Below are 72089 nucleotides of genomic sequence, written 5' to 3' on the forward strand. Positions count from 1 at the left end.
TGCCGACTGAAGGAAGACAGCCGCTGCACTTGGTGGTGAAATGGTTACACGTCAAAGGTAAAAGATTTGCATCTCACTGAAAGTAAAAGTCAAAATCATATATTGGCGGAAATCGAACAAAAACAAATACGCCTATCAAATGCAGTTCGTGCTATATATTTACGAGGAGTACTTCATTGTGAAACTCTTAAACAAAAGCGCATCAAAAGCAATGTTTCTGTATGTTTGGCATATTTTGAAAAATTCATTCAGTGTATAGGCGCCAAGATAAATTTAATATAGTACAAGGCTCTGGGTCAACTCCCTGAAGTAATTAAAACAAACAAATCCATAGCAGTTTTGCCAGAATAAAATGGTCGAGTTCGGAGATTTTTGTCAGGATCAGTGACTTTTAAGGCACTTTTTCTGACTGAAGTTGCCAATAAGCACCTTTACATATTGAAAACAAATCCTCGTAGGTTCAGTAGGCGAAGTTATGAAGCACTAACATAAATGTTAAAATAACTTTTGCAGGATTATGTTTTTAGTACTTGAGCAAATTTTGACCGCACGTGAGCTGACCAGTTTTTCCGGCAACATTACCTTGGGAAACCACTCTGAGCAAGGTTCCAATTGCCGTGATATTTTGAATTAAATTTTCGGGTTTTACGTGCCAAAACCCCTTTCTGATTATGAGGCACGCCGTAGTGGGGGGCTGCGGAACTTTAGGCCACCGGGGGTTTTTTAACGTGCACCTAAAAATCTAAGCACCATGGGTGTTTTCACATTTCGCCCGCATCGAAATGCGTCCGCCGTGGCCGGGATTCGATCCTGCGACCTCGTGCTTAGCAGCCCAACACCATAGCCACTAAGCAACCACGGCGGGTGCCGCGATATTTTAAAGCATGCTCTGAGATGTTAGAACGATTCGTCTGAGAAACTTGGCGTGAAATGACCCTGTAACAACGCCATTGCTGCTTACTGCGCAGGTGACGCGCACACCCACGGTCCAAGGAGCGACACACGCGCTCTATCAGAAACACCATTGGTGTGGGGCTCCTGTTTACCTTCGACCGCGTGGGGTTCTGTAATGTGCGCCTGAATCTACGTACACGAGCATTTTGACATTCCACGCCGATCTGAACGCACTTGCAATTGAACTCACAATCAGGGGCACGATCGGGGATCGTTGTTCGGAGCGCGCGTTAGGTTGCGCCGCGCACGATTGGCCTCACGCCGACTTCGCGCGGCAAGTCGGCGCGGCCCAGGTCAATCGCGCGCGGCCTAACCGAACGCGCGCTCCGAACAACGATCCCCGATCGTGCCCCTGGTGCTCAGTAGAAGACCGCCATAGCCACTGAGGCACCGCGGCGAGTGCATATTTCCATTAGCAGAACTTGTCTCTGCTTTTCAGTTATGTTCGTACTTATTTACTCATTCTTAGGTCACCATACGGATGACACGCAAAGTACATCGGAGCCAGCACAGACGTTTGCCATGGATAGCCCAGCGTGCAGTCTTCGTCACTCAACGCCACTTATCGAAGCTTGGCCTGGCCTTACCAACGGAAAAATCCGCCTTCATACTTTTTTCAGGAGTGAGGTGGAGGTCAACGCCCTTGACGCCGTACATATAGATCATCCGATTTGCAGCTAGTGTTCGGTTCGTGGGCGTCACCATTGACAAGAAGCAATCCTGGAGGCATGTGGTTGAAGGTGTCGTGGCTGCATCAATGCAAAAGATGAACGCACTTCGTTGCGTGCCAGTTGTACGTTTCGGTAGCCATATCATGTCTACGCTGGAACTCGATGCTGCGCACTGATAACAAGCCGCATTCTCTACCAGCTACCGCTGACATAATCAGAGAGCCAATTCGAGCTCTTGGAGGCAGTACACAGAAATAAACGAAGCTGATCAAGTCTCTTCCGCTCCGCCTATTGGCATCCCAAGCCTCGCTGACTCAATTGCTAAGACTTGGTGGGTCCCCGCAGACAAGGCGCTTCTCCGGCGACTATGAGCAAGAACTTGCTCCCATTTTCACACTTTCCGATTCGTAGCTTTTGAAAGGCTAAACAGAGTCATCTGGACCCGTCATGGTTTATTGAATATGTTACCTACACTGTCAGTGTACCCTAAACAGCGGCGCAACGCAACCATTTCAAATATAGAAGGAAAATTCCGTGTGCTGAACCACCTGAGCGCTGCGTATCGAAGCCACTAGCAAGTCAATACAGACGGATCGGCGTGTGTACATAGAGATAGCTCCGCAGCGGCATTCTGCATGTCTTCCCTTGATGTATCATTGTCTGGTCGGCCGGATCACTTAGTTTCATCTACAAGTGCTGAAGTTGACAAAACTAAGGGGCTATTCTGCACAAGTTATCGTCATACTCACGGATTTAAAGTCGGCTCTACAACAATTATGTCGTAGCCTGCCTCGGCAGAAGCTCAGTAGGCAATCTCTGGCACTGCTTAAAGACCTCAGGAACAGGGTGTTCAAGATGAACGTTCAGTGCGTCCTGTCACAAGTTGGGATTGAAAGTAATGAGAAAGCTGACTCTCTTGCGTGAGAAGTGCTGTCATGTGCCGAATATTGAGACCTCCAAAAGAATTCGCCAGCAAACTAAGGACGCGGTTCACAATAATTTTCGGGCCCTCCACAAAACGCTCCATCAAGCTTGTGCGATACAATGACTTACACGGGCAGGATCGAGCTACCCTAACTGTACCGCGTTAAAATTCTGCTTACACTCAGACTTCTTATTTAAGACGGGTTGATCCACTTTCCAGCTTCGTCCATTATTGGGGGAATTCGGTGTTGTAGAGCAGTTCATCTGGTTATGCCGGCAGTTTGACACGGAAAGATGTTGCTTCGCAATCGACAAAAGAAAGGCCTTACACACACGAACATCAAAGGCGTAGCCTTCCCTCAAAGGCTTGGAGCTATCAGAAAGAGAGTTCTGTGACGGTTGACTGCCTTCCTTCGAGACGCGGAGTTGATCAGCGCCTGGAGACACACCCTTGCTATCAACGTATGAGCTGCTCAGGCGGAACAATTGCCGGCTAACAATGCCAGGTTAATCTTGCCTACTGCAACACGACCACCGCCACGTAGAAACATTGCTAGCGTGCACCAATCACTTAAATGTAAAGGCTCAGTGGTTTTTACATGGAGTTGCACCGAGTCTTCCTACCTGAAACTTGGTCGCACACTCTAATAACTGTAATGTTCATAAAGGTGAAGTTTCAAATTTAGAAGTAGCCATACTGCTACTTTTCCACAGAGGTAACACTCGTACGGTTATGATGTTTTGATTGTTTCTGTGGTATGTCTAGAGGTGACACGAGTGACATCAACGTTACCGGAGAAATGTATGAGCAACTTTGGTGCCCGATGGAATGTTACTTTTACGCAAAAACATTTATTTCGGTACAGTAGCATCGTGTTCCGTTTACACGACAAAGTGGAAAGAGCCGTGTAACGTATAGCCGTTGAACAAGGTCGAGTCATATTTGAGGTGCATACCGGGAAGGCTTGCCGGTCCCGGCATGTCGCAGTCTAGGGAGCGGTGCAATTGCGATATGTTCACGCTTTATGTCGCCTGTTTTTTCGTGTTTTGCGCATTTGTTTCGTGCACACACGCAAGGAACAAGGGGGTGTATGGCGCTCTTCGCATGTCAATAAATGGAGCCATATTTCGGATCCGACCATTGCACAGCCGTGTGTCAGTGAAGCATGGTGGCGTGGAGGAACCGTAGATCGTTAGCTAATGTTACAGCCATCGCGCAAGTGTTCAAGGCTGGACATCCGACATCGGTGAGTTACTCTCCCGGGTCAAACTTGGATTTTATTAGCTCACTACCAGTGTTTACAGTTGTACTCTCTCGAGCTAGTGTTGACAAAAGAAATTCCAACTTCAGTTGTGTGTGGCTGAACTGGGAACGGTGTAATGTGCTCCCAATGCCGGTGTACGTTGTTTGCACAAAAGCTGTACATTTTCTAATATTGTGTACTTCCAGCTTAACCGACAGAAAATCTGCGAAGTGTTGTTTATTGCTTTCCTGGATCACATGTTTATAATTGTCGTAAGGCTCCAAAAATAGCGTGATTTACATTATATGCTCAATTTGGTTTGTAATGTTCCTAGCAACAGATTGACTCCGACATAAACTGTGTGCCATTTGTGTTCCCATAATTCCTCTTGAACTTATTTTATATAATGTGATGTTTCATTTCAGCTGCAGTAAATTTTGGAGCTATACCGCGTGTTTGGTTAAGGCTATGTAAGTTTGAAATCAGTGGAGCACATATGCGTACCCGTATGTACTCCTGTAAAGGCCACACCGGCGTAAAAGCCGCACCCAGAACTTTGCAAATAATAATAATAATAATAATAATAATAATAATAATAATAATAATAATAATAATAATAATAATAATAATAAGCCGCAAGGTTGATTGTTAAGTAGGTTGGCAGTATAACCTGTCGTGTGGTGCGCGAATTCTGAAGCTTTTTTTTTAATTGGTAGCAAAAGAAGGCAGCCCTGCCGAGTTTTCGGCACCTCCGGGTAGCAAAAGCACAGCGTTCGAGATTTAGCGACTGCCTCCGAGACGCTGCCGTCGCTGGTCTCTGGGGCATCACCATTTATTCCAGCCGGCAGGTCACGCGCTACTGGAATAATCAAGAATAGACAGAAGCAGTACAAGCGAGTACTCTAGTCCAATAAAGGCAAGTACCACGGAAAATATTTACAAAAAATGTCTCTTTTTTCTCTTTGGAATGACCCCACCTCCGATTTTCCCACCTAATCTCAGCAAAAAACCTGCGGCCATTACACGAGTATATATGGTACTTTATTCAGTAGTTGTCCTAAATTGAAAATAGCGAGAAGGCTGTATTTCTTCAACTGACTTTGTTACATTCTGCGTAAATAATTCGGCGTACATAATAAAATTTAGAATTCATGCCTGTAAAAGCTTATAGCATTTGGCAGGTGTGCTTAGGTTATAGCCCCAAGTACTAAGTGCCTGGGTTCCCAAATTTTTGTTTTAATCAGTGCTTATCGTATCAGTCACTCACAAAACCATCAATCACTGAGGCAGACTCTAATATGTAAGTTTAGTATATATCAAGCTGTCTTTCTTGGGCCCTCCCATTCAACGGCTGAGGTTCTCTGGATAATGGCTAATAAATAAACTACGAATATTGAACAGCTCGATTTCTCTAAACAAACCTCGTGAGTCATTGTATGTGCGCAGGTTACACTAACATTATTTCATACGTTTAATTTGCAGGCAAGAGGACTACGGATACTAAAGGTAACATGGCCAGAACCGAAATGTGAAAATTCATCTTATACTTCTGGTAAACAGCAGATTTCTGCAAATGTAATTTCACTTTATATGTATACAAAATTGTGAAAATACGCACATCTATAATAAGTTACCCTGCTTAGAATGTACATTTAAGTTATCAGCAATTGTCTCAAATGTAGTTATATAAACGGCACATTCCTTAAGGATGTAATCTCTGTTTATACGTATACACGAATTGCGAAAATGCGCGCTTCTATTATAAGTTACCGTGGTTAGAGTGTATGTACCTTCACTACCCCCTACACATGGCAACGTTTTCCCGTGTCATGGCAGCCTAAAGTATGTGGCGTGCTATTTGCGGTTTATATACATATTAGAGAAAAAGTATCCAGAAATTTAGATTGTTTTCCTGAACAGATAAGTAAATAACATCCCGTTTTCTGTGCGGCCTATGTGGCATAGAGTGGCAAACTCAGAGAAAGAAGGGAAGGAAGGGATATTAATCATGTTGCACCTGGTTTGCTACCCTACATCTCAGGAGGGGAAAGGGGAGCCGAAAAATAAATAAATGTTATAAGAAGTCACGCGCGCGCACGCAACAACGTTAGCACGGCATTCAAAGGGTTTACCCGCCACGATAGGCCAGTGGCAGTGGCTTTGCTCTGCTGCGCTCGAGATCACAGGTTCGGTCCTAGCCCCGGCGACTCCATTTAGACGGAGGCGAAATGCACAAAAAAATCTCTCGTGTACTTAGGCTTAGGTGCACGGCAAACAATCTCAGGTGGTCCAAATTAATCCGAAGTACCCCACTAAGGCGTGCCTCATAGTGAAATCGTAGTTTTGGCATTTATAACCCCAGAATTTTTTATAAGGTTGTCGCACAGTCCAGTCGTGTTTAGGAAAGTATAGCAGTGCTTCTTTGGCTTTGTGTGCTGAATACTTTTGAGTTGGGCGTTCCAAGTTTCTTATTTTGGGAGTTTGTTGTCCAAATGGCTTAAGAAATTTTGAAAATGATGACACGGATAAGTTTAACGTGCGCTTAGCTATGAGGGCTCACATTCCATGTTAAATCAGTAACTAAACCTTATCGCTCAAGTAGAACTGAAGAAACCTTTATCAGCCCATATATTTTTTACAAATACTGTTGAAGTGAAAAGCGTAGTCGATTTAATTAAAATTCGCACGTAGTGCATTGTGAATGTAGGAATGTAGGATGACACCATCAGGTGACGGAAACGTCAATATCACGTAACGTGAAGGAATGCCCTGCAGCACAGGATTTACTGCTGATTCCTTTAGAACAAAAAATTATGGAATAACCCACACGCAGCTTTATATCTCTGAAACGCGAATGTCAGTGGCTTAGTTTAATTTTTGGCTGCATACAAGTTTATTCCATGAAGTTGTTTTTTTCGTGCTCTTTTGTTGCACATTTGGAGTGTCCCATTACCGCCAGCTTGAGCGTAGAAGAATCACCATCAGCACTTGTGCTACGTCACGCCGAGGATTGCTACAATACGTACATTATTGTGGCACGATGTAAACATGCGCACCAGTATTTTAGGAACACCTTCCTTTGGAACACGCTCAGTGTATGAGTAAGTGAGTGCACTATTATATGCGTGGACGCAAACATCACAAATGTGATAAGTGGGTATGAAGAAAATGTGATAGCCTTCAACCTCAAAATTAAGGTTGAAAACTTTCAATACACTGTAGAGTTAGGCTAAGGCAGGACGCTGCTGAAAGACAAAAACCAAAGTTTTGGGTTTTACGTGCAAAAACCTCGAGCTGATCGTGAGGCATGCTGCGGTGTGGGCTGCGAACTAATTTTGACAACCTGGGGTTCTTTAACGTGCACCCAATGAGCGTTGCATGACGTATTTTTTATTTCGCCCCCGTCGAAATTCAGTCGCGGCGATCGGGATCAAAGCCACGACCTCGTGCTCACTGACGGACGACGAAAAATGTCCCAGGTTAGAAGACTTCTGTAACGCTTCTTTAACATGCAACTAAATCTAAGTACACGAATCTTTTTGCATTTCATCACCCTTTACTAATTGAACCCGCGACCTCGATCGCTAAGCAGCTCAACGCCATAGCCACTCATCTACCACCACGGCTGGCTTCCACAACGTAAGTGCGGCCGAGTTCCCGCGGCGCCGTCGCTATCATTTCTTTATCGCATTCTTCCCTACCACATGTTCTGCCTTTCATGCGTCGCCTACAAACAGCGCGAACTTACGTATATGTGTAGGAGCTCCGTAAATCTGGCAGTTACAAGTCAGAGGCGTTATTTTCCTCCCTTCATAATGCATCATGCAATGCAAAGCGTGGTACTCACACGCTCTCACAGCTCTAGCGCATTCATACATTATAATGCAAGACCAACTTGCGATTATCAGAAAACCCCTCACGAGGCTCAAAAAACAAGGCGCGCAAACAAAGTTTTAATGACATTTTATTTATGAGAGGAAGGACGGAAGATAAAAGGAAGAGCAAGCACCAGCTTCCAATGGCATCTTCAACGCCGATACTACAGCTGATTCTGCGCATCCCTGCAAACACACACACTCACACACACAAAAAGAAAAAAATATCTTACGCTAGAATTTTTCGAAGACAAACGTCAACCAAGCCTGATCTTTGACCTATTATTAGTGAAGGCGTCCAGCCAGTAGTAAACAACACTAACGAAAGAAAAGCTTCGTGAATTGGGCCCCAGATTCTTACACCAACTGTGCGAGTAACTGCCGTGCTGTTGAAGAGGCCGAAGCCAGAAGCGTGAAGTATTTAACGAACACTGCACTGGGTCGCTCGTGAATGTTACTAGAGCCGTGGCGCCAGCCATTCGGAAAGAAAGAAAGCCGGTAACAAAATTGAAATAAAATACAAGCCAAGGCATCCTGTTCTCGCGACGCGAGCCCTTGCTTTGACGACGCTGCATGGTTCTGCCGCAACGTCGCCGCTTCAGGGTGCCGTTCTCACGCACTCGGAAACCACTTTTTCTTTCTCCTTGTTTTGACAAGACTCCTCCACATACGGCCACGGTGAGCGTCTGGCTCTTCGGCAGATGCCAACGTTCGTATATCTTCCATTTTTCATCCTCTATGCTTCGCAATCGCCATATGGCCGTGGCGGCCCTGGCCAGTTGGCGTTGTTCTGTCGCTCTCCGGCACGGCATTTTCGTTGCTCCTCTCGCGTTATTTATTTATTTATTTATTTATTTATTTATTTATTTATTTATTTATTTATTTATTTATAATTCATGGCAGAGTGGCTCCTATGATATGACCATGCTGCACGGCTGTCTTTCAAGGAGAGGTCAACTACATGTAGCTTCGCTTTTAATTCTAGTGCTTCTCACTTGATGGCAGTCTGATGGTGTTATGAGCGCCTTTCTCTCTATTTGCGTTTGCCGTTCGTTTCGAGTGGCTAACGGAATCGAAACAAGTTGTGCACACATAGCCAGCAGTAGTAGGACGTTCAAGCTGCAGTTGATTATCCCAGTTAGGAGAACGCTTGGTTATCCCCGAAGTTTTTTCAATCTTCATATGTTGTTATTATTGTTGTCGTTGATGTTGTTGCTGTTGCCATGGTAGTCGTTGTTGCTGTTGCGAGCGGGGGAGCTCAATTCGCTTAGGAGCAGGATGAACGCCAGGTCTCCACTGTGAAAAAAAAGGGAAGTGAAAAGCACATGAATGAAATCAGATTAGCGGACAGAGATCACAAAAAGTATTTGATTGGACTTCCAGGAATTTGCACTTCGAATCTGTGTAAATGCAGATTTGGGCTTTCCACTGACTGCGTTCATTCCTTAGCCAGGGCTGCTTAATAGATGCGGAAGCCGGTTATCAACTTGGCCATGTCGCTAATTTAATACGGGTTGCGCATTATAGTACTGTTGCGATAAAGCTCTGCCGCATTTTCTGGATATGTGTACAAACAGAGCGAGGACGCATAAAGCATACAGAGAACAACGACACAGTTCAGGTAATACGTAGTCAAATGGTTTTGGTCATGCACTCATCAAAACTGACAGAAGTGTACATGCTTGTGTAGTTTCACAACGACCATATATGATGGAGTAACCCGCAGTCTGATCATAACATTCGCAGAGCAGCTTGCAGTTAGTGTGACAACCGACAAACATACGAAGCATTGAGCTGAAAATGATCGCTCTACCTTTTCTACGCAAGTTGAGGCCCTGTACTTGCTTCAGAAAATCCTCGCTTTGTCCGTGTTAAAGGTGACAGTGTAAATCGCATGTTTTTCCTGATATGTCACTGCACGAGTCTTTACTGCGAGCTAGAATATATACCTAAGGCCATGCGTACGGATTGTTGTGTTTCACCTATCCGGCTCTGCGCACTGGCGTTCCTTATTCACATTTGAACAGTGCACCTCTCTCGTTACGCAATGTCCACGCATGTCTTTGCTAGGGAGAATCACTGTTGCAACAACAAGCAATCGGCAAGATTAGAAGTGATACAAAAGTGTACTTTTTATCAGCGTAAGTATTGGGACAGCAGCTGGAATAAATTTGTTTTCTTGAGGGACATCGCCGTTATAAACCCTTCTATGCGCCACTTAGATGTTCTCACAAGGACTCGCAGAAACGACCTTCAGTTTGCTAACAACGACAAGTACTGGTTATCTGTAAAGTCTGACAAGGACAATCAAAATGAACACGATGCATAAACTGCCTTGTCTGGCCACTCTCCCACATCTTCGTGTTTTTGATGAACTAATATAGCAAAACACGGATAACGCACCTACTCTGCTATTCTATATTCGACGTGTCGAGATGGGAAAAAAATTACGCTCAGAGGTAAAACGTTGGCAAGCTTCCCATCATTCTGTTTCAACCGTATGTCTGACGTGCGAAAGAAAAAATGTAAGGCCCGCAGGAAGACATTGATCGCTGTCTGTTATCCTCCACCACGCATTGACTCAAAATCGAAGTGCAGTTTAAAGTTAACCCATCATCTACGATACCACCCTAGTATCACGCTATTCTCCAGAGCTCTAGTGGTAGAAAATATTATGTATACAGAAATGACTTTATTCATATTAATAGATTCTGAAAATGCATGACACTAAGGTTTATATAAGTTGTAAATGAAATAGTCACACTGTAGGCACTGGTGACATCAAGAGTTACTTGAGTAATAGCGACATAAATATTCCATATTATGAAGAAGCACGTACCTGATGTCTCGTGAGGAGTCAGGGCTCAGAAACCAGCATTTGAGTGTGGTGCTGAATTAATTCATGACAAAAAAAAATAGAAAAAAGGTCTGTTGTGGTACATGATTGTTAAATTGGGGACATGTACTGTAAGAAAATGAATTCGTACTGTTCTGAAATATACATTTAAAGAACACCATTCTTCAGGCACGGACCGTGCTTGTCGGTAGCACGCGTGCTCGATTATCAACGCAGTTATTGAATCCTCTATTATACAACTTTTCATATGCTTACTATCAAGTGCAAGGTACTTTAATTGACAATAATCCCGATTCCTCGGCCTCAACTCTACCTTGGTATTACCCACCCTCACCCACACCTTGCAACATGTGGATGAGGACCTCATTGTTAGCGCTCGCCGTCAAGCGAGGACCTTCTTTGAGGGCCTGCTGTGCCAAGTGTGTTTTATTGTAATAGCATTAAAATACTACATACAATCAAGATCTGTAGGTGACCTTGAGCTCCATAACGTGAAGCGATTCTAATCTGTTTCTGCTCAATTTCCGGCACTCGCCATCCGCGAGTGGTCAACATTTTTTGTCCACTTAGCCTGTCTGTCATGGGAGATCAGGAAAGGCCAATACTTTCGGCGTCAAAGTAACATGCGGTGCACTGAACATGCATTATAATGCCCAACAAACGAATGTTTTTCCTTCTCCTGCTTTATATATATATATATATATATATATATATATATATATATATATATATATATATATATATATATATATATATCACAGCTGCAGACTGACCCAATTTGGACAGAATAGCCTATCGCGGCCCGCTAGCCGCACTGGCGCTGGCTGTACGCAGCCGCCGGGCGAAGGCATTGGTTTGCGTATAATGAAAATAAAGCTCCAAACCGAACATCCAGTGACAATTAGAGTATATCCTGAGGGAAACATCATGCACTAGTTTAACCTATGCGCGCACACAGCGAAGTTACGTAAAACGGTGTTTGCTCACTTAATTAGACTACTTCATGGCTGTCCGCTTGATTGTAGCAAACAAATACTCGATCGATGCTACTCCTCAGTAGTGGCAAGTTCAATTGATTTTGCAGCGCTACAGGCAAATTTTAATAACGGAACCGCTGCTTGCAGAGCCCATCAGCTGTTCCCAAAGCGCCTTCCATCTTGCGGGCGCTGAACTTTGGATGCAATATCGACACATACACTCTAAAGAATTCCATGCTTAATCTCACGCTAAATTGCAAGTTTAAGCGTGACGCACATGTAAATGAGGCACGGATGACGTTTCAAGCACCACCTGACCGAAAATAAGCGTGGCATTTCCTCATGTAAGCGTGAGGGCAAGAGTGCCTGCCGTGGTTCTGTCTTGTGCGAGCGTGAATGAGCCGCGTACGCGTGAGAAACGCAAATAACACGCTTAACATCCGGCAGACCGCTCTCCATCACGCTTGTAAAAATCCGAATAGAGCATCCCTGATATATCAGGTGATCTGCGCGGTGCGTGGGCGAGGGAGAACGACGCTCTACGTCTTTTCACTGCCCTAAGCTGAATGCGAAATTTTTCTTGGGGAGGCTGTAGGAGACCGTCATGTTTTGAAGACTGCACTCGGCCCTTTTGGGTGTGGATTTTCCGGCGGACTGCCACGAGCGACGTTCGTTCATTGCAGCACAGAGCGTCCGGTCTAATGGTGTGTATCACCATGTTTTCTTCTACAGACATTCATGGCGTGCAACACGAGTGGTGTATGCACACATTGTGCACTGTGCCGAGTTTACGAGAGCTTATACGAGAGAGAATCCACCACTGCCTGTGGCTCTAGAGCACCATTTCCATGTGGATAATGGATATCTTACGGTCCCCCACCTGCTATTCATGGACGATTGAAATAAACAGGTAAGAACATTAGTTATGGCTCGCATTTATGAAATAGCGGGTGACTGCCAAGTTGTCATGATTTCCGGTATGTGGTTGTATGATGTACGATACAAAATTTGCCGTTATGGTACATTTATTGGAAAGCGAGAACCTTTTACGCGAGCAGCAGCGTTGATCGAAATAGAGAGCAGTCAGCTACGTGCTTTTTTAACAAGTTTTAACCCCCTGCTGTTGAATTCCTCTGAATTGGTCAGTTTATTCTGCTGAAGTACGAAATTCCCACGATTTCTGTTGTTTTTATTTGATATTTACCAATTCACCGATCTCTTTGTGCCCGCTGCCATTTGTCCACGGGCAAGGGTGGCGAGCTGGGAGTTGCCACTCTGCATTTTGCACTGTGCTTCTCAAAATTTAGAACTCTGTTAGTGCATGGCGCATCAATGTCATATGCCGTGTATGCCTCTCATAGTATACCGGTGCCTATAAAGTGAAAGTTCATAATTTTTTCAGGTATTCGTCGACTGACAGTAACCGGCATCTCCGAAGCGCTGCATGCGAGGTGGTAACCACGTGCTACTTAATTTGCAACCTGAATTGCACTCTGAATTAAGATATCTATCTAGTGTAGCTCCTCATATTTTACATGTTGAGCTTTAAAGAGAGGAAGTGTGATTGTGTTCAATGAACATGAATTTACTCTGTCCATTGCAGCTCTTGATTTCCAGCTGCACGCCCATCTATGCCCGCAGTGAGAATTCACGTGTGATAAGTTCACGTAGAATCTCATTCTTGTAAAAATTTGCATCTCCATTGGGTTGGGAATTCAGCGTAACTAAGTTTTTCTAGCTCATTTTTTCTTAGGAATTAAAAGGCTTTATAGAAAGCGTTGCTAGTTGTGTTCAAATTTTTAAGCTTTATTTTTATGAAGAGCATGATGGAATAAAGTCAGTTACAGCTATATGTCTCACCTAAATGCGTTTTTCACATTGTTTTCTTTTTTTGTTTTTCAGATCACATTTAAAAATGAATAAGAGTTTGAATGTAGGATTGATGAACACGAACAAAAATTGAAAAAGTTCGTTCTGATCTTATCGAAAATACAATATTTTTTGAGCTTTCATAGGTCGCTTGATAAACGTGCTTGGGACCCAGGCTTACAATGCATGCTCTCATTTCTGCGGTAATTTAACCATCTTTCCCCTATTGCGTACTTCTGAGAACTTCCAAACCACAACATTTTAAGAACAGTAAGTAGGAGAAATGTCAGAGAAGTGCAGTCACTGTTAAAGCAGTGAAAAAGTAAGCAACCTTCGTTAGCACATTTAGTCTAAAAGAAACATGTTTTCACCTCTAAAGTATTATACTTTCGGTATTAAGGCCATTTGTTTTCATATTGCTCCAAGTGACTTAATAAGATCATGCACTGTCTGGGGGGGGAACAAGGCTCCTCATCTGCGGCTGTTGTGCGCAGGAAAGCATTGAGATGAGTGAGGAGACATCCCTAGAAAAGGCACTAGTCATGTGCCTTTATGGTATGTAATATGAAACATATCCGGAGGCATATGGCCAATTTTCGTTCAACCAACTTAAAACCAAAAACAAGCAAAGAAATATGATGGGCGCGAACAAGACTAAATAATTTCTTCACTGCGTTGCGCATTTAAATCAAACTCATATAAAGGCTTACGCTTTCTCAGCAATCTGAAAACGCTTTGGCTCTGAGTTTTGTTTTTAAGCATCAACGTTTCATTGTATCATATCTTCTGGGAATTAATATTACGAATAAAAGATTTACCCCAGGAAGAAATATGTGCCTAATACTCTTTCCGCTGCCTTCGTCTTTTTTAGAGAAAGAGGCCAGTGAAAAAGAATTTGATCAGGCATTTTGGGCCAACAATCAGAGAAAGAGAGCAATATAGCATAATTATTTTATAGCGGGAAATTCTGTCCTGACGTCCCTATCCTACACAAGGCTTGCTATCTTCGAACATGTGGCGCCGCAAAGCACGGTTGAGAGGGCATTCGTCCTTTTGTGCAAGGAGATGCGGAGGGGCTTGTTTACGTTTTACATTCCTTGGCGTCATTAAAATGGGCCAGAGCATTGCAAAGCCCCTTCTTAGTCGATTAGTTTCAGTGTCACCGGTGGGAGCGTCTTGCGCAATCTCTCTGCAGCACATTTAGCTTCTACTTCGCCGGCATGCTGCCGCTGTCACAGCATCTTGCTTCGTCACAGTCTGCGCCGTCAAAGCAGAAGTTAAGAGAAAAGACTGCGAATAGCTTGGTGAGCAAAGTTCGCTTCAGAGAAGCGACCCAAGCACCCAAGCCGACCGGCGCCGGCGCTTCTTCGTTGCTTTCAACGCATGCAAAGGGGCGAGGGGAGATGGGGTATGCTCCTCATTCCATCCCCCTTGCCCCCTCGGGAACCCTCTTTAAGCGTGGAGATTGGTCCCGCTATAGTAAGGTGTAGGAACAGGGGTCCTTATCATGTCTGCTAAGCGTGAAGAGGGGTTGCTGATCACTCCTAGCAGGTGTGATTGGTAAGTGCGGAGAAATATCCCTGTTAGATTAAGCGTGTAAAAAAGCTACAAACGCTCGCTTAGATAAGCATGGATTTTAAAAATTAAATTATGGGATTTTACGTGCCAAAACCACTTTCTGATTATGAGGCACGCCGTAGTGGAGGACTTCGGAAATTTCGACCACCTAGAGTTCTTTAACGTGCACCTAAATCTAAGTACACGGGTGTTTTCGCATTTCGCCTCCATTGAAATGCGGCCGCCGTGGCCGGGATTCGATCCCGCGACCTCGTGCTCAGCAGCCTAACACCATAGCCACTGAGCAACCGCGGCGGGTAAGCATGGATTTTTTTCAGAGTGTATGTTACTGCGGCATTCAAATCGCAGTACTTGCGTTCATTTGGAAGTGTATTCGAACCACTTTTGCATTGGAAGTTTATAAAACAATTTCGCTCTCCATGGCATGGAATCATTTATTTATTATACGTTTCTGTACAAAATGAACTGGTTTTACGACCCCTTTAATAAACAAGAAAAAACATGCAGAAAGCATAGAACACAATTATCTAAGGAATCGAATAGCTGTCCTGCCTGCTGAATTGTCCGTGGATCACTGAAATGCAACGGATGTACTCGCAAGACTCTGAAGGCATCCTGTTTAAAACTTAAGTAATTTTTTTCAACTTGTTGTGTAATGTTCTGGACGATCAAAGGCAGAGGTTTTGTTGGAGGAATCAACGCTGTCAGTCTCACTCAAGGGTTTACCGTAACACAAAGGCAATGGGACACTACAGCGCAGCCATTAACCGAAAAGAAAAAGTGGCTTATTTGGTTTGTGTAGTGTGTGCTGCCTGCCCTCAAGTTGAGTTTCAAAAGGCTTCCTTTGTTGTGTGTGCGGCAGCTGCCCAAATAATTAAAGTGGAACATGCAGTAAACTACTTTTGTGTTGTGTCAACAAAGAGTCGCGAATACAAACTGCCAATTAGTTCATCTCTGAGATAAGTACCACTTAACAAAAGCCGAGCCGCGTCCTTACATTATATTGCACCCGCTAGCAAATTAAGGGCACCTACAATTTCAAAAAAAGAAAATGAGAATGAAACAAATAAAGCCTGTGTGGCGGAGGAGGAGAGATGCTACCTCGTCGAGATACGCCATACAAGAACCAACTAACTTTATTCTGCCGGCTCACACGCTCGCTCCACTCGCGCTAGCTTGACGCACTGCGTCGGCACGTCGGCAACATTACCACAACGATATCAGACGAGAGACACAAAAAAAGGAAAACAGGGATACGCGCGCTAAAGTGCGCCAAAGTATCAGAGCCGTTTGTATCGCTTACTTCGGGAAGTGCGATGTAGCTGGTGTATAGCTGTCATCGCCAACGGCTACACATGGCATTCATTCCGGCGTTCTACAATTATTTGCCTATATATCAATTTGTCAGCGGAACTTCGCCCGTTCGCAGACGGTCGCCTACCTGCGATCGCTTCACAGGGGACTTCGAGAGATTTAACCATGCTAACTCCAGTAAGAGCTGACATTACATGTGGTGACCTTTACTTTCGTAAGTGTTCCTTGCCACTGGTTGGCCGCTGTGGCTAACAATTCAGCGTAAAATCTTGTGAATATACGGGCCTAAATCTTTAGCTGGGGTGCTATGCAGAATACGCCGAGTTTCTCGTTCACCCGAGTTTTACCCGAGTTTGCTCGACGGCAGTTAGTGAACGGAGATAGCGCGGAACGCGCAAAAGCTAAAGGCAAAAAATTATGTAGACAAAAAGCCGCGTATGGCAACATGAGCGCACCCTGCGGGGCACGCTGCTTTCACGTTTCAAGCGCTGAAAGCTGCACAATGAAACGCGCCAGCGCCGCGTATTGTTATCAACGGATTATCACAACTTGGCAATACCGTGACTGCCCCGCTGTCTGTCTGTCCGCACACTTGCCGCGAGCCGCTTGCCACGCCTTTCCCGGGCGCGTCAAGGGCGTGCCTCCTCTTTCGGGCACTATCTTTCTACCCTCCATCGAGTGCGAACAGGGTACATGCGGCGCATCCTTACACCTGCACTTTCACTCAAACGAATACATTAAAATACAACAAATTAAATAACGAACATTTTTATTTCTTTAAGTATCTGTTTTTCGTTTTCAATGCTAGAAATTTGTGATGACAAACGGAGATCGAGCAAATTATTAAATTTTGCACTTCTTGCCGCGAGTGGCGACAGTGAGGCGAAAGCTTAGAAGCCGATACATTGAAGAGGGTTGCACGCACGAGGGAGTTCATACGGTGATAAGTCGCCTAGGGGCGCTGCAGTGCTATTCTCAATAAAGCCAATCATGATCCATGGAGGGTCATGGGCACTCTTTCTCTATTAGGGGAATAGAGACGCAGCGCCGCGGAACGGCTGTTCATCGCAGGCGCTTCACTAGGCTATTAAGGCCCCCGCGTTACCGACTAAAAACGACACAACGGCTGTCGCTGCAAAATGGCGGTATGTTATTTTAGGGTCCGTAGTGACGCAGTTCAGTGAAAATGTACCAGTTTAGCTCTGTGCGCGAAGCCTCTGCGATACATTGCGAAAAGTGCGTGCTTCCCAGCGACACAATTCATCGCTTGTCATCGCTTGCATGCCCAGTGAAGGTGCCTCTGAGCGAATGTACGCAGTATTTGAGTGTGTTGTGCGCTACAAAGTGTTTGCCGATTACCTCTGCTGGAGCCAGCAGCGATCGCAGATGGATATCGTAACGACACCGCAACAATCGCATTTTGGAAGGTGAGGGCTCTTGTGTGCAGTTACGAAATCAGATTTCGAACGGAGAGACGTGTTGGAACTGTTGAGAGCACAGTACTTGTGATGAAGAAATGCCATTGCACTGGGTCTAGAAGAGCGAGCGATTCTCGGACGCTGATCGTGTTTACGACGCTGTGGCTCCGATTCATCACCGATGACAGAGCAGCCATCTCAAACGACTGCTGCGATACGCACTCCTCAGCATCGTTGTCCCCTTCGGCGCATCGACGCCTTGCAAGCAGCTACAGTGACGTGCCGATAATTAGACAGTTTTAGTTACACGCACGTAGAGACTTCACGTACGCAAATGTGAAAAGCCTACGTACCTTACGCGCACGCTAGTTGAAACGCTTTTAGCTACACGTGTGCGACGCGCGCCAAGAGGGACCACGTAGCTCTATCTATCGGGAAATGCGAACACGGCGGTAGCCAATTCAATCCTGTCGCCGTGCTTCGATGCAAGCGGTCTGTGCACGCACGGCCTGCTATCGCTTGTCCGTGATCTCGCGAAACTCCCGCTCGAAGCTGCCTACGTGCGCAAGAAACGCACGCAAAGAACTGAATCTCACGTGCGTCCGTGAGACCATCGCGCGACCGCTACGTTCTACGCATGCGCACTTCTTACACGTAGAAGCTCTACGTACGCAAAGCCTCTACGTACGTGCTACTAAAACTGTCTATTATTTACTGTGCGCTACGTCGCCACAGTGCAGCCAATGAAACCGTGTTGTAGGACCATCTCAGCCTGAGAAGATGTATGCATAAGCCAGCGACAGTCAACGCTTTGTTTTTGATAGTGGTGCTCAGGGCCGGTATTTTGTAGCGATGCCTTTTCCGATGCTATGCTTTTTCACGCTTTTCGCGCTTGGCCAGTGGTCAGAGCGACGGTCTGCCCACATTATCAACGGGATCGGACGGCCGTGTGTGGTGGATGATAAGAATAGCATAGAATAAGGCATAAGGCATCGCTACAAAATAGCGGCCAGTACATCACCGATGACAGTGCGTTGTGCGTGTTTTATGTCGGCGGCCAAGATTGTTGATGCCTCTCAGCTCGACACCGCGTCGCTGTTGCCGATGATAGGAAGATAAGTTGGCCATGGCCCAACTGTGGTGGGTGCGCGCACAAGAGTTACATGCCTCGCGCGGGGCGTGACCTCTGGTTGTGATTGACAGGCGAACTCGTGCTAAACTCGTACATCGCGAAACCCCCTCCGAGTTCAACTCGGGAACATGGCGGCGGCGGCAGCAGCCTGTGTCATTGCATCCAGCGGCAGCAAGCGTCAGTATGACCGTCTGGACCCGTTCACCTACATGACCGACGGGGAGTTTCAGCGTCATTTTCGCCTGTCGAAGACATCAGTGCGCTGGCTGTGTGACGAGCTAGGCGAAGACTCTCGTCTGTGGAGACAGCGTGGCGGGCTTCATTCGCTCACCGTCGTAAAGCAAGTCCTCTGTGCCCTCCGTTTCTACGGGACTGGGAGTTTTCATGGAAGCGTCGGCGCCGAGCGTATCATTGGACGCCATCAAACTGCTGTTAGCCACTGTGTCAGAGATGTGTCTGACGCGTTTATCGATGCGGCAGTGCGTAAGCAGTGGCTAGCTTTCCCGAATACTGCGGCTGAGCGGGCATATATAAAAGAATGCTTCCTACTTGGGAACATTAGGAATGTAGTCGGGTGTGTCGACGGAACGTACGTAGGAATTAAGGCGCCTTCAATGTCAGAGTTACTGTGATTAAGATGTTTAGACACGCCATATTGCCAAATTTGTCACTTTGTAACCGACTTAAGTTTTGTATTAGCGACATCTAACATGCGGCTGCTTATGATACGGACTTTTTCGCTGGTTGATGACTTTTTGCCGATTGTTCTGCTTGTCTGTCAGGGTGCCTTCTATATGGCTCACTTTCTTGCGAAAGAGGTTAATTAAGTGTAAATAGATAAATGGATATCACAAATTGTGTGAAGTAACGTATGAATTCTAATCTCATAAAGAACTTGGGGTTCTTCATTGGTGAAGTTACTTAGTATGCATAATGCTGAATTTTGGTCATGCGTCATCTATCGGCCTCACTATGACACAGCGAGGCATTGCAAAATTTGTTGCAGCGCGAGATGTGGATGTTGCGCCAAGCCGGTTGTGCCTATGCATTTGTGGCGAAATGAAAATGCATTGAGAATCTTAGCGTGTTGGTTTGCATGAAGAAAACAATTCGGATTGTTTGCTCTTTTCACTGTTGATGCATGTGCCAGAGGTTCATTGTATTTTCTTTTTTTTTTTTGGGGGGGGGGGGGCGTTATTCTGGATGGATAAATTGTATATTTTCGTCTCATAATGGGACTCTTAATTCTTAAGCAGTAGAACAATGCAGATCCAATGCTCTGCAGAACTCTGTGTATGTGAAGATGTCATGAACCACCAAGGCAAAGTTGAATATCGGGAGAAATGTGGTGCAGATGCCAATGAAAAGTGGGTCGTTAACCCACCATGATAAAAATAAAAATTGCAGAGCAAATAGACCTTTTGTACAGCTTTAGAGCAATGATTACACAAAACGTGATATGCTCAAACGAGTAAAACCTTGCCGCAGTGTCAAAGTAGGATGAGCGACATGCGGCATATTTTGGCATTGAACATGTCTTGTAACCAATATTTTTATTGTAAGCCTCGCTGTCACACCTTTCCCTCCGGCACTCCCTTCACTGAAACGTGGCACTGCCTTTCCATCGGTGTCATGATAATGATGGTAATGGCAGCAGTAAGGCTGGTTAATGCTTGCCCCTTTGATTCCTGTGAGTTTAGTGGTAAAGAATATGGCGCGTGCATACACCTGTGCTGCAAAATTTAACACTTGTGATTTTTTGGAGAGCTAATTTGTGTTGAGACATTTCAAAGATGTGCGTCATTGTGGCCTAATAACTAGAGCATTGGTGAGGTGGAAGACTGGGTGTATTGGTATAGAAGCTTGAAAATGAATTGCAAAACAATTCGAAGGGACACAAAGAGAAATACACACAGCAGAACGCTCTGCTGTGTGTTACTCTTCTCTGTGTGCCGTTGATTTGTTGTGCAATTCCAACTTCAAAGAGAGCATTGGGCTTCTTTGGTGCAGGACCGAGGAAGTGTAAGCTATTCGACAACATGCCAGTGCCTTGCCACACAATTATGTAAGTCGGAAGGTTTGCAAACAAAGCTTTGCTTTCAAATGCACCTGCTCATCTAATACAAGCACTGATTGAAAGAACCGTCATACAAAAATTATGGTAAAATCAATGGCCTCTGAAAAGTATAATTTGTATATTGACACTGTTGACATAATAGGTGCCATACCGGCCTCAAAATTGTACTGGACAGAGCAGTTTGTTTCCTATGTGAAGCACAACCTGCCATTACATGCTGTGCAGATAACCAAGCTCCGTTTGTTTTGACGTGATACACAACATTCACTGTAATCTGTTTTTGATTCTAAAGAAGTGCCAAACACCACCTCTTCTTCAAGGACGTCATGGGAATATATGGCGAGACCTTTTTACAGCCCCTCATAATGGAAGTGTGGCCAGCCAGCTTTGCTTGAATGCCTTTATAGATTTCTGCTCCTGATCATTGTGTGCTATCAAGTTGCAGAAGTCTATGCAACTGGTGCAAGGCATTACGTGATTCTATAGTCGGATACAACTTTAGGAGGCTGCGAAATCTGCGGTTTAAGGCAGGTGATCACAAACCTGCACCAATGGGCACGCACTCTAGACTGACGTCGTGCCGCCAGACGCACTAATACCTGCTCGTTGGAGAGGGACTATTTCTTTAGACGTGGAGGCAATCGGCTGCTGCGCTTTGGTCATATGGGCGGTGCCTCTCCTGTCTTCTGAAGTTGTATCCGACTGTAAAGGATGCTACTTTCCATATAACACAAAAGCACAAAGTGTACAGTTAGTTGGCCTATGAAATGGATACATCAGAAGTGTGCTGGCAAAGCGTTGCCAAACTTGTCGATATTGTGACATACTTCCGGAGGCATCCTGGAGCACCTGCTGCTGGTAAGCATCTCTGAGGTCGAACTTGGTAAACTTCTGTCCACCGGAAAAAGCTGACCAGAGATCTATCCGGGGCAGCGGGTACTTCAGGACGGTAGCGACGGGGTTCGTGGTAATCTTGAAATCCCCACAGATCCTGACACTGCCGTCTCGCTTGAGGATAGGTAAAATGGGAGCGGTCCATTCAGATGTCTTGACGGGCACCAGGATGCCCTCTCGCTGTAACCGTTGCAGCTCCTGGGTGACCCCATCCTTCAGGGCGAGCGGCAATGGGCGAGGCTTGAAAAAACATGGCCGGGCTCCCTCAGGTACATAGATGCCAGCCGTTGTGCCGGCGAATGTGCCCACCCCTGGCTGGAACAGTGGCTTGAACTCGGTCAGGAGACTGGGGACCTCTTTCACTACATGCAGGCTGGCTTCCTGCTACTCTGGCAGACGAGCGCCCAGTGCATGAATCCAGTTTCGGCCCAGCAGCGTCGGCGACGACCCCTTGATAAATCAGAGGGGAAGGGTTGCCTCCATGTCGCCAAAGCGAACGCTGAGCTCTGCCTGACCCTGGGCTTGGGAGAGCTGCCCAGAGTAGCTGCACAGCATCACGCCCGAAGCCTCGATGGATACGCCGGGGAAAGTACGCTTGAACAGTTTCCCGGTCATGACCGACACGCTGGCCCCTGTGTACAGCTCCACGAAAATGGGGTGCCCACAGATCGACGGTCAACATCTACGGCGGCACAGACTACGGAACAAAGCCTGTGTGCCGCATGTTGAAAATCGGCGGGTCCTCGGCCACGACGTGGAGCCTGGTCGCGGAAGAACTTGAGCCTGCTGTCGCACGCCCCCACCGCGTGCTCTTGCGACTCCTACCCTGGCCGCGGGCTTGTGTAATACCTGGGCTTGAACCAGCCTGCTGCTGCGGTCCGTTGTTCGCCCTCCCCCTTCGGCATACCCGTGTCAGGTGCCCAGTTATCCCCGCACGTGAAGCATTGTGCTTGAGAGAACTGGCACTGTGAAGGGGGAATGAGCACCCCCACAGCGACCGCAGGTATCGCCCTTTGTCGCTAACTTGTTGACCACCGCTTCCGCTGACAGTGAGCCAGTCGCACGGGAAATCTCGCCGGTGTCCTTGGCGGCAGCTTCCATTGCCAGCGCTGTCTTCACGGCGTCGTCCAGCGAGGGTTCGGGAAGCTCCAGGAGTCGCGTCTGCTTGGCGGGGTTGTTGATGCCGCAGACGAAACGGTCCCGGAGCAGCGAGCCTAGCTGGTCCCCGAAAACGAAGGCACTCGCTAACCCTCGTAGCACAGCAACGAACTGCCCGAGGGTCTCTCCTTCCCGGCGGTTCCGGTTGTTGAAGTGGAAACGCTCCATTAGTGTGGACGGTGCTGGGTTGAAATGCGAGCGCAGAATGGCGAGCAGCTCACCCAGCGTCTTAACACGCGGCGTGTCTGGCTTGAGAAGGTCGAGCAGGAGACTGAAGACGCGGGTCCCGCATATGGCCAGGAAAATGTCCCGCTGTTTGGCCTCGGGTGTGTCTTTTGCCCGGAAGAACACGTGGACTTGTTCCTCGTAAATTGGTCAGGCGGACCCATATCCCTCGAACGGCTCGAGCCTTCCGTACAGCAGCATGGCGTCAGCAAAGGGGGGCGGTGTTTCGCCGCTCGCGGCGGTGTGGAACGATCCGTGGGTACTCGTCGACAGTGTCACGATCCGTTCGGCTTCGTGAACGAGGGAGGGCTCGAGGCACCCTCCGTTAGAAAGACGCTCCTCAGCGTGGTGGTACGAAAGATGACTGATAGCCGAGCAGCTGTGCCCGTCGGTGTTTATTGGGTGCGGTGACCAATGTTGCCTACCCAGCCTGGCAGGCCACCGAGCCTTGCGGGCCAACGAAGATTATGCCCGAGGGTGCTTCAGATGCTTGTTACAACATCTTTGTAAGGAAAGATTTTTTCTAAGGGAACAATATGCATGTTTCAAGTATATGTGTGTGTGCAGATAACACTGAAACACGGGAAATAGCCTACCTCGCCTCCATGACAGCTCCCTACAACGGTTCTGCACTTGTGCACAAGGACGTTGGTTTCAGTCCCTGCTGTGGCGGCCGCATTCGATGGTGGTGGAATTTATTAACTGGCATGGACTTAACTTCTGGGGCGTGTTAAAGGGCTTCACATGGTCAAAATATATGCGGAGCCTCTTACTGTGGCATCTCTACCACCCCAAACAATACTATTGGACGTTGCAACTAGCAACTTATTAATCAAGTCAAGTTTATTTACAACATGTACAAGGTGCAGTGTTGAAGGCCACCCTGGCAAGAAAGCTGTAAACATACAGCTTGACGAGGCCAGGGGGCCACCACCAGGCAACATCAGCATCGCACACATCCGCAGTGCAAACAATAAGCTTTCGTAAGTAGCTGCAGTAGTACAACACGTGGTACATATCCACTTCCCTGGGCATGCATAGATCTTTAGACATACATAATCATTAAGAGCGCATTGAAATTCGGGTGGTTAATGTTAGCGCCACGGAAATATATACTGTTAAACTTTTAAAAAATGAACATTATTAAAAGCAATAATTCAAAGGAAGTTAAACAACAGTAAAGAATGTGCATGCACGTGCAACTTAAGAGAAATGAAATGAATATGCATGTGATGTGTACATTGTGAATAGGTATGAAAACCAACTAATTTACAAATTTTAAACAGTCAGGTGAAATTTATCAAAGACAAAGATATCACGAAATAGCGTGCGTGATAGAACCGTATCTCCATTTACACATTTCTGCAGTTGATTTAATTGCGCGGGTACGTTGTATGTCAGGGTTTGCATAAAGTAGTTTGTTCGATGGTGCCTTATCCATTTTTCCGATCCTCGTGTTACACGGGTGCTGGGTCGTTCTACGAGGGCTGACACATTTTTTAGGAATTGTATGGTTTTGTTATCTGCAAATTGTAATTGGTGTAGAAGATGGTATGCGTAAAGATTTTTGACGTTAATTATTCTGCTTTCTTGAAATAATGGTTTTGTAGGGTGCAAATAGTGAACATTGTGAATACAACAAATAGCTTTCTTTTCGAGCAGCAACAGCCTGTTAATGTTTCGTTGTGTAGTCGTAGCCCATACTAAGGTGCAATAGTTTATATGCGACCGAAAAAGGGAATGATAAAGCTGGAACATTACACGAAGTGGGAACATATGACGGCATCTAAATAACACAGATAAAGCAGCAGACAATTTCTTTGCAACAAGGTTTATGTGCGAGTTCCACATCATGTGACTAGAAAATACAACACCCAAAATTTTGTGTTCCTGTACTACTTCAAGCGAGTGGGAACCTATGTTTAAATCGATGCATGACACAGATCTGTTCTTTGCAGCAAAAACAACGGCCTTTGATTTTTTATATTGATTTGTAGGCTGTTGCATAATGACCATTCGAACACTTTGGACAGAACATTATTAGCGTGTAAAAACAAGTCTGACTCGTTATCAGCAGAAACGAAGAGGCTAGTGTCGTCTGCTTATAGAACAAAATCTGTACACGTATCAATAGAAGGTAAGTCATTTACATATACATTAAATAAAAAAGGACCCAAAATGCTTCCCTGGGGTACGCCACTCAGTAACTGGCGAAATGATGACGTAAACCATCTATATTTACGCACTGCTGTCGATCGGCGAGATATGACTGCAAAAGTGAGTGAACGACACCTCGTACGCCATATTCTTCTAGTTTTCTTAAAAGTGTGTCATGATAAAGTGAATCAAATGCTTTGCTGTAATCAATGAAGATTCCAAGAGTTAACTTTCCCGCTTCAATGTTTTTGAGAATTATTTCTTTTTGTACCAGGAGTGCAGACTCAGTCGATTTACCCTTTGTGAAACCGTGCTGGCATTCAGACATAATTTCGTGCTTCAAAAAAAAAAAACTATGTAGTCGACATAAAATTATCTTTTCAAGGCCCTTGGAAAATATAGGTAAAATAGATATTGGTCGGTAGTTTCCAATGTTGTTTCTTCCCCCCCCCCCCCTTTGAATATAACAGATACTTTGGCTCGTTTCATTTTAGCAGGAAACGTCCCTCGCAATGTGCCCAACTTCAATTCAACTTCAATCAATGTGCCCAACTTCAATTATCTAGCTACCAAACATAAATGATGTCAAATACAGTGCCTATGTCCCTGTATAGTATTTATTAAATAAAGTGCGCCCTAATAAAGCCTAATAAGCAGCTGAAATTTCAATGAGGAATGGAGCTGCCAATGTGGCGACGATCATGCGGTGTCTGCACTGCCTTCATAAGGCTCTAAGCATATTTTATTAACGTTAAAAGCTTTCAGAAGGCTTTTGAAATTATATTCTCTAGTTGTTATATTCTCTGATTAGTTGTATTATAGTTTCCATATTTATATGGTTTAATTGTAACCGGATTAACGTCGCCTGGCGATAATTTTGATGGCCTGTGCTGAGTGTGTGACTTTTGCTCTAGGTTGCCTTTTATGTAATCAATTTTGCTTAACATAAACAATATTTAACGCAGTAGATTTCTTTTAAAGCATTAAAAGTTGTCCTTTGTTGGCTTTTTTCTCAATATTCGATTGACTGCACATGCATGTTTACGAAAACTACTTTACGCCCGGATTGCTATCATGCAGACTGACGCTATTCTTTAAACATTTAACACCTTATTCTTTAGGAAGAAGTCAGCAACGAAATAGTGGCCCACAATTTCAATATCATCTAAGTAAATTATAAAGCGGGAAATGTTTGTCGCTGTAGCCGTAGATGCAGAAAATTGCGCTGACATTGGTACAATAAAAAGTATCCCATAAGCAGACGTTTAGTTGGTGCATAGGCTAGTTGGTGCCAACGTCATCAACGTCATTATCATCATCATCAGCAGCAGCAACAGCAGCAGCCTATTTTTACGTCCACTGGCAGGACAAAGGCCTCTCCCAGCAATCTCCAATTATCGCTGCCGTGCGCTAGCTGTTTCCAACTTGTGTCATACTTTAAGGATAAGAAAAAGGCGAAAAACAGACGCGTACTGAGATGCACATTGGCGCCCATCCTGTCATATGGGTTTTCCGGTTCTACATCTGTTTTCCGCCGTTTTTTAATCCTGGAGTGTTCGATAACATCGCGTTGACCAACCTGATGATGGTTGCTATATATTATTCACGTACCTAGCCTTCTGCAATCGTTTAGATGGAAGGGAATCAGCGGCGAGCACTTAGTAATGTCCACGTAACACTGTACCAAACATTTGCACTCGCATAAACAGGCATGGCCGTTCCGTGATATGCGTTCGTATAATGCTGCAGGCATCTGTAGGCGGCGCTGTACTGAACAAGCGCATCTGTTCTGAACCATTCAGTGATCTCCCGCTACAAAATTGATGCACTAAAGAACACGGGCGAAGGGCAAAGACGTTTATCTTCTGGTTTGCTATGCCAAGCTAAGTTCTTCTTTTTCTGTTTGTCTTTATACTTGATGGCTCACTAAGCGAGGAAGCTAAAAGAGTCAGTCAGTTTGAGTGAGAAAATTAAATAAGGGAAACAAAAAAAATCAAAATCCGACCCCAATCTTTGCAAGAAAAACACAAACATTTTTCCTGCCGCCGCACATACAAACATACAAGCACACATAAGCACGCACGCGCAGACGCACACACCGTGTCCGACCAGAGGTGCACCCCGAGTTACGGACGCACAGGATGTTTCCTTTCCACGAAAGGGCATGAAATCTTTATGCTATTCTACCCTTTTAGGCGGAAACAAGATTAGCAAAGAAAAACGCAAAACGAAAAAGATATTCCTGAAATCAGGGCCTGGTCTGGAGGGAGAAATTCAGGGAGGCGTGCCCATCGATCCGCAGTAGATCCTCTGTTCTACTTATTATTGCTTTCATTTCTCCAGACTTGAAGTTTCCACGTTTCTTTCAATTCTAGTAGTGCGCATCAATCACGGAACCCAAGTGGAATCAATTCTTTGTTGTTTCAAAGTTGCGATTCAAGCCATATACGCCGATATACGACAGCCCAGCAGCGGATAGACGCTTGCCGCTTTTTCGAGCTCTTTTTTCTCAGGCGCACCGACGCCGAGAAAATAGAAAGCAGCAGGCAGGTGCGCGTAGATTCAGAATATAAGTTAACACAGAAACTTCAGAATAAACAGAGGCTAGGCTGTGATCGCTGCACCGTGAAACAAATTTTGGCTTTGTCGGTGAACTCCGGCTTCTCTGTACATGGTTCCATACCAGGGCTGTATCATCTATTTATTATACACATTAATATAAACTATGCAAAAATTAAGACATTTCTTTAAGATAACTAAATATTTAGCCGTCTCTTACAGTACGCATTCGGAATACAGCTAGGAGTAATATTATAACGAATGATTGCACAGCTACCGACATCGCGTTGCCATCACAAAGATCAGACATTTTAAGAGTTCGAATGTCTTAATGGGCGTGAACTGCTGTCCCGAAGCGATAATGTTACCGTCAACGCTGCGCAGGTAAACGGCGTCTTAATTCATTACTTCAAGCACATGTGTGTGTGTGTGTGTGTGTGTGTGTGTGTGTGTGTGTGTGTGTGTGTGTGTGTGTGTGTGTGTGTGTGTGTGTGTGTGTGTGTGTGTGTGTGTGTGTGTGTGTGTGTGTGTGTGTGTGTGTGTGTGTGTGTGTGCGTGTGAGTGTGTGTGTGTGTTCTCGTTATATAAGAACGAGAAAAAAGGTGGTTAACCGAGAGGCCCGATTGCCTTGATTGATGACAAGTTGCCTTCACCCAAAAAGATCACGCACTCGTGACGCCTGCGGCAGAAAGCATGTTCCCCATCCGCCGCCAAGATTTGTGAGTGGCGGCGCTGGCTAGCACTCCCAAGGTTATTTCTAGTAGTAACACATAATTACCCAAAATGGCACCGCGGTAGCTCAATTGGTTAAAGCATCGCACGCATAATGCGAAGACGTGAGATCGTTCCCCACCTGCGGCAAGTTGTTTTTTCATCTGCTTTTATTGCCATTAATTTATCATTTCTTTAATCAAATTATTAAATATAACTAGTTTACCCGATGTTGTCCTTGGCATCTTTGTTTGTTGGCTTCTCATGATAGGATGAATAAAAATTTGGCGCCTCTGTTAACCCCCTCCCCTTTCCTTTTGTTCATATACAGGGTTTCACAGCTAAATTTAGCCAGACTTTAAAGATACGCAAATGCCACGTAGCTGGACAGAACTAAGGTAATGTTGTTTACCGTCGCGTGGAGATACATTAATTTTTTTCATTCTGACTAATTAGATAATTAGTCCTACTTAATCAATCAACTTCTCAAATATTATAATTATATTAAAGGTGTCGATGAGAAAATTGTAGAGCAACATCAAAAAATTCTGATACAGTTTTATGTTGCTCAATATGTGCTACATCATGGTGTTTTTCCGTTCGTGATAACGTTAAAGGTGAATTCTTTTACTTTTCCGTCCCGACGAAGATAGGGTAAACTTTGTAGGCATGATGACGCGATGGTGGTAAATATGAGGTGGCGGTAAAATATGCGACCGGGCAAATGATGTGTTACTGTGATATGCTGTGTGAAAAAAAAGATAAAGTAGCAAATTTTCTGCGCATTGCGAGTGGCACATGTTGAGCGTTTCCCTCGGAGACGAAAACACTTTGGAATTGCGAGTAGAATGACAAGATGAATCGCGCTGCTTTATTCTGGAAGGCTTAGAGTACATTGTAAGGATGACAGGGCAGGGATGCCAAATATTTTGATGCTTATTCTAGGGAAGGACGTACGAAGGAATTGTGCGCTTCAAGCATAGTGTCCATGTCGCGAGATATAGGCGTTGAAAAGCCAAGTTTCTTTTGCGCTTTAGATGTAATATGGTCTATATAAAATAAAATTATGGGGTTTCACGTGCCAAAACCACTTTCTGATTATGAGGCACGCCGTAGTGGAGGACTCCGGAAATTTAGACCACCTGGGGATCTTTAACGTGCACCTAAATCTAAGTACACGGGTGCTTTCGCATTTCGCCCCCATCAAAATGCGGCCGCCATGGCTGGGATTCGATCCCGCGACCTCGTGCTCAGCAGCCCAACACCACAGCCACTGAGCAACCACGGCGCATTATATTCTATATAGTCAGTCCATGTTAAACTAGTATTTATGCTGAGGCCGAGGCATATAACTCATGTTACCGAGTCTACTATGCAATCATTTAATATGTTAAGTATTTAGTTGAGAGTTTGAGAGTGAAGTGAACTTCAAGTGTTTGGTCTTTATTAATTTGCATCTGTCATTTGCAGCACCATTCTATTAGTTGATTAAGGTCAGATTGCATAGTTAGGCCGTTAGGCCTAACTATGCAATCTGACCTTAATATAGAAAGACCTTAATGACCTTAATCAATCTCTCTAGAAAGTACACAATCAATTGCAAGACGGCCAATTGATGAATTAATTTTTAATGCTCTGTCGTTACTATGGATAAAAATAAACGCGCCCCTACTACCGAACCTTGAAGGACACCCGACTCGACAAGGGTTGGACGGGAGATAGTGTCCTTCAGTTTAACCACCTGAAAACGATTGTTTATAAACTCTTCAAGCCATCGTGTTGTTTTGCTATCAAGTTCAATATTACGTATTTTCAGCGTTGATCATTTCTGAGGTGCTCAGTCAAAGGCTTTCGAAAAAATCAACAAAGATACCATCGACAGAATGGGACATGTGCGAAGAAGTATGAAGGTCTGTTACAAACTCGTAAAGCCGCGCTTGGCATGAAAGCTCAGGGCGAAAACCATGCCGGTTGTTTTCAAGCAAATTATTTTGATTGATATGCGCCGTAGTGTGTGAGTAGGGAATATGCTCAAGCAATCTGCAACTAACTGAGGTTAGCGAAATAGGCTGGCAGTTACTGAACGCCGTGTTATCACCAATTTTAGGTGTTGACAGAACATTAGCTATCTTCTGGTCTTTCGGCACACATCCATGGAGGATCAAGTGATTGTTGGACTATTCAGGAAAGTACATCTGCTGCGAAATGGCTGCTTAGTTTTAAAAGTTTAGCACTGATGCCATCAGGCCATGGGCTGGTCTTGAACAGCAAACGGTCAATAGCGCCTTTTAGGCTGTGAGCGGTGATGATAATAGCTAGAAAGCGAAACGGGACGGTTAGCTGCGGGACGATTAGGGAATTATTCATGAGATCTTCATCTGTGTATGAACCGTCGAAGAACCTATTAATGTGTTCGGCAGAGTGATCCACTGTTAGCGCGCTGCCATCTGTACATAACATAGATGATACCCACTGATTTTGTTTAGGCTTTACTACATTCCAAAACTTTTTAGAATCTGCTTTAAGAGGTTGGGTAGAGTGCAATTGGAATATTTGTTTTTGCTTCAATAACCGTTTTATCTGTTGTTTCGAGATTTCATTGCATTTTTGTCAGTGTGAAGGCACATTCATTTCCGTTGCGCCGTCTTCTTACTGTTTATGAACTTCTTCACACCGCAGGTAAACCATGGATCGCTTACACCTGATGTTATATAAATTTAGGCCCACGTGAAACTATGGGCGCTATAACGTAAAACTATTCCTAACTTTTCTATTCCAATTCTGCAATCAGCCCACCGCGATTGGTCAAAAACATTTTTAGACCACCCCTCTTCACCTGTCTGTCACGCGACGTCACAAAAACCACGATAGCTCCCCATCTGATATGACGTGTACACACTGATTATGCATAATTGGACCAAACAAAACAAAAATAGTTCTTTCTGATTGGACACCTTTTCGTCATTAGCCCTCGGCTATTGGTCAAAAGGTTTCGGGCTGCACCCACTTCACCTGCCTCTCACGCGACGTCACAAAACAACAAAAACTCAGCACGTCAAAGTGACGTGTACGCGTTAAAGATGCATTAATATACCGAACAAAAGTGAATTTTCTTCTGAATAGCCACAGGCTGCCGCATTCCGAAAGGAATAAAAGGTGGCTGCCGCCGATCACTCCGGCACTGGCTACTCGCCCCTGTCGGAGAGCATCGGTTTATTTGCGTATAATAAAACTTTTTGCGTGGCTGTATAACGTTTTCGAGAACTTTCAGCACGTTTACGACCTCGTTCTGCCAACTCTTCCTTGCTGAGCATCGCTTTTAGCGTCATTCTTAAGCTTCCGTTGCATGCCGCCGCGATTGTCGACGAGCCACCGCAAGCTGTGTAAGAGAAAGCAGACCAATCGCAGACGCTGGCACCACCCTCTTCATCCAGTTATCAATATTCAGTGCAGTGGTTCGGCCTCATCGAATCCCTCTCCACTTGAGTATGCTCCTCGCCTCTCGTAAGCCAATTAAATAACACAAGCCGCTCAGTGCAGGCAATGTTATTTGTTTTTCAAGCAAACAAAAGTGACCTCCTATGAACGAGGGGAGCATCTGATTGGTTTGTTCAGACAACCCTGTGGGTGAACGCCGGATGCTCGCGTCGGCGGTTACGCAAATTTGAGGTCAGGAGATTGGAATAAAAGCATATTGGAATAGTTTCACGTTATGCGGTCCTGTATGTTTCAAGTGATCGCGAACTAAACACCAGTTGTCATCAGTTGTACCGCTTGGAAAAGCTTGACTAAAACTCAACTAAAGAGCGTTCTAACATTTAATTGATTTTTCCCGTATCTACCTGCACATAGATGAGTATTTGTTTTGTTATTTTTCGTTTGTCAGTGCGTGGTAGAGTGAAAGAATAGTGCACAGCACTGTGATCACTTATTTCTTCCTAGATTTGCGTACGTGCCAGGTCTAGATTGTTCATCAGGTCTATCGTGTGATTACCGCGAGTGGGTTCGTGCACTTTCTGTGTGTGAATTGATGACAGTGAAGGAGGCAGTGAAGAAAATATAGATGCTCCGTGCCATTGCTCTCGGTGTTAATTGATCATGGGCTCCAATCTATGTCTGAATAGTTAAGATCACCGCATATAATTTACAAGATCATCGAAGAAACTTGTACATGATTTGGTCAGTAGCGTAATTGAAAAGACCAACGAATTCAGATCGGTTATCTGGCGGCCGGTAACAGGCACCAATGACGCAATGGACGCGGCAAAAATGAACAGATATCCAGTTTAATTTGAGAGGTGATTCATTAGCTGAAACCGACGGCTGAAACTGCTGTTTTGCTGCTATGATCACCCTTCCTCATCGTGTCCCTATCCTATCTCGACGGAAAAGTACAAAAGTCGGTGAGGACATCAGCTCACTATTGGCAATGTCGTCGGAAAGCCAGATTCCTTTTCCGATTCGGATATCTGTGGAATACGTGTGCATGATTGTCTTTAAAACGTCAAGTTTATGAAATATACTGCGGAAGTTCGCCAAGAGCATGAAAATCGGAGCTGGTGTGGCGGTTTCCTTTCCTCCTTTTAGAACGAAGCTATATATGGCTAGTTCCCAGCGGATCGATGTCCGTAGACCAAAAACCATGGGCCGGTTCCGAAGATAGTGCGATACCGGGTCGACCCATGGCGGAGGTGAAGCAGGTTTCTAGAACTCAGCCAAATTGCAAAAATAAGTTTAATGTATTGGCTCCAAATACAACCCGTACCAGATATTAAGCTGATAAGAACAGATACTACACTTTAACTCGCGTCGGCCATGTCTACGCTGGCACCGTTCATGTGGCACCGATCCCGCAAACTTGGAACGTCTCACCGGGGCAACGGCCAGGTTTCAGAGGGAGTTCGTGTGAAACCAATTTTGTGTGGCCTCTGTTGTGTGCGACCGCTTGTGGTTTTCGACTGACCTCACAACCATTACTGTACTGGGCGACGTTGATCAACGCGCGATTGCCTTGGCTACGCTGAAGTAGTGTGTGCCCTCGCAGTGCGATTAGGTGCGTGTGTACTCTACGTGCCGGGATTTGTTAGGAAAAGGTATCGTGTCGCGTTTTGCAACAATACATGGGTATGTATAGGGTTCTTCATCACCTTCCAAGCCTCACAGCGTTTGACGCGCGGCAATGGACGCTTCGCCAATAAGGGACAGGTAATTAATGTCTCCATCGATGTACAGGAGACTATACAATGCCTGCCCCAGCACATCAGTGACGACAGTGTCATTAACTTGCTTATCAAGCGTCGGTTACTCTCCAAGCCCGCCTATAGGAGAGGACTTGTGAAAAAAAAAAACAGAAGACGGTGTAAAATCACGAAGTCACGAGTATCTGTCTTTATTCAATCAATATATTATTCACCATATATTAAATCAATATAGTCAATCACCACAACGCTGTATATGTGGCCCTTATTTTTTTTATGACGTCATTTCATGGTCACCTCTGGTCGGGCATAAATACGAATGACACGATCTGAGGCCGAATCATAGCGATAAATGCCGCTCTTCATGTGCACTTTGTTGCACCGCACCTTAAACTGCTCATTTTCCTTGTGGTGCTCCTTAGCGAAATCGCACGGCCTTTTCCTTAAATAATTTTCCAATCGATGGTTATTAGCACGGCGTTGGCCTAAGTGGTGGGCTCTTTCTATGTTTCCAGCCTGAATACCAAGATGAATATCTAAAAATTATTTAACAATGCTCTCAGATTCCGCGCATTCCTCGTTCTCAGCTTCAGGAATGTCTTTGATAATCAAATTAATTCTTCGCAAGCGGTTATTCATGTCTTCCACCACATCTATTCATTGTTTGCTTTACGGATCTTTACCTTACATTCCTGTACATTTTCGGTTACGGCGTCAAAGCAGTTCTTGAGTCTCAATATACTGGTCAAACTTTGTTTAATAGAGGACACGCGGACATTGATGTCGTTGATTTGCAGATTGATTTCTGTTAAAGACGTTGTGGTGTCAGCTTGAAACTCTTTTATCAGTGTCAGTATGTCATCGAGCTTAGGGCCGGGATTTGCTTCTACGTCGCCCGCGCAAAGCAAGAGCATCGCAAGGCACACAGACAACAAAAGGGAGGGAGGTCTACGGCAGAGTTCGCGTAGAAAGCCAGCTTCTGCACTGAAACGGTCATTACGGGAGCAGTGGCGTATTCCACTGGTGTATTCCAGAGCCAATGCGTGCTCGGTACGTGAAGACGTCAATACCCATCTGAGCGAAGGTGAAGCCCAAATAGTTGGGGACTGGCAGCCACAAGGTTGAAAAAATATTCATTGAACAAAAAGAGCCTACCTATAATGGCAACGGGTACAAATTATGCATACGCCCTTCATGGCCGCAAACCCCAGGGAGGCGATGCCAGGCCATCCTTTTCATATGGCTGTGGAGGCGCTGCGTTGGGCTGTGGCCGGTCTCCGTTCGCTTGTGACGATGCAGGATGATCTGCGGTCATCAAATGGCGCGCGTAGGAGCCAGATAAGTTGGCAAGCTGTTCTTCGGTCGGGTACAACGACGATACAGCAGGACATGACTAGCATGAGGCAAGGCACGTCTATATGTAACGGCAACGGGTACAAGTTATGCATATGCCATTCATAGCCGCGCAAGGTCACTTCGTCGAATCAGTTAACAGGGCATATGTCCAGCATGACCGGCTTGGAAATGTACGGTGCCACGAAAGCTTGAAGGATTCTCCATGCAAGCTCCATGATCATTCAAATTGCTGGAGAAACCCTTAGCATTTTACACGAGTTTACAGGAGTTCTTCTATCGGCACTGAAGTTCTGTCAGTGTTTTCCCGGAGTTCCTGGGTCTTCTTGTCAAGCTCTCGTGAAATTCTCCAAACGTGTCCTAGAGTCTGTCTAGTAAGTCTGTAGTCCTGGGTTAACAGTAATTAAGGTAAGAGATAAAGGAGTTACCGGAGTTTCAAGGTTTATTTTATGACTGCCGCAGAAAAAATCACGACGAGACTGTCTTTGTACTTACACTACAAAACCAGTGGTGGAACCAAAAAATAACTCCAATCCCCAACAATACTTATTGCATATAAAATTTTAAACTCACAGTGCGGTACTCTGCCAACAAGGGTCCAATATATAATATAACCAAAGCACAGTGAAAACGGAGTAGAACAAGAGAAATGATAAAGAGAAATGCTGTAAAATCTAGGTTGTTCATAAGGAGCACTTTCGCAACTGCTAAGCCATGCAACTTTTTAATGGCTAGCGTAACAAGGTAGCCTTCGTTCCCGAAATCTACCGACTACCACGAAGGCGAATAACCTTACTGCCCCGTTTAAGGGAGTTTGGAGCGACGTTATATTTTATCGTTGCTTATTACGCACTAAGTAAAGCGAATACAATAATGCCGGCTAACAAGCTACCAGCTACTGCAAACTCCGAAAAGCATCGACCGCACCCGGCTGATTGCCCAGAATACCCGCAAATATTAGGCCTTCTCAGGTTTTCTGCTAACGGGAATAAAAAAGCGACAGGACCCGCAGGTGTCTGGTTTAGCGTACGTCGTGTGAGTTGACGATGTTCTTCATTCAATAGAATCTATGTTCAAGTGTTTATATCCGAACTTTTAAATAGTTGTCTTTAACTTTATACGCATCCATAACCATTCATATCCTTGTTTGTCCTTAATATATTTCTGTCTCTTTATGCCTTTCTTCCCTGCGTAAATGAACTTGCTAATTTGCGGTTGAAACTAAACGCCTTCCTTTTTTCGCTGTGTTTATTCTTCACTATCTTCCCCGGTCGTAAAAACAGGTCATATATGTAGATCCACTACAATTTCATTTCGTTTCCTTTTAGTTTTCGTTTTTCAGATTACTATATGTACGCAGTCGCTTATGATGAACAACGATCCAGAATTCTTTGTCGCGCAGTAATTAAATCACGAGCGTAGCTTTTAATGCTATTAACATTGTTGGGAAACTTTGCCCACTTTCTTCTTCGTCCGTTTCACATCGACTTTCACGCCATCTCGGGTCACTGGGTATGTGCTGCTCGGCATATGCCCCTCTACGAGGAACCTGTTTGCCACCAACTTCGGTCACTGGATATCTTCCACTGGCTATGTGCCGCTCTCCAATGGACCTCTATGATGCCAACTTTGGTCACATTGGGTATGTTGCAGTTCTTGTTCCCTAGCGAAATGGCGCAACCCAATCTTGGGGATCGGCCATGAATCGGGCGGTGAAAAAACCGGTATCAGTCTTTTTTGAGGAAAGTAAGGGGAAATTAGATAAGTGTCTTGTAAAGGGGATTCGAAGTCTCTACTATTACAGATAGGAATGATCAAATATCTAAGTATCACAGAAAAACGTTATGCGAGCATAATAAATATTAAGAATAATTTTAGCTGGCGACTCTTTAAGTCTCACGTAGAAAACTCGCGTCCTTCAATGAACCTCTTTCACGCCAATTTGGGTCACTGGGTATGTGCCACTGTGGATGTGCCTCCTCTTCAATGTTAAAAGAAGATCATTTAAAATTTCGCTTGTGTTACGCAGAATCGAACCTGCGTCATGTACATCTGGACAATTTGGATACAAGGATACGTGACCACCGCAGATAAATAGCGCCTTAGCGGGGCACTGGTGAAGACGAGGAAGACGAAGTGATGGCCGATCTCTGTCGATCGCAGTTTTGATCCCGCTTGCAGCGGCACTCCAAGTGTATCTTTAAATAACTTTCTGTTTGTATTTCACGTAACGATATAGTCAGACACGTGTCACGCGTCGATTTCGCGGTGGCACTACTATATGGCACAGAGGGTTCAGATGGAAGCGGGAGATAAGAGCCCGAGGCTGGCAGTATACGCCTCATACATACGCATTTCGGCGGTGAAAAAAAAAAATCGGCACAACCCATCTCACCATGATTGTCGACGGCAATGCGCTTGCGTTGAATCAATATAGCCAAACAACCTATTATCACCGTCCAAGCGCGTTATGTATGAGGCATGTGCTGAAGTGGGACATTCCCAGTAGCGCATACCTAGTTGTCCAAGTTGGCGTCAAAGAGGTTCATTGAAGAGCGGCACACACCTACTGGCGCATATCCAGTGCTCCAAGTCGGCGTCAAATAGTTTTTTCCAACAGCAGTGCCTACCCCGTCCCGCATCTACAGTGACCCACGTCGGCGTGAAAGAGCTTCGTTGAAGAGAGGAACGTACGTACACATTGCCATGTATTCAGTGACCCAAGTTGATTCGATGGTTGGTTTCGAACCCAGTTACCCAGCACAGCAGCCGGATGCGTTAACCATTCGACCACAGGCTACCCAGTGACCCGAGTAGGCGCGCAAACCGACCGACCGACCGACCGACCGACCGACCGACCGACCGACCGACCGACCGACCGACCGACCGACCGACCGACCGACCGACCGACCGACCGACCCCATAAACTGCGCGCAGTAAACTATTAATGCCCACGCATTAATACGCTGTATCGCTACACTGGTTCAATACTAATCGCATTAGCATTGAAAGTCATCCTGAGATGGTTTCTGTCGAAACTGACCCGCCGTGGTTGCTCAGTGGCTATGGTGTTGGGCTGCTGAGCACGAGGTCGCGGGATCGAATCCCGGCCACGGCGGCCGCATTTCGATGGGGGCGAAATGCGGAAACCCCCGTGTACTTAGATGTAGGTGCACGTTAAAGAACCCCAGGTGGTCGAAATTTACGGAGTCCTCAGCTTCGGCATGCCTCATAATCAGAAAGTGGTTTTGGCATGTAACCCCATAATTTAATTTTTTTTCTGTCGAAATTATTTTACCAAGCTCTTTAGAATTCTTATATGTACGAGTTTCCACACTGGTGGCATTCTACGTTGCAGGTTTCAATATACGAGTGTGATATTTATTTATTTATTTAGTACATACTGCAGACCTTTTGGTCCAAGAAGACCGAAAGGTCTGCGAAAGGTCTTTCGGTCCAAGCATCGGTCTCTATAGGCATCGAAGTTGCACTGAAGTTCCGTAGTTGTTGCCAGAACAAATCGACATCACTGCGGATGTTATTTTTTTTCGTTGCTTCATTGGACCACTGGTTCGACGCAAGAATCATCTACTTCGCAACACTCAACATCTCAGGTCGGCAGGACATACAACGCCGTACAAGGGCTTCAGTGCCTTCTGGCTCTGTTTGATAATCATTTGCACCCCCAAAGGCAATACCCTTCTTGGTAACCATCCAGAGTCTTCTGTAACATTTAAAATTACAATTATGGGCACAAAATTATTTGCTTGTCACTTGTAAGCCAAATACCTAACCTAATACCTAATACCAAATACGTAACAGGCAAGTCGTCATAAAGGCTAGGTTTGTTTATACTGATAGCTGAACAATAGATAAAAGTTTGTTGGCGGCAGTTCGCGTCCCTACTTACAAGTAAGCTGAAGTTACTGATTGTCACCCGACGTCACCTACGGCTGTTGTACTATTCGAGTTATTACGATTGTTCATAATAAAGTGCTTGCATTGCTCGATAGGTAGTCTACTCCGACTGGAAGACAGCTATTGAGATGATAAGGGCGTTACACTATGTTGCTTTACTCCAATATGAAAGTTTAAAACCACTATAGGGATAGAATATTTGGGCCGGATAGCAATCTGCAGTTCTCAATTGATGTAAAGAAATGATGAATAAATACAAATGAAAGTGCATGAAAAAACAATTAGCCGCAAGCGTTTATGTCAAACAGGTATGGTGTAAACTAGCGGCTAAGAAACAATTTATTGGCATTGGTAGGAACTCCGCCAAATATTTGAGGACCATCGTTAAGGCATACATAAATTAAGAAGAGCGTGTCTGTTTCTTCCAAAAGCTTATAGGAGGCAAAGTTGTCGAGTGCTAATAGAATAATTGTTCCACGTCCTACCAACACAGACATATTTACAGAAATTGGGACTATGATCCCTACGTTTGTGGCTTTTTTATGGTCTGTCTTTCTAACAAGGACGCCACACACAAAATTTGAGCTCCCTTCTGCTTCCTGTTTCTGTTTTCATAATCCTTACTCCCTTTTTTCGCATCTTCTACTACTCCAGATCGATGTTCAGCGACGAAGTTAGGGTGCGTTCAAAATGCTCTGCACTTCTTTTTCAGCAAATCTCTCCGACTTGCTGAACTCCGCGTACGTCTCTGTGATTCCAATTCACGGTGTCTACATTGTGTAAATCTTTCATGAGCAATGCAAACGCGCCCGTGTGAGTGTTCTGTTAACCTTGTAATTACTTCCGTTTTGCTGGTACTGTGGCGACAAGGAAAAGCCCGTGCTTCTTTACAGCTGTAATGCGATTTAATTAGAAAGGTGATAATCGTTGGCGATAAGTCTAGCAGCGGCGAACAGCACAAGCTCCCTCGCAATCACAACATGCGTTGTCGTCGTAGTCTTCGATCTTCCACTGCAAACACGAGGCGCGTCTACTTCATTACACAACCAACATCTGAATGTTCGTGAAGCAGTGAAAAGAAGCGAAAAGGAATGTAGTGTAGCCTTTCTCACGGAATTAACTAATAACTTACACTGTAGACATTCAGACAAGACCGAAATCCACAGTAATGCGGATATTTTCATTGGTCAGCATATTTAAGAAAACTCCTATCAGCTCTCCGTTTCACAGTAGCGTTCACTTGTTCGTAGACCCGTCTATCAAGGCGCAAGAAAGTGGCAACATATAGCATCAGGTTCTTCAGAATTTAAATAATAATAATAATGGACCACTAGGAGCGGAAAAAAAACATAAGACAGGATATAAAGAAACAAATTTTTGTACCACGACATGTTGAAGGTTTTTCATTTCCCCTCTACCCCCCTCTTCTTTTATGACACTTTATTTGAGGGCAGGTTATTTTTTCGACCGTTTATAAGCATGTACTACTACGTTCGAAAGCTTTCTCCAAAGCTAGTGCTACACATTGTAATAGCATAAGCGCTTTAGTGCTTGTGTGGCAACAGCCCGAAAGAACATTGAACCAGGCATATAATTAATTACTGTAATCACATAATTAATCAAACGTCGCGGAGTATTGTTTGGTCCAAAATCGAAGGCATTGTAAGCGCGCAGTTCCCTTTCGCCCGCCCCGGGTAGACTTGCCAACCAGGGAGGTCTCGGCTGTCGCCACGTAAGCTGGACTTATTTAGGGGTGGTCTCCGCTTTCTTCCTGCGTGCTTTCTTTTTTTTTTCCCATCCTACTCTTTACTTATGGTCGGTTGATGTATACGTCCGCTGTCACATTAACGAGGGGAGCCAAGTTCCGTGCTCTAATTACATCGCCGAAACATGATTGATTGAACAATTGAGCGCGTGGATGACCGGATCCGCGGACCGCCAGGCGTCTCGATCACCGGATGAATTACCCAGCGAGGCGGTCTCTGCAGAAAGGGAGAAGGGGACGTTGGTTGTGGAGGGGGTTGTGGAGCACTGGTCTTTGTGTCGCTACTTGGACGAGGCACCACAGCACTCTTGAATCCTACGCTGCTCACTCGGCAGGCTTATTCAGCGCTTTTCTTCTCGCCGTCTTTTCTGAGTTCTGAGCGTTGCCCCCTAGGCAGACAGAATCGCCTTTATTTGCTAAATGACGCCCTGCACTCATTCTGAGTGTGCTCAGAGACCACGCGAAAAATAATTTGCACAAAGCTGAGCGTATCCAGTTACGCAAGGAAAAAAGCAGAAACTTTTTACGATCTCTAGATTACACAATTTCTGCCTATTTCTTTCAGGAACGACTCTGCGGCCATTTCGTTCACGACTTCTACGATTATTTATTAGCCTGTATCTCTTCGGACGATAAACTATCAAGCTTCTTAAAGGATACGATCACTTGTCGAACGAGGACTAGGTGAAGCAAGCGTAGCGCATAACCACTGGCTGTAACCGCCAATATTGTAAAGGGGGGGCAATGAGAACAATAGATGCGCTTACACAAAGGTTCTTGCTTTACACAAGGAATTGCTCAAAAGATACCTTAATATGTGGCAAACTGACTGGACCGCAAGGCACTGTAAACTTACTTGGTGCTTTCTCATACTTGCTTGGCAGAAAATGCGCCGCGTTCTCCCTGAAAAAAGTGGCACTTTTTCTGCTTCAGGGTGAGCCGAATTGATTGCCTCTAGTACTGTTCCAAGCCGCCTCAAGCAATCGTCGAAATTTGCAGAACAAACGACGATTCCAAAAGATGACATGCAAGTGTAGCGTAGACAGGTGCCTTCAGGCCCGCTACTTCAGGTTACTTGAGGCCCGCCAGTACCATGTCCATAATGCATTGGAATGTTACAGGCGCCGCACAAAGACCGAAAGGCGTCACCTTGAACTCATAGAGACTGTCCGGCGTAATAAAAATGGTCCTTTCTCGGCCCCTCTCGTCGACTTCCATTTGACAGCACCCAGTCGTGAGATTCAGCGACGAATAAACTTAGCATTGTAAAGCCTGCCCAGAGCCTGTTCAGAGAGTCGTCAATCCGTGGGCGTACTTCGTCATAACTTTGTTCAGGCAACTATTATCGACGCATAAACGCAGGGTTCTGTCCTTCTTGTTCACTAGAACTACAGGAAAAGTCACAGGACCTTTGGACTGCTGGGTGATTTCGTCGTGCAGCATTTCATTTACTTTTTGCTTTACGGTCTCTCCCTCTCGTCTCGAAACCCGGTACAGGCTTTGACGGAGTGGTCGAGCGCACTCTTCGGTTATTATGCGATGCTTAGCAATTGGTGTTTGTTGAATCTTCGACGACTCCGAAAATCAGTCTTTGTACCTTTGTAGGAGACTGCAACTGTTGATGCTTACTCAGGGGACGAGCCTGGTTCATGTCCAAAGTTGGTTGGAAACAATGGCCGTCCAGGTAGATACAACAGAATCCGAGAGGACAAGCGTTTTTCTGGCTTCCACAATGTATCCCATGTATGCGATGGTCATTCCCTTGTTGCAGTGTTCGTATTACTGAGGTGCTATAACGTAAAACTATTCCAAACTATTTCTATTCCATTTCTGCATTCAGCCCTCCCCGATTAAACCAACAATTCCTGGGCCACCCGCACTTCGCCCGTCTGTCACGCGACGTCGCGAAAAACGTGAAAAATTCCCATATGACATGACGTGTACACAATGATTATGCACGATTAGACTGAACAAAAGAAAAATCGTTATTTTCAATTCTACGGCTTTTTCGCCATTAGGCTTCCGCTGTTCGTCCAAATATTTCGGACTGCGCCAACTTCGCCTGTCTGTCACGCGACAGCAAAAAACTGAAAGAATTGACTATGCCAGAGTGACGTGTACACATAAAAACTGCATTAATATGCCAAATAAAACTGGATTTTTTTTTACGAACAACCGCAGATGCCCCGTTCCGAAAGGAATAGAGGATGTCTGCCCACCGACCACTCTGGTGCTAGCTACTTGGGGCGGCCGGGTAGAATGCATCTCCTCACACTTATCTAAATTTTTGCGTAGCAATATATTGTCATCGAGCCCTTCTGACAGGTATAAAGCATTTCTCTGCCAACTCTTATTCTTTGAGGATCCGTTTTAGCGATATTTTTAACATTCCGTTGTAAAACACCGTGATTTTCGAGCAGCCACCGCAGGCTAAGCAAGTGGAAGCAGGCCAATCGTAGACGTCAGCACCACCCTCCTAATCCGGTTATCTACTTTAACTGCGCTAGCCATGCTCTTCATAAACCCTCTCCATTTCTGCATGCTCCTCGGCTCTTCTTAGACAATTAGGCAAGAAAAAGCTGTCAAGGCAGGCAATGCTATTCGCTTTGAAAGCAAACAAGAGTTACCTCCTACAAAAGAGGAGAGCGTTTCATTAGGAAGTTGAAATAACGCGGTCGATCTCCCGACGAAGCTTGCGTCGGTGATCACGTAAATTTGAGGTCAGAAGATTGGAATAAAAACTAATTGGAATAGTTTTGCGTTATAGAGCCACTGGCTGAAGTTTGTCAGCATCGCCTTCACTTTCCCTCCACGCAATCGAGCCTTGCGACAGAAACTTCACGGTCGAGCTGCAGATGTTCGCAGCCCTCGACGACATCTTCCATACGTCTGCGAGTATTTCGGGGACGATGGAAATCATAACGCTATAGCCAGGCGGGATAAGCGACTTCGGGTACCTTCAAAGCACGGTAATTGAAAGTCTTATCTGGTGGTATGGCTTGGTCTGTGGACAGCGTTATTGACTTGGATTTTGAGTCAATGGGCTGCGCCGCGTCCTGCGAGCAATGCTGGCGGATCACGAAGCTTGTAAGGTAAGTCTGGTTATCAATCGCGACTGTTGCTGTGCAGATTGCAGCCGGCGTTATTACGTGACCTCCAGATATCCGAATTCAAGGGCCTTCTAGTGCAGGCTTTGCCTTCCAGAACTAGGCGGTGAACAATCTACTGACGACACAGTAGTTGGCTCCAGTACTTGGCTCCTGTGTCGACCAGAGTGATGATGTTGTGGCCATCAATAAGGATATCGCGGTCGGCGCTTCCTCGTCTTTCATTGCCGTTAGCTCGTGGCGTCGAATCCCTGCGGCCTCGCATTGTCCAGGTTCTCTTACGTCGCGTCGTCAAGTCTTCTTCACGTGACATTTTCTGGGCTCCGAGGCTTCTGGATGGTAGCGTGTCGTGGCTATACGTCTTCAAGATGGTTCTTGAATGTTGCACGGTATTATTCAAGGCGGAGGACTTTCGGCGTCTCGACGAACAGCAACCGCGCTTCAATCAGTAGCTGATTTCAATTTTCTTGATAAGGGCTAACAGACCAGTTACGGGTAGGGTCTGCGTACGGTCGGCGCTGCAACAACGGGTAGCCCCCTCGCTCACCACCCCCACGCTGCGCGCAGGGTTGCTTTTGGGAAGTAACCTTCCATTTCAGAACTTGCGGTGAAGTATAGAAAAAAAATAACATCTTCTGTAAAAACTAAAGGGGGGAAAATTTATCTGCAGATATGCATAAGAGACGAGTTTTCGCTGTTAGGTGACACCTGACTGGGAGTTGCATAGAGTGGGCCCTTCTATAACGCACTCTGAAGAACATTTCCAGAGCTAATTATGATTGCGTGAATTAACTAATACGCGCAAGAAACGCACTATAAAAGCTTTGTTTTGGAGTAAGCTTGCCAATTTGGAAGGGGACGTTAGCAGTGATTAACAAAGATATATGGTTTCATGTAAATCTTACGAGGCTGTTTTAGATAAACGTTGCTTATGGCTCGCCCCACTTGCGTTTCACGCACTCAGCCACTGCAGAGAGCTGCGTTCATTTCACATTTTCATCGAGATTTGTCTCAGATACACGATCGAGGCATGGTCAGCTTGGCTGCAATATGCCCAAGAAACCCAAGTGGAGGCACCGTCACGTACCCATCAGCCGGCTTGGCAGCGAAGCGAGGACAGCAGCGTTTCATTTTCCGTTGCAGGCGTGAGCGTTGTGCACACACGCATTGCCGATCCCGTAAGGCAAATGTGGGCATCATCATCATCATCATCATCATTTTATTTTTATGCCCACTGCTAGACGGAGGCCTCTCCTAGCGATCTCCAATTATCCTTGTCTTGCCCTAGCTGATTCCAACTTGCGCCAGCAAATTTACTAGTTTCATTATACCACCTAATTTTCTGGCATACTCGACTGTGCCACTGTTCCCTTGATACCCATCCTGTAACTGTGTTGGTATCTCGGCTATCTTCCCTACGCATTGCATGGCCTTCCTTTCCAATTTTTTATTGGAAAGCATAAAATGTCACCTTGAGCTGAAAAGCCGGCGTCTGTAGCATCAAAACAGCACCTGAATTCAACACACTGAGGTAGAAACTGCCCAATAAAAATCCTAGGGCACCTAAGCACTTCTTATGAGTTGGACTGTGGGCGCATTCCCATGTTGTGTAGTAAAGTGGGACGCAGTCACCATTGTGAGCACAGGGCGTGGTGCATGGTGTGAAGCAGGCTTAGGTGTGGATATGTCTTTGAAGTTGGCGCCATGCCACAGCTTCTCCCCTCGAAAGAGACTTCTGTTTTGGTATAGGAGTTTATTGAGCCTGTGGTGTTGGAGGATGGTGCTTTATTGTAAGAGTACGGTTTCCGCAGGTGGGGTTGAGTCGCCTTCTCCTTGCAGCGCCTGGATGGCATGGGCTCGGGTCACAGCGTGTGCATGCTGGTTTCCATGAAAAGACTCGTGTCCTGGGATCCATAGGATGTCTACGTTAAATAGCGCCTTGGCGTGTTGTAGGATTTTGGAGGCAGCTGCAGAAATGCGTCCTTTGGCGTAGTTTTTGCGGGTTGCTTGGGAATCAACGTGGTATGTTCAGGGGTAGGTCTCGAACAGGAGTCCCCAACCTTTTGGCACCCAATGGCGGTGTTGAGCGCCGGACAGTAAACAAAGAAAAATATTAGTTAAAATAAATTCGCATACATAAGTAATGGTATAGGGCGTAGACTGCCAACTTTATTCCAAATGATTGATGTGCTTGATTCAAATAATTCCTCATCTTAATTATTTGCCCTGACCTTCTCGCATAACACCCAGAATAAGAGCGACACAGCTATATTAGAATTAGAATTTGGTAATTTCGCCGAGACTCAGTGGGTATATCGATTTAAAATTATTTTAGACATTTGGCGCGGCAAACAAGCATCCTGTGCACATTTCTTGGTAACACTTACGTTTTTTTTTATTTATTAAGACTCATTCTATCTGCACCAAGCAGAGACCTACAGAACATTTAGGTGGTCTGGAAAGCGCCGCCGTACTTTACAAAGGGCTCTTTCTACTGCTCGGGTGTCGTTATCGCAACTCCGGTATTTCTACGAATCCGTGTTGCCTTTGGCGCTCAGTGCTTGCGTTTCAGTTGTGTGGATGTGTAGGCCAGTTAGTGTCACATTCTGAAGAATAAAGTGGCGCAATCCAGAAGATAGAGAGTACTCGCGTTGCTTCGTCTTGCACTACGTCGGGTGTATTGCGCTATTGTATCCTTCACAATGTTTACGTTTAAGAGTTGCCAAAAAATACGGCTCGTGAAAGTTGTAGTGTAGGCGTATTTTACTAAAATGAGAGTTGGGGATGGTACGCAAATACGGGTTTGAAAAGCCACCTTTTTAGTATTCTGCGGTCGCAGTCATGGAGCCTTAATTGCTATATTTTGCAATATACTATAATAATAATATATGGGGTTTTACGTGTCAAAACCACTTGCTGATTATGAGGCACGCCGTAGTGGGGGACTCCGGAAATTTTGACCACCTGGGGTTCTTTAACGTGCACCTAAATCTAAGTACACGGGTGTTTTCGCATTTCGCCCCCATCGAAATGCGGCCGCCGTCGCCGGGATTCGATCCCGCGACCTCGTGCTCAGCAGCCTAACACCATAGCCACTGAGCAACCACGGCGGGTGCAATATACTATAGTTCTGAACAATAGTGATAGCTGTACCGGATACCTTATTCCCTAAAGAGACCGAATTACTACTTCAAGAGATATCTTCAGGATCGGAGAAGCATTTTAAGATGACGCGCTAAGCCAATTTTCTTGCGCGGTTGAACCAATTAACCTAAATGAAAAATTAACCACGACTGGGCCATTAATGAATTTCTCGATAGTTATTCTATAAAATTGTCAAACCCTAAAAATTAAGCATTTCACCGGAGATTTTCACGTGGGTATAAAAACCATTTCATCCAGGTGGTCACAAGTGATCGATCAGCCCAATTTGCATAACTACAGTGTATGACGTAATAGTTCTGCAGAAACCCGCAAGGTGGAGAGAAGTAACTAATAAAGGAAAAATGAGACATCCACCCAAACGTAGCTAAATGCCACAAAAATTCGTCCTGGTCCGGGACTGGAACCCGGGACCACCGCCTTTCCGGTTGCCGCAGAAAGGCGGTGCCCCGGAAAGGCGACTGGATTTTCTCGGGTTATCATTTAACAATTTTGTCAAATCGCAGTTGAAAAATTTATGCTCAGCACTGCGCACAACAATTAGGTAGGCATTCTCGGCAGTATAGTACTACTGCCACGTATTAGACGAGGCTCTCAGCTTAGCAGCACGAAAACAGCGCATTTTTCTGCCTTCTATTCTCGTTAGCGGCTTAGTATACCACGGCTTTAGGTGGTTTTCACGGAAGGTAATTTTATGAATGAATGTGTTGGCCTAGTCCAGTATTCTGCATTTGAATACCTCCCAGCTCTCTTGGAGAGACATGCTGTAAAATTGTGCTTCAAATAAAGCAAAAATGATTTCTAAGCGCGTTGTTAATCGCGTCGTAGTTACTTTTTTCATAGAGACGGATCGTTTTTATTTACGTTTTTTGAGGCGTTCCGGGCAAACCGAAAACTCTGCGTGGATAATTTTGTGATCACTCATTTCTTGAAGCTACTTGATATATGATATGCTTTGAGGATTCGTAGTTAGTATAAGATCCAAAATATAAGCACTGTCTCCAGGAACACGCGTTGGTTCCCCCACTAACTGAGTAAGATTGGCAGTCACTCCTATAAACTCCTTCGACTCTCTGTGGTTCGTACTTGAGGGAACTAGATTCTCCGGGTCGATACCGGTATAATTAAAATATCTGAATAGTAAGATATGGGAATTGGGGCGCGCTGTACCGAAATCGCTCAGAATGTTGTTCGGCTTATTTGAAAAGTTAGGTGAAGTATGCGGAGCCCTGCAGCAAACACCAAGTAAAACGGATTGCGCCGATGAGCGAAAAATAAGCCATAACATTTCTAGATTGGAGACGATGTCTATTGGTGAGCACGACAAATCAGGGCTCACAGCAATCAAGACACTGCCCCCTCGAGTGCATCTGCAGTCATTTCTAAAAAAATTGGAAACCTGCTAAGTCAGTAAGTACTTCTGCGTCAGTGACATCAAGGGTAAGCTACGCATCGCTTAGTATCATTATAATGCTGTTTGAAGAAATCATGTTAGAGACGAGTTCGCGCTTAGGTAGGAAACCGAATGTTTGAGAATATGACTGATAATGAAAGATTATTTTTTGGCATGGTTTGGGGGCGGGTAACTACATTTTACCGGGCAGACGATTGCTATGCGACTTCTTTTACGGTTTGAGAGACGCTATCAAACACGTTGCGCTTCGGTCCGATGTGCGGGCTTTTGTAGCGCAGATTAGATGGGGCAGATTGCTTCCTGGCAAATGTGATGAGGTGGCTGCAAGCAGTACGAACTGCACGAGAAAAATCTTCGCCAATACTATAATTCGTACCTTCTAGTTTCCCGGCGCTCAACAGGACAGTTTCTTTAGTTTTGAAAAATGTGAATTTTGTTGTTATTGGACAGGGCTGGTAATTCGAATGACGTCCAAGACGATGGGAGCGCTCTTTCTCTTTTGTGTCGATATTGCCACAACCTATATGGTCGCCGCGGGTATGTGCCAGGCGATGAGAACGACGCTAAGTGGCGCGCGAGTGGAAAAACAGAGACGACAACGACGTCGCGTTGACTGCTCTCATAAAAGTGCTTTTACACCTCCTCTACGCCGACTTTCCCGTCTCCTAGTAGGCTGCGACACTGTTGGAGGTGCGGGGTAGGATTGTCTCATGCTCGGCACCCCTTCGCGGAGCCATACCTCGAAAGCGGAATCACCTTCGTTCATCGAAACTCCTGTTCACCGGTACAGTCGCCGCCTGCTAGGCCTGATGCCCGAGTTCAACCCTTTGCAGGACCCTGCTGGAACGCGTCAACCTACTTCCGCCATGGCTACTGCAACTCCATCGCAGTTGACGCTGCAGAATCCTAAGATACCAGAAAGTTTCCATGGCGACGCTTTTGGAATGTCCAAGATTGGCTTGACCAATTTGAGCGTGTCGCCAGTTATAATGACTGGGGCTCCCAGCAAAAGCTGTCTAATGTCTATTTATTGCGCTTCAAGACAGTGTGCGGACGTGGTTTGTGAACCGGGAGAGAAATTTGACCACGTGGGATGCCTTCCGCACCCAGCTGCTAGACACGTTCACTAGTAGCGACAGAAGACACAACGCGTAGCGCCTACTTGAATCCCGTATTCAAAAACCAAACGAGAGCGTTGCCATGTTTGCAGAAGATATGGCCCGCCTTTTCCGCCGGGCAGACCCTGAGATGGCCGAAGAAAAGAAGTTGCCCTATCTCTTGCGCGGAGTGAAGGAGGAACTCTTTGCCGGGCTCGTCAGGAACCCAAGGAACCCACCGACGACAGTGGCCGAATTTACCAAGGAGGCTACCGCTATAGAACGGGCACTACAGCAACGGTACCGCCAATATGATCGCAAGAGCTCGCCGGTGAATGCTTCCATTCTACCTGAGAGCTGCAGCACGTCTCTACGTGAAGTAATCAGAGAGATTGTGCGAGAGGAGATCCGGCAGCTCGGGATCTCTCCCATGGCACCAGCGGTGGCTTCTGACGCTGATATCGTTCGGGGAGAAGTTCGAGAGGCCTTTTCGTCGCCCGACTGGCAGGCGGTGCCGCGACGATTGACCTACGCGGAAGCTGTCTGCCGTCCACCTCCTGCCACTTGGATGCTGCTGTATGCCGTCCACCTCCTGCCACTTCGATGCTGCTCACACCATCGACCACTACGACGCAGCCATCACCGCCACCCCCGACGCCCTATTTTCGACAGTCACAGCCACCGCCAACTATGCCGTATCGCCGCCAGTCGATCGCTGCGCCTCGTTTCTACAGTGAATCCTCTGCCGGCTACCGATTTGTGGCGCACCGCTGACCGCCGGCCGCTATGCTTTCATTGCGGCGAAGCAGGACATGTTTACCGCGCGTGCCACGACCGCGCGACTGGGTATCCAAAATTTTCCAGCTGCAGTTACCCTGTGTCTGATGCTGCACGTAGCCGCGACGGAAATTCTACAAACTTTCGGCCAGAAGGTTCAACGACGCCTCGATCGCGTCCCCCTCTCCGGCTCGTTACACCCCACCGACCCGTCGCGATTTTTCTGACGCCTCTTGGGGCAGGTCCCCTAGCCCGCGCCGGGGTAACTAGACGCAGCGACCTCCGGGGGTGAGGTTGCAAACCGGCTAGCTACCCAAGAGCCCCCATCTCCGACGATCGACGACTCTACAACTCCGACGACTCCAACCACACCTCCTGTAACCGACGCCGTCAGCGCCGATCTTATCGTTTGCATTGACGGCCACCAAGTGGCCGCTCTCGTCGATACTGGTTCGCATTTTTCGATAATCAGTCAAAAGCTGGCCGACAGGCTGCGAAAAGTGAAGACGCCGTGGACCGGGCCCAATATCAGAACTGCCGGTGGCCAGTTGATGACGCCGATTGGAAAATGCACAGCCAGAATAGTAATCGCCGGTGCAACCTTCGTCGCCACCCTCGTCATTCTCTTTGAGTGTTGTAAAGAACTTATATTGGGGATGGATTTTCTGAGAGAGTATGGTGCAGTGATTAATGTCCGTGACCTCGTCGTCACATTTTCGACGAGTTCAGACGACGTCGACCCCGCGGAGCACCAGCGACCCCGCTTACGTATCGCCGACGACGACGTCACGCTTCCGCCGCGAAGCTGTTCCCTCGTGCCTGTAATCTGCGACAACTTCAACACTGGCACTGGCGTCGCTGAACACATCGACGCACTGGTACTGAGTCAAGGCGTTTCCATCGCCAGGGCCGTAATTAACGTACACGACGGACGTGCTGAACTCCTGCTGACGAATTTTGCCGGGGAACGTCGACACATTGTTAAAGGCACGGCTGTTGCTTACTTGGACGAATTTACATCAATACAGGACTGCCTCTCAGTGGAGCACGCGACGTTCACTGGGGCTATGCCTGCCCCTGTGGTCGATATCAGTCCCACCTTATCGCCCGTCGAACGCAGCAGCCTTCTTGAGCTCATCGATGAGTTTAAGAGCTGCCTCTCATCCACGTCACGAGTTAGCCAGACGCCACTCACTAAGCACCGTATTGTCACCGAAGCCGACGCCAGACCAATTCGGCAGAATCCTTCTCGTGTAGCACCAAAAGAGCGCGAGGCAATCCAGACACAAGTGAAGACGATGCTTGACGACGGCGTTATTCGGCCATCTAAGAGTCCTTGGGCATCGCCTGTCGTATTGGTGAAAAAGAAGGATGGTAGCCTGCGCTTCTGCGTCGACTACCGAAAACTCAACCTGATCACAAAGAAAGACGTTTATCCGCTACCGCGTATCGACGATTCACTGGACAGGCTACGAAACGCGCGTTACTTTTCGTCGATGGATTTGAAAAGCGGCTACTGGCAAATAGAAGTTGATGAGAGAGACCGTGAGAAGATCGCTTTTGTTACGCCCGACGGACTTTATGAATTTCAGGTGCTCCCCTTCGGTTTGTGTTCTGCGCCGGCAACGTTTCAACGACTAATGGACACTGTACTCTCAGGCCTCAAATGGCAAACCTGTCTGGTCTACCTCGACGACGTGATTGTTTTCTCCGTAACGTTCGAGAAACACTTACGGAGACTAAAGATGGTCTTCGAAGCAATACGCTCAGCTGGTCTAACTTTAAAACCTGAAAAGTGCCATTTTGGCTTTGAAGAACTTGAATTTCTCGGTCACGTTGTTAGCCGTGAAGGTGTCCGACGTGACCCTGATAAAATATCTGCCGCTGCTAATTTCCCAACGCCATCAGATAAAAAGGCCGTGGGACGTTTTCTGGGCCTTTGCGCCTACTAACGACGGTTTATTGCGGAATTTTCGCGCATCGCATGGCCATTGACCTATCTTACCAGAGAAGATGTCCCCTTTGTGTGGTGTGAAGACCAGCAACGGGCTTTTGATGACCTACGGCAACGGCTGCAGGCGCCTCCCGTCCTCGCACACTTTGATGAAGACGCTCCTACGATTCTTCATACCGACGCTAGTAATGCCGGCCTCGGCGCAGTGCTTGTACAGTGGCAGGACGGCACCGAAAGAGTGATTGCTTACGCCAGCAGGACGCTATCCAGGACGGAGGCTAACTACTCCACTACAGAAAAAGAATGTCTCGCTCTGGTGTGGGCCGTCCTGAAATTTCGACCATATTTGTATGGTCGGAGTTTCACCGTTGTCAGTCATCATCATACACTTTGCTGGCTGACTAATTTAAAAGATCCAGCTGGTCGGCTTGCGCGCTGGAGTCTTCGGCTCCAAGAGTTCGACTTCACGGTTGTGTACAAATCGGGGAAACGACACACCGACGCCGACTGCCTCTCTCGGTCTCCTGTTGAGACTACAGTCCACGACGATGATGACGCGGGTTTTCTAGGCGTGCTAGATACTGTCGACGTTTCACGCCACCGACGCGAGCACGCAGAACTGGTTCCTCTTTTCAATTACTTAGAGGGAAAAACAAGCAGCGTGCCGTGGTTATTCGCGAGAGGGCTGCCTTCGTTTTGCTTACGCCACGACGTTCTCTATAAAAAGAACTTTTCACCTACTGGCAGCAGCTACCTACTCGTCATTCCCGCATCTCTTCGCGACGAAGTCCTACATGCCTGTCACAACGAGCCGACCGCTGGTCACTTGGGATACAGCCGCACATTGGCAAGAATTAGGCTAAAGTACTATTGGCCGAGACTTGCGTCGATCGTGAAACGTTACACACAGACATGCCTAGATTGCCAGCGCCGCAAAGCCCTACCCGGCAAGCCAGCTGGACTGCTGCATCCTATTCAGATACCACAAGCGCCGTTCGAACAAATTGGCATGGACCTTTTAGGTCCATTTCCACTGTCTACTGCCGGAAATAGATGGATAATCGTCGTCACTGATTATCTTACCCGATACTCCGAAACAGGTGCTATCCAACGTGGAACAGCAGCCGAAGCAGCGCGATTTTTCGTCGAAGCCATCGTCCTAAGGCATGGCGCTCCCGCAGTGGTCATAACAGACAGAGGATCTGCGTTCACGGCTGCGCTTCTGGATACCGTGTTGCGACTAAGTGGTACCACTCACCGAAAGACCACGGCTTATCATCCCCAAACCAATGGGCTGACAAAACGTATGGATAAGACACTGGCAGACATGATGAGTATGTACATCGACGTCGACCACAAGAACTGGGACGAGATTTTACCATACGTTACATTTGCGTATAACACGGCTCGCCAAGAGACAACACGCGTGACGCCTTTCAACCTCGTTTACGGACGCGAAGTGACAACAATGTTGGACGCAATGCTGCCACACGAGTGCGGTGACGATGAGACTGGTGCCGAGGAGTTTACACAAGGCGCAGAGGAAGCCAGGCAGCTTGCGCGTTTGCGAATCCAAGAACGACAGGAATACGATGCCCGACACTACAATCTTCGGCACAGACCCGTCACATACAACGTCGGTGACCAGGTGTGGGTCTGGACTCCGATTCGTCGGCGGGGGCTGTCTGAGAAGCTCCTGCGAAGATACTTCGGCCCGTACACAGTTCTGCGCCGCATCAGCGATGTGAATTATGAAGTTGTCCCCGACAGCCATAACTGCTCCAAACGCCAGCGGCATCTGCCCGAGGTTGTGCACGTGCTTCGTATGAAGCCCTACATTTCCTCGTGACCTCAACTTTGCACCGTCTGTGCACAGCGTTCGGCGGTTGTTGCATCGGTACGATGCCTTTTTTTTTCAAAGGGGAGGGGGGGTGGGGGGGCAAATGCCACATCCTATATGGTCGCCGCGGGTATGTGCCAGGCGATGAGAATGACGCTAAGTGGCGCGCGAGTGGAAAAACAGAGACGACAACGAGGTCGCGTTGACTGCTCTCATTAAAGTGCTTTTAGACGTCCTCTACGCCGACTTTCCCGTCTCCTAATAGGCTGCGAGAATATGTATATATACAAATGCTCGCGGCAATGTCTAATGATAACTTGTTCTGACTGTGCGTACGATTCAGATGTAGTTGCAGGGAGTTCGTAGAATACCAAGTTGTTCCGTCGTGTTCGGATTTCGACATCATCAAAACGTGCCTCTAGTATTGAAATTAATCGAGTAGCTGTAGTTGCGTCGGCGCGGGTAGCTTTCGTGTCTGTTTTAAATGTTAGAAAGCTTTTGTAATGGCTCTCAAGCTCAGCCATACGTTTACCGAGGTCAGATACACTCCAGCCTGTCGCTAATAATTGAGATTTTAGATTTTAGACTCCATAACTAAGCTTGGACTGGCCAGTAGATATCTCCTTTAGCCCAGCGAGGATATCTACAGTATCCTGACCGGGGTTAGTTTCTACATCTCCGGAAAGTAAGAATAGCTGGGAGAAACCGACATGAAAACAATCAGCAGCAACAGCGTTAAGGCACTGTGGGCTTGGCATCTGTACTAAGGCGTAGTTATTAGACTTTTTGGCAAAGAGGCTGAGACGGTCACCAACCTGCATCACGAAGACGAAAGGATTAGGCATCTGTGCAGTGGCAAAGCCACCGAGCTCCCACATTTGGCGTTACTGCCATTGTACTCTGGATTTCTGTGCACTTTGAAGGACATTTTGACCTATAACCTAACAAAGCAGTAATGCAAATTTCAGCGTAAGCGGACCAATACAGACTTACCACCTCACACGACAAAGTCGTCTTGGCGCATAGCAGCTGTCTATGCACTTGTATACCAAAATTTAACGGGGACCGTCCATAGGCATAGCAATGTTCAAAGAGTCTAAGTGGTCACATGATGGGCGAGTTTTTGCATCAATAAAAGGAAAAAAGGACGCGTATCTGTGTGTATTACTGCAAATGACGAGTAAAGGCATAAGCGTGGTGGTGCTATGCAAGTAAACTGCCCAAAAGAAAAATTTATTCCCCATCTTTTATACTGATGCGGTGAAGTAGCACAATGTTTTGATACTGTTGCATTCTGTACGAAAGGCCGCAAGCCCATCTTCCGCACAATTTCAAAAAGGTTGCGTATATATCTTTTTTTGCATCTAGCGAAAAATATAAATTTGCTGGCGTGTTCTTCTGTGAATGTGGCTTCAAGCAAGGTTATGTTCTTAGCCTAACAATTTACAGTGCGACATCGTTTATAGCTTGAGTTCAGTAAATGTTTATTTAAAATGTCAAACTGAGCTTAGAGATACATTTAAACATAGACTTTGATGTCTATTGACACGATAGACGAATTTATATTTACAGAAACCATACTGACAAACTCAAGATCCAGGGGAATCTAGTGGAATCTGAAATTTAAAAAAAATCCAAATTAGGGTAACACTGGCTGCGGAGATAGGTAGCACTGTTCCTCAGAAAGAATCTACGGGAAATATGCGCGACGTTTCAAAACTTCAGGAGGGTTCCGACTCGAGCTAGTTGGTACTGCATTTTGGAAACGAAACTTGAACAGCATGAGAACACAGGACACATGCGTGTCTACTTATTGTATCCTGTATTTTCGCGTTGTGCTAGTTCCACTTCCGAAACTTTTGCAGGAGCTTGTCAAGAGTCTGGCTGCGGCGAGTTTTAAGCATTTCAGCCTAAAGCCTCGAGAAAGTTATAGCAATCGCCTTTTCAGACGGCTCAGCCAAAAGCATGATTCCATATACTGGCAGCGTCCTATCTGTGCCAGAATTCATTGGCCAGTGTTCCCAACATGTCCGCTTGCTATGACGGGTTGATAGCATGCGTGTCAAAGGAACATCTGCCCGTTTTCTCTCTCTTTCTTTTTTTCATGTGCGTGTATCAGCGAAGAACACAGCGGAAGTTGTAAAAGCTTCCCGTCGCGGGAATACTTGGCGAAGACGTTGTTCCACGAATGTGCAATTCTTCTACTATTCTCCGCGTGGCCTCCATCTCGACAGGTTGAAACCTTGCCCCCCACCTCAGCCGCTTTGGACCAGGCGTGCTGAAATATTGATAGGATTCTCCTGCTAAAACAACCAACCAAACCCAACAAATAATAAATGTACAACAAGAAGTGCAAACGGGACGCTACGCCCATAGGCGTATCGAACAAAAACGTTTCCAAACTACCCACTTTTTTCACAAAGCAAAGAAAGACGTAAAAACAGAGGAGCATTACCCAAGGCAACCGCTTGCAAATTTATCGATACTGCCTTTATGAATTCAACTTTTTTTCACTTGCACAGTTTTGCCAGGACAAAACATCACGGCAGCCGGTTCTCTTGGTCTTGAGGATTTGATGAGCCTATTTTATATTTGCGACCGCTACGATGCCTCAGTAGGTAGGCATTCTGTTTCTTATCATGAAGCCGTGGGTTTAATTCCTGGCCAAGTAGGCCGTATTTTTTGTAATACAGAAATGCTCTTTCGGTACACGTTAATGAAGCCTCCGTGAAAAAAAAAATATAGCGAGCCCTTCCCTTATAATCTGCAATGTCGTTTCGAAACATTTAATGTCATATATATAAATTTTATGCCCAGTGCAGGAAGGATGATTCTTCTGGCGACCTCCAAATACCCCTTTCGTTATTACAAAAGAGGTGAAATCTCATTGTTTAGGAAAAGGGTGAAACGTCATGCTCTAAAAATTTTTAAAAATCACACTAAATATGAGATTAGAAATAAAATACTGAATCTCCTAACTCCACCTCATTCTCTGCAATTATCGACTGTGCTTCCCTTCCATTTGAACCCATTCTAATGAACTACTAGACCCCTGCTTATCTGCTCTGTACATTACCTGGCTTGCCCAGCTCCATCAGCACGATCCGCTATGAAGGCGCTGCTGCGTTACTTAAGAGACACGGGCTTTGTGACACATTGTGACAGCAAACTGTGTGACGTAGCATTGCACGGTGACACTGCGTAACACTAGGAACGCCTTCACAGAAAGCTTGACAGTGCCCACAGAAACAATTCTGTATCGTGTGTACGCGTGCATATCTTTCTTTGTCATTTTTTTATTCTTTTTTCTCTCTCTCACCTATCGCATCCATTTGCCCCTCTCCCGGTACAGGGTAGCCAATCGGAGATAATGTCCGGTTAACTTCCCTGTCTTTCCTTTGCCTTTTTTTCTTTCTCTCTCCCTAATATGAACTAGAATATCAGCTACATCTGTTTGCTTTCTGGTCCATAGTGTAGTCTTCCTGTTTTTTAACGTTAGTCCTACAATCTTAATGCGAAGTTTTTTTTTTGCTGTTTCCAGGCGCTTTGCCTAATAAGGAAGGAAAGTTCCTGTCTCGCCAGGAGTATCCGGCTACCGCTGGATGGTGTGCGCAGGTTACTTCGTATTTACTATTGTTCTCTCTTTCCATCATCTTACCCGTTGCCCCTGTGCAATGTAGCCAAAACAAACTACGTCTGGTAAACCACCTCGCCTTTTTATAAATGTTTCTCTCTTTTGGCACCTCTTCAATAAAACGAAATATCGAAGGTGATTCAATTTCTACTTGAAGTCGGTGAAAGACAAAGTCTTCCCGAGTGATTTGGGGGGAAAATAGAGGCGGAGTCGCTGCGCAGAGTCTCTTAAATTTTCTTTACTGCAATATGTCCGGGATTGACTTAAACTTGTAGACTGTACTATTTTAGGAATTGACCCACATTTTGACGTATGCTGACGTGTTAATAGTAAATAATTTCCTGGGCTTTGCATGCCAACACTACAACCAACCATTGACAGCGATAGCAAGATTCAGCGTTGTGCTCGAACTCCTCGAACGGCGTACAAATTTCATGCGGGTGCGACATCTCGGCCGAACGCAGCACTTGAGGCGACTCTTGCTGGATAGAAAGAACGGCGCCCTGTCAGCTACGAAACGTCTGGCAACGCCATGGTGCGATGAAAAGTGCATACCGTGGATAAGCGCATATCGACAGTGCGCGAGATGAGACCGGCAGAAAACCATCGGCGTAACACGCCAAGTATCTCCATGCGCTGGCGGTACCGTAATCGAATATATATATATATATATATATATATATATATATATATATATATATATATATATATATATATATATATATATATATATATATATATATGAACGAGAAGAAAGGGGGTTCGCTTCTTATGATATATATATATATATATATATATATATATATATATATATATATATATATATATAGTCATGTAATGAGAAGCCAACAAACACTGACACCAAGTACAACACAGGGGAAATTGCATGTGCTTAATAAATGAAATAAAGTAGTGATAAATTAATGGAAATTAAAGTGGATGAAAAAACAACTTGCCGCAGGTGGGAACCGAACCCACAACCTTCGCATGTCGCGTGCGATGCTCTACCAATTGAGCTACCGCGGCGGCGTTTCCCCATCCACTTTCTTGGGTATTTATGTGTACTAGTAGAACCCTGGGAGTGTTAGCCAGCGCCCCCACTCACAGACCTTCGCGGCGGACGTGGAACGTCTTTTTTGCCGCAGGCGTCACGAGAACGTGATCTTTTCGGGTGAAGGCAACTGGTCAATAAACCCACATATGCTACCTGAAGGCATGAATGTTGCCGGATTCGAGACCCTCGTTATGTAATAAACGAGAAGAAAGGGGGTTAACCGAGGGGCCCGATATTTATTAGTCATGTAATGAGAAGCCAACAAACACTGACACCAAGTACAACACAGGGGAAATGGCATGTGCTTAATAAATGAAATAAAGTAATGATAAATTAATGGAAATTAAAGTGGATGAAAAAACAACTTGCCGCAGGTGGGAACCGAACCCACAACCTTCGCATGTCGCGTGCGATGCTCTACCAATTGAGCTACCGCGGCGGCGTTTCCCCATCCACTTTCTTGGGTATTTATGTGTACTAGTAGAACCCTGGGAGTGTTAGCCAGCGCCCCCACTCACAGACCTTGGCGGCGGACGTGGAACGTCTTTTTTGCCGCAGGCGTCACGAGAACGTGATCTTTTCGGGTGAAGGCAACTGGCTTCTCATTACATGACATTACATTACATTACAATTGGCTTCTCATTACATGACTAATAAATATCGGGCCCCTGGGTTAACCCCCTTTCTTCTCGTTTATATATATATATATATATATATATATATATATATATATATATATATATATATATATATATATATATATATATATATATATACATATATATATATATATCCGCAGTGGTCCCCTGGGCACACATCGGCCGGCAAACATTTGTAAGCAGCGCTGTCTCCGGGATCGGCCCACAAAATAGAGGCTGGAATAGTAACTCCTAAGGCTTCGTCTTTAAAACAACTGCCTGCTGACATAATTCGAAGCTGGATCCACCAGTGCAATGGCCGGATGTTCTGTCCAGTATAGGCGAGAGACGCAATAATGGAACAGGTTAGTGCATGGAACCGCAGCCATGGAATGAGTGTTCACCTCGACTGCGGAGGGACGTAGACTCAAAACCACGCCTCCACCGGTTACCTACCGTTGGCAAACGGCCACAGGGGTCCCACAGCTTGACACTTGGCTTTCTTACGCGGTAAAACATTTCTGGGGAAGGAGCTTACGCCATGCCGATAGCGTCGGAACCCTTGTGGTGATATCACGACGTCCGAATCATGGGTTGTCTTATATAAATGATTGCCGCAGAAGAAAATGGTATATCAATTCTTCCATCTGCGTGCCTCGCCACCAGCGACCACGCGACATCGTGTAAGGACTGCCTCTGACTCGGTCGAAAGCTACAGGCGCCGCGTGAGCGTAGGCCTACCTTCGTCAAGCTGCCAGGATATGTCGGTTGACGAGAGGTCCTCCAGGATTTCCGAGCAATGTTCGCCGTACTGGGAATGTATTCTGCGACGATCACTTTCGGCGATACTATCACCTTGGCCACCATCGCCATCGGCGCGCGATGATGCGGCTCGGGGCCGGGATTTTATCCTGCGGCCATGTACTTGGCAGTGCAACAGTATAGCTGCTGAGCCACCGCAGCTGGTAAAAATAATGAAAGGAACAAATTTTTTCTAGTAGCTAGTCACTAGACTGACATAGGTTTCGTTGACACTGTGGGGCATGCTGGTCAAGATTACATCATAAGGGAATGGTAATTTGGAAGCAGGAGCCGTACGTCTAAACTGAGCGTCGTCGGTGCTGAGACGACTTCGGACAGACGCTACAGGCGCATACGTAAAGCTCGTATGTGAGTGTGCGCGTGGGTCTGAGTGTAATGGCATAAGTGCAGTGACCTTGAAAATTTCGCGTTGATCCGAGCGTTGTGTCGATGTGCTGCTGATAGGGAGGCGACAGCGCAGTTCCGTGCGAGGTCTTTTCTTTTTTTTCTTGATATACTGTCGTTCAAAGAATGGTGCGCGCTGCTTGGATAAGCTTGTGACGTTGGCGCTGTCGCCACAATTTTAGCGATAGCTTTGTTTAAATTTAGTTTATAGGTAGGTAAAATAATCAGTACTTACTAAGGCTCACTCCCAAAATATATTTTCGCTTAAGAGTGAATTGGACCCAAAGTCGCTAATATTCTACTAAAATGGACTCAGCCAAATTCAGATTCGCCAAACGTTTACTGAGCCAGGATTACTCGAACTCAGACTCTCAAGTCAATGTGAGTCAGAGTGAGTCGTCTCATGAGTGAGTTTGCCGAAGTATGGCGCATCGCGGGAAAGAGCAGAAGTGCTCGCATAGTTCTGCAATAAGTGAATTGCCCAACAACAAAAAGCCCATTTTGCCTTGCAGAAAACGTCACCATGCATAGGCCGCTGCAGGTGACGCCGATCTGGGATGATACGAGTGCTAGTAAAAAGTTTCCGTGCCATCAGGATTTACGCCACGAAACTGGACTCGCCCAGACACAAGTTAGAGCGCCTTATCAGGCGCATCGGCGCTCCATTTTGTCTCATTCCACGACCCCCAATGGTCAGGCATTACTTTGTATCCGAGATTACCACGTGACCACCACTCCATTTATATCATTTTCCCCTCCGGTCTGCATCGTTCATTACGTGACATGCTCAGTCGACAAGTGCATGCGGAATTTATGTAAGGAAGTTGTCTATTAGCCGGCGTCATGAAAAGTATGTCTAAGCAAGCTAGCTTCACAAAGTCAGCCACGCCATGGTATCAATACCACAGGTCCATTCGGTTCGCCGAGCCCTTTGTGAAGCAATTCGTTGTGGTTTAGTGCGAATTCTGCGCTCGTGCAGTTCCGTGACCGGCACCTCCTGCGTGCGCCCTGCATCCCTCCCGCGGTTGAAGTGAATGTTGTGATGCATTCTGTGCGTGGCCTGCACCAAATAAAACGAATGGCGACGTGCAGAGGACGCAGTGATGCACTGAAGAAACGTAAATAGAAGCCCAAGCACACCCTGAACCAGTTATCGCAGTGCAGTCGTGTGGAGTGGACCTTACATTGGCACATCTTGTAATATAAGCCGTAAAAGCGGTCTTTATTCCCTATTTTCCGATGATACTTTACAAAAGCGATGTCGAGAAGTGATGGACATGCACACAACATTTCTAACGTTAGTCCCACATGCGCCTGGAAACAGCCATCAAAAGCAATAAATAAGAAGCGGAGAGCATCGGCATTGCATAGGGGAACATTACGTTACGTGTAATAAACTGCACTGTACAGAAAAGGAACAAATGACGATGACGAACAACCAATCACACAACACAACGAATGGGATATATACGCGACATGTTTCTGGAATACATAGACATAACCTTTAGGAGCGCACGTTGTACCGGTGGGTGCCTATGTATTTGGGTAAATAAACAAAAGTAGCAACTTGTATTTGTATAACGTACAGTCTGCCCACATGTGAGCCACAACGAAGCACATTGCTATTAATCGAACATAATGATATAAACTGTAGCTTATCTAAGCATCGCATTAAGACGACCACTACCGAGCATAATTTAGACCATGGGTATGAAACCAGCTAGCACATTTTAATAAATATCCTGTGAAAAAGAGCACCTGCTTACTAAAGGCAAGTCTAAATTGCCGACGGTAGTAAACAGCTGGTAAAAAGGTAGTAATCGGTGTTAAATTCAGTAACTGCACCTCATTACTACCTCTCTACAAACTTTTTTTTCTAAGAGTGCTCAGTCATTCGCGTGCACAATAGCTGAGCGTACGTAATAGCAACGCCTAGGTAGCTCTCGTTGAAAAGGCCCGTAAAGGAAAGGATTTCGATCAAAATTTTAAAAGTATTTTGCATAAAAGCGGCATTGGAAACGTAGTAGATTCGTTGTCTACAAAACTCTCAGAGACTTACATCCGCAGACAGCGCTAAGGTTTTTAAGCTAAAACGAGCACAGCGCCGAAGACAGCGCCACATAAAAAAAAAAGACACACATAGTGTCTCTTTTCGTGTCGCCGTCTTTCGCGCTCTGTTTATTTTGCCATGAATTGCCAAGTTCCTCAAGCCTCTACCCTTGTCGGCTTTATGCTCTTTTAGGCGTCGTTGTAAACTACTACGTGTCACCACTGTAGTGAGACGGCAGCCGATCCGTCGTTTCTAACATGGGTGTTCAAAAACGTATCTTCGCAACGCCACGCAACAAAGCAGTCCACTGGCACGTGAAGCTTTAGAATTCAGTAAGCGAAGAAAAAAGTGACGAAAATTTCAACTTTCGCCTCTTTGTGTGCCTCCTACCGCCATAACAAGGCGCCGATTATAAGCGGTGAAACTGTTTGGGAGACACAACTTGCTGCCTTGGAGGGCAGCGAGTTGTCGGAACATGGATCGAAGCGTCGATCGTATCTGCCACTTGCCAAAACATTTGGCTTTTCGAAGAAAATAGCAAGCGAAAAACTTCCCTGCAGTAGGCGCTGAGATCGATGGGGCCGACATGGCTGCTTCAGTTCTGAAGGCTACGTCATCGCTGCAAATAGAAAGCACGTTTCCTGTTGTTCATCTTATTTGCCGCCGTGATAAGTGCGTTTATTTTGGAAATACACGCAGGCGGAAACATGCCTCAGACCATCTGCAAACACCACGCAAAACACTCAACGGTCCACGAAATAATTCATAAGCAGCTTTAATCCTTTGCTTGCTTCTTCGTTCTTTCACGTTGTCATTATTTTTTGTTTTGCTTAAGCAAAAAATAACATTAAGTATCGGCTAATAAACTAACTCTGTTTCTTCACTGCTTGGTGAAAGTGAAAAGGCCAGGAACACAACCTAAAATTGAATCAGAATTCCCGCTCCCTCCCCCACTCCCTCCCCCGCAATTTCACAAAGGTGAAGCAGGATGGGCTGGGGTAGCCCTCAACCGTGTTGTCAACTGCAAGTGGAAGGGGTTCGCCAAGGACCTGCCCCAACTACAGTGCCCTGGAATAAACCCCCAATGGGTTCCACCTTTCTGTTGACTTGCCCAAGCGCAAGACATGTCCGGAAGCTCTTGCTCAGACGGTCTGGCTTCCGCAGTGACCGGCATGCTGACTTCAGCAAGTGGAATCAAGATGACAATAATTGCAGAGCCTCACTGGACTTTTTGCGCGACGCAGGTTGCATTCATATTTATTAGTATCCTCTCAAAAAGTTTGCGCTCTTTGGGGCTTATCTTGTCCCACAACGATAATAGTCATCTGCCTTGCTTGCGTTTCCTTTCTTGAAAACTCTGCGCTTGTTACTTTCCTGTAGCGAATGCTATGCCGCACCGATAACGCGCATGTCGGTCATGATCCCCAAGTATCGGGCGCGTAGCGTTAAAGAAGGGAAAGGCGCACAAGACAGATAACAATTATAATAATAATAATATTTGGGGTTTTACGTGCCAAAACCACTTTCTGATTATGAGGCACGCCGTAGTGGAGGACTCCGGAAATTTTGACCACCTGGGGTTCTTTAACTTGCACCTAAATCTAAGCACACGGGTGTTTTCGCATTTCGCCCCCATCGAAATGCGGCCGCCGTGGCCGGGATTCGATCCCGCGACCTCGTGCTCAGCAGCCCAACACCATAGCCACTGAGCAACCACGGCGGGTAGATAACGATTATCGTTGACGGACAAGATAAACCTCATAGGGTGCAATCTTTTTTAAGAGTGTATGTTTTCTCGTTTGTTGTTTCTTTATTATACCGCAAGGCACCCCTTCTGGAAAAAAAGAATGACGCTTTAGTTGGTCACTTTGCATGTGCCCCAAGGAAACAATGAAACGCTTAAGACAGCACGATGGCGACAGGAATAGTCAGTGGTCGCCGAGCTGAATCTCATTACTCAAGTGACCGTCCGTCCGTTGTTTATACATGCGGAACCGCACGTTTCATAGAAATCGCTGGTGCCCATAATTTATAGTTTCGATATTGTATAACACGAACCTTGTGCCGTTTGCATATGGATTTGACACACCGCTGTCGCTATCAAATTGGTGACAAAGTTCATGAAGTTTTGGATACAGTGTGCGCGCCTTTCGCGAGAGTGATAGATTGAGAACAGTCTTTCGATGCCAGCGACAACAATTCGGTGCCCGAGCTCACCAGCAAAAAGTGAAACTACCCATGTGCGGCAATTCACCCTCTTAAAGAGGATCGTCCCGGTGATGCAAACGGGGGCACTATACTGGCTATCGTCGAATTCTGCAATATTGTCGAGTTCACTATATTGTCAGCTCTGACTGGGTCCAGAACTACTACGGCCTCTCTGATTGGCTCAACATTCCATCATCAAAGAATTTGGCAATATGGCGGAATTCCAGGATGTCCAGGATAGCACCCAAAACATGAGAACAAAAAATTTTAGCGTAAAATTAAGCAACAAAGGGAACGAAACCAATAGAAGAAAGTAAAACTAAATTCAGTGATTTCACGTGTTGATACCACGATGTCGTTACGAGTCACACCATATAGGGGGTACTTCAGATTAATTTTGACCACCTCGGGTTTCTAACCCTGCACCCAATTCACGGAAAACGGGTGTTCTTGCCTTCCACCGCCATGTTGATGTTGCCGCCGCGGCCGGGACTGAAACCACGACCTCCAGTTCAGCAGCGCAACGCCGCAGCTACTGAGCTACCGCGGAGACCACGAATACCCAAATTTCGCTAGCGCATGCCTACCGCTAAAGAGATACCAAATGGGAAACACAAAATTAGTTTGGACTAATAAATTATTGTACCAAAACTTTATTTTCGCTAGTTTTGTGATAAGAGGCTGGCTTATAGAACGCCAAAAGAGAGAGAGAAGAGGGGAAGGTAAGGAGGTTAACCAAGGGCGTGACTGGTTGGATGCCCTACATTTGGGGGACGAGAGAAGGATAGTTAAGAAGAAGAAAAAAAAATAACGAGGCAGTCATTCTGAATACAGTCGTTGAGGAATGTTTGCTAGAGAAGACCAAACTTCTGCTATTTCTAGAAAGACATTTTTTTATTATTATTATTTAGCTTCGAGCCCCTGCGCTGGTACGCCAGTGTGACTTCCGTGATTTCAATGCGTGTTTTTTTTGTTATTCGGGTCGTTTTAGCACACTGAAGGTTCTCATACCTGCGAAGTTCAGTCTTTCGCTACTTTAGAACACAATCTATTTTTTCAATACAACGTTCTCGAACTTTAACAATAATAAAAGTAATGACTAGGCCCTAGCAGACCTCGTAAATGCCCGTGACGTCACGGCGGGCTCATGCGAGAACTTCAAAGTGGCGTCGCCAGCTGTGCTTCGTTTTTACGTCAATACTGGTTGTCTCTTCCTCTCTTTCTAATACGACTCATTGCAGTCGAGTATAAAGCGGTTTTTGCTGCCGGTTATCTGAACGTTTTTCTAGACCGATCTCACGATAGTGCTAACACAGCGTCTCAAACAGTGACCTAGGACTGCATTTGTAGCCCAGCGCTCAATAAACTGCCAGATAGCGCTAAATGGGACCTTCAGACGCGATAGAGCCTCGATGAAACAATGAAAATAATGTGCAATCACTTATCGCTTGACACAGCCGCTCTCGGATTCTAAGCACAGCGTAGCTGGGATCTTCCACAAGTGTTCATTGACGGCAGCAATCGCGCACGTTGGGCTTGCTCCTCCTTAACCAGTGAATCCGCCACTGAAACCATCAGTGATGTCATCGGTCAAGGTATATACTACGGTCGAAACCAGAATCAGTCAACCGATTGGCATTCAGTAATTATGTCAAGCAACGCACATGTGTATAATTGTACTTACTCTAACAATGTAAAATTGTATTATCTGTAATGCAATGTCATTTAAACATTTTATCTTGACAACCTTCAGTGTACGTTTCGCTTCAGAATGTTACCATCGTTCATGAACGCCCTTCTACTAGAAAACAAAATTACTTCGCATAACGTAGCGCTCAACTGGAGTTGTAGATACCAAATATTTGTATCCCTCTGTCCTTTCAATTTGTTCGAAATGCTAAGAATTGCTATTCTGGTATACGTCGGTTGACTAACATTTAGTGTTCTACCCTCTCAGCTAAGGGGTGCGACTACTTATGAACAGGTCCGTTAAGTGGAGGGTGCCTTCCAATGGTGGACAGATATCAAGACTTCCTGAGATTATGATGTTCAGATATACCTCTCTCGCATGTATCTGTTGAAAGACACAACACCTATTTTTGTTTCTTTATTGCCTAAAATGTAGCTTTCAGACGATATTTTTGGTTCTTTCAACCTTCTTTTTACGGTACCTCAAAAGACGAGTCTGTATCAACATATTACCCTGATTTATTCCCCGTATATATTAACAAATGAAAACACATTTTGGTTAACACTCCAGCTGGAACCAAGAAGTGGTGTCTAACCATGCCAGTTAACATTACACAAGGGAAGTATATATCCATTTAATCATTGCACAAAAATAGTGCCCCACCCTGTCTGTTCATAAAATGAGGCTAGTGGAAATCATACACATATCTTTTCCAGCGAAAGCTCAAACATGCAAGAAGAAGAAGCAAAACAGACATCCAACATAAAATCAGCTGGCCGTTAAACAATCAAGTTCTCTTCGTTTAAACGTAAACGGAGTTAAATAATTTGCTTCAACCCCAGTAAAAAAGATTTCGTAGACGTTCACTACAAAAATTGCATTGTCAAGTGAAGTACCAGAAGGCATTTACGCGCTTCGTTTTAATTGTTTTCTGGCAGGGGCACGCCTTGCACTTTTTGCAATGGGCACTACAAGTTGTGGCGCTGGCACAGACCTAATGAATTGCGGGATCTGCTAATAAACAAGCAGGCAACAACCACTTGGTTTTTCCTGCTCTTAACCAGGAGAGCGGTAATCAACAAACATAACCTGATAAATAAAGACAGATGCGAAGGCGGAAAATGACATCTGCAGATTATTAGAGCCTCGAGTTCGCAGCTGAGTGTTCTTTCTTCTTTCGTCGAAAAAGCTTAACTCACGCGTCTTGGTTGTCCAAAGAGCTCTCAAAAGTTTTCCTGCATGCTTTGCACCAAACCAAAATTGCTCACTCGCGTAATACTATCGTTATTCCAGATTGCAGATTCAACACAACCTAGTATTTATGTTTAAGGACATCGGCGGCGCATCAGCAGAGAGTAGAGACCTGGAATCATGTGCTCCTAAAGAAACGGTGCCTGTGAGGACTCATTTCGATGCTTCATTTTTGAACCGAGCTACCCTATGTTCGTATAGACGCTCGGCGGTCCACAAAATAATGGAAGTTTGATGTCGACTGCAAAAGTCAACAGCAACGCTTATCTATCGTTTCCTTTCTGCTGACGACCTGACCCGAGGAACATGTTCGCTAAAATGAAAACAGGATTGCTATGGAGAGCGAAACAAGAGGAGTACTTATTCTCGGTACGCGATTTTATCAGCCTCACCGCGCTTAGTCGTTCTTTTTCTCAATCAATACGCCGCATTTTTTTGTTCACGGCTTATGTTCGGTACTTCCGGCATTCTACATTTGATTTTTCTTTATGAGATGGCAACAGGATTCCCTTCATCTGTCTGTCAGCTTTGCTCAAATATTTAGCGTCTCCTAATAAGAATCCGTGCAGTGGTGGCTGGCCGTTTCGATATGATTTTGCGCAGCGATAAGAAGGAATGTCGAACCTACAGTCGGTTCGTACTGATAATAATCAAAACACGGGCGTGTAAATATTCATTCATCCGGAAAATAAGAGTGGTCCAAGGGCCTTCGCAAGAATTCATCTCCCCAATCGCGAAAGTCGGGCACCCGACGGAAATGTGGTCGAATTTGACATCTATAGATAGGTTTGTATAAACAGTCGTCGCGAGGTTTTAGCCGCAAATACGTATGGAAGTCGACTTATAATTACTATTGCCCAGTAACGACAATGAAAGTTCATTATTATGGCGCATGCCTGATTGGAACCTCTATAGTGTGGTCCTCACGCTGCAACGTCTGTTGCGATTGCAGTAGCTACCTGCAATTAACCTTGACGAAGCTGATCCCGTTTACGGTGAGAATGTATCTATGGTATATTCTAACCAACACTTCTTTATATAAGCTTCGCTCAAGAAAAATAGAGTTCTTTACGTTTTTTTTTTATGTAGCTCAGTTATTAACATCACAGTGATAATGGCGTTGATGTCAGTTTCTTTTTCGTCTACTTCCCAAATGTTATTTCCTGGGTAGCTTACTTTAGTGTCAAAGTCACATGAACTATGCGTGTGCACACCTCTCACTATCAACTTTAGGTGTATGTGTTTGCATGATAATCAGCTGGTTTTCTGGCATGAAAAGTACAGTAACTTCGACCACGCATGGCAGGAAACATCTTCTTCGCAGTCGTGTGAACAGAATATTGTTGCCATAGAAATAGAAATGAAGCGCAATGAAGTAAAGTCGTGTGTTTTAGCCCATACCTGAAAGAAGATGATGAGAGTAGTGTCATATGAAAGTAAAAGGGTCTGTATTTAAATGCCAGACAGCAAGTCGCTGAGTGGAATGGATATAAGATGCATAGAACCAGCATTCATGAATGGAATGTAAGAGCGCAATAAACGAGCGCCATCTTTATTGGACACCAGCATAAGGCCTCGCTTCAACTATAGTCCCTTATTTTTATCAATAAACAAAACTGGTAACACAGGTCTCTTTCAAACCAATGAGATTTAATGTGTATGGTTTTACTTGTTCTTCGACACCCACGTCTCAAAGAGATACTTTAATTCTTCATATCTTGCTATATGTGTGTTAAGTGTCGTACGTCCTGTCTGTATCAGCTCATTTATCCCCGAATTCACCTAGAGCAACATCCTTTCTGTGTCACTTGGTGTGTTTTCATTAAAGATCCTCCGTCTCTCTCTTTCTATGTATGGACTTACACGGCGGTGTTACGACTGGCCTGTGTGGTCAACAACTTGTGTCGTGCCGCTAAAGCCACGGTGAAAGCCCGGAGGTTTCAAATACGCCGTGCCGCCCACGACCATTGAAAAACGCCTGGGAGGCCGCCACGGCGAAAAGACGTTAGCCTTTGTGAGCGCATTCTCGCATCCTTTCCCATAGCGCGCGCGACGCCCTGATGTTTGGGTAGGCTCGCCAGTGCTGTCTCCCTTCAGCGAGCGGGACCATTAAGCTTCATGTGTGCATTCCATCTTTCTTCTCCTCCGCGGTAAAAGAGACGATAGTGGTGTGTGTGTGTGTGTGTGTGTGTGTGGGGGGGGGGGGGGGTGTGTGTGTGGGTGTGTTTGTGTTTGTGTGTGTGTGTGTGTGCGTGCGTGTGTGTGTGTGTGTGTGTGTGTGTGTGTGTGTGTGTGTGTGTGTGTGTGTGTGTGTGTGTGCGTGTTTGTGTGTCAGTGCCTTTCCCTTTGCTGTGCCAGTGGCGGTTAGAAAAAGTCGCAGTTTCCCCCGAAACGCGAAGCAGCGATTGCGATAGCAACTTACTAGACTGCTAGCTATAGGAAGTAAGGACAGTAGTTTTATCGGTCATATAAACTTGTTAACACAGGCATAATAACTAAATTAACGAGCATGGTGTCGCATGCGCACAAGTAAACATTAAAACATCCCACTCGATGACCGCAGAAACTAGCTGTAAATACGCTGGAGCGAGGAAGCGAGGCAGCAGAAGCGAGCGAATTGACCTTCGTACTGCGTAGCGCATCAACGCGAACTAAGCTGCGAAAACACAGTGTGCAGTCGGACTCTGTCACCGTCGCACATGGCTTTCAAAATACAGTGGCCCGGGCCGCCCAGAGCAGAACGCTTTATCGCCTTTACACTTTATACGGAACTTCACGGCCACGCTGAAGGCGACAGCGACGGCAGAAATGCGCCTGAAGTATCCATCGCAATAAAATTTGTTGAGCTGGCTTCCATGTATCGAGAAACGGCCGCAAGCGTGCAGAGCGTTAGCACTCGCCTTCTCCTGAGCCAGGGCGTACGTTCCAGACTCTGTAAATGAAGCCCCAGCCAACGGACTTAGCTTTCAGCATCTTTCAGCATGAGCTATGGTGTGTGTCGCTCTCCGTCGGGAAGCTTGTAGAGCTGACCGCTTCGTAGCGAGGTAATTAAACGTTCGAGCATTGTTAATTTTTACGTCGAACGTCTGTGTCTTCTGCCTGCTCCCTTGTGACTCGGGAGCCGTTGCAAGGGGCCGTATGCAGCACGCTACTGTCACCTTGTGCCCGCCTTTTAAAGCACTCACGGGGTGCTGTCTGGACCGACTCAAAGCAGCAATACGGACCCTTTCGCACTTACAACCTTGCTACCTTCACAGGCCCGATGGCATGTCTACACAGTAATCGGCTTAACGTCGCCAATGCAAAATACATTTTGTTCAAAATAAAACGGATGATGTGGCAACTGTTGTTACGTATCAACACGGTCAAGGGCATTAATTAGTCGTTAACCACGAGGCAACCTCACCCATTCAGCAGCGCCTATCCAGAACTCAACGCAGCTTTGACGCCGACAGTTTACGGATCAACAAAAGACACTCGTCCTACACCTGACAACCTGAACTAATGCTGAAAAGTGCCAACGTCGAATGCTACCGTGGGAACGGCTTCGACCTCGGATTCCCAGATTGTTACGCTCTTGCTAAATATGCGGGGGCCCATTTAGCAACAGCGGAGGTGCAGTTCGGCGGAACGATGCGCTATCTGGGCGGGATATTGCGACCGATTCGACGATTGTGATTGGCCGTGATACAGTCATCAGATTTCCTAGTCTAGTCGCCTAGGGAAGACGACCGTATTAAAAGCAGTGACCTTTCATGCAGTGAGGAGGTGTTGACGTGCCCATTATGTGAACTCACACATTTAATAAGCTCCTATCATGGAGTGGGCTTCCGTATCTGGAGCCAGTGAGACTAATGTAAAATAAACCCCTTTTCCTTCATTCCTACTATCGGACGTACTCGTCGATGGGCTTGGTGGATTCCTGACCCAAACGCCATATTGAGCAGCAACACTGTGCCCTACATGCAACCATGCAGGAAGATATAGCCCACTTAATCTGCTCTTGCAGCGTATTCACATAAAGTACTGCCCCGATGTCCGCACTGAGTCATCAACGACTACGATTCCTTGAGATATACAGGGTGTTTCAGCAAACCCTTTCAAAAATTTTTAAAGGTTGCCTATGGCAAATAGCTCAATTCTAGTTGGTTAGCCGGTCTACTAGATGCGGCGGACACT

The 72089-nt window shown here is 45.8% G+C and overlaps 1 long non-coding RNA gene and 1 pseudogene across 1 annotated transcript; both read right to left on the minus strand.

Annotated features, from left to right (window-relative positions):
• Nucleotides 1-8661: 8661 nt before the first annotated feature.
• On the minus strand, nt 8662-60544 carry LOC139054121 (uncharacterized). Its single transcript, XR_011511033.1, has 3 exons — nt 60247-60544; nt 34980-35097; nt 8662-8964 (listed from the first exon to the last, which is right to left on the minus strand). It is a non-coding gene; the product is annotated as an uncharacterized lncRNA (long non-coding RNA).
• LOC135903165 (U2 spliceosomal RNA) lies at nt 33232-33411 on the minus strand (annotated as a pseudogene).
• Nucleotides 60545-72089: the final 11545 nt, after the last annotated feature.

This window comes from Dermacentor albipictus, chromosome 1 (assembly GCF_038994185.2).
Source record: "Dermacentor albipictus isolate Rhodes 1998 colony chromosome 1, USDA_Dalb.pri_finalv2, whole genome shotgun sequence".
NCBI lineage: Eukaryota > Metazoa > Arthropoda > Arachnida > Ixodida > Ixodidae > Dermacentor > Dermacentor albipictus.